This window comes from Bos mutus, chromosome 24 (genome assembly GCF_027580195.1).
Source record: "Bos mutus isolate GX-2022 chromosome 24, NWIPB_WYAK_1.1, whole genome shotgun sequence".
NCBI classification, from domain to species: Eukaryota; Metazoa; Chordata; class Mammalia; order Artiodactyla; family Bovidae; genus Bos; species Bos mutus.
In genome coordinates this window covers 25,683,687-25,744,890 of record NC_091640.1, presented here as the reverse complement: position 1 = coordinate 25,744,890, position 61,204 = coordinate 25,683,687, and the positions used below count along the sequence as shown (strand labels likewise).

The window sequence follows — 61,204 nt, the reverse complement described above, 5'->3', positions numbered from 1 at the left end:
CTTAGAAATCCCATCATCCTTTTAGTCCTGAAAGCCTTAGAATAAAAATCTTCCTCTGTTTTTTATGTGTGTGTGTTTGGTTTTAGGTGGCTTATTCACACTTCTAAAGGGGAAAATCGCAGGTATAAAGAACAGTAAATCATACTCTATGGACTTGAGATTCTAATTACAGAAATTTCAAGGTCCAAACAATGGAAACTCACAATGGCACTTTATGAATCATAAAACAACTCTCCATGTGGGCTCTCACACTATTTTACTTTGTTCATCTCTTAAGTTTTCCCTGCAGTACTGTTCTGCCTGACTTGTCATAAATTTACTGATTACTTCAATGTTCTAATCCTAAAGTTAAGAAAGAAGAACAAGGATACACTCTCTTCTTTTGTACTACTCACAGAAGAATTAGTCACAAGAAGTCTTTATTGGCTGACTTACCTTTATTGTAGCTGATTCTGCATGAAATGGGCGTGACTCTCTCTCCAAAGGTATGACTCATTCAGATACTGTTTCAGTAGAAATTAAGAGAAGTTCACCTAAAATAATATGTTACGGTAAATTAGCAGACAATCGTTTTGTAAAACAAGAGGTCTGTTTCCAAGGGCATATAGTAATGTTCATAATAAATATTACCTTTTAACAAAAAAATCTTTAACCACAAATGTTCTCAGACAAGCTGGTAAGGGTTACTGTGGTCATTTAAAATATCAGGAGCAGATTCTTTCCTATTGCCTTTTTTGTAACTAAGTTTTGCTTAACTGGTTTGATAATGTTTGAACACATTTCTATATAACAAAATCTCTAAATGGGAGCTAGAGAAGGTGATAAAACTCAAACTAAGTGAAAGTGAAAGTGTTAGACGCTGAGCCACATCTAACTCCCTGCAAACCCATGGACCACAGCCCACCAGGGTCCTCAGTCCATGGAATTCTCCAGGGAAGAATACTGGAGTGGGTAGCCATTCCCTTCTCCAGGGGATCTTCCCAACCCAGGATTCCAACCTGGATCTCCTGCTTTGCAGGCAGATTCTTTACTGTCTGAGCCACCAAGGAAGTCTGAAACTCAAACTAGGTCCACTGCAAAAACAAACCAAAAAAAAAAAAAATACAGTTCAGGCAAAACAGCTTTAAGAACACTTCTCTAAAATGCTCAGGCACCAGGGACATGATAGCTGAACAACCATTTCAACTTTCCAATTCCCTGGGCACATATAGATGTAAGTGAGTTAATTAAGTTGTTATTTATCATATTAAGAGACTTTTGATTATTTTTGTTATAAAGTTACTCCATAAAAACAATTTGCATTCATAATATCAAATCTGGGATTCAAGAATAACAATATCCTAACTTTTGCTCAGCACAGCAGTGATTCTCAATATTTCTTCTGTGTAACTTGTGCCAAATGACCTTCACAAGGTCACACCCTCCCTTGGACAAGTTCACCCTCGGGCACCGTTTGCCTTCCCCACTGGAATCAAGCCTCCTTTTCCACCCGAGGGGATGTCAAAAATACAAGTAAATAACATCATTACTAAATAACTTTGCTGCTGCTACTGCTAAGTCGCTTCAGTCGTGTCCGACTCTGTGTGACCCCATAGACAGCAGCCCTCCAGGCTCCCCTGTCCCTGGGATTCTCCAGGCAAGAACACTAGAGTGAGTGGGTTGCCGTTTCCTTCTCCAATGCATGAAAGTGAAAAGTGAAAGTGAAGTTGTGCAGTCAAGTCTGACTCTTCCTGACCCCATGGACTTTAGCCTACCAGGCTCCTCCGTCCATGGGATTTTCCAGGCAAGAGTACTGGAGTGGGGTGCCATTGCCTTCTCCAACTAAATAACTTTACATGTACTCTAATCATTTTATAACAAGTAAATCAATCACAGATTTTGGAACTTGATACTTAACAAGTCACTGCATGGTACAATAATTTTAAAAAGCATCAACAACGTTAGTTTGGAAAGTAAATCATAAAGAGTTAATTTCTTTGAATCCTTGCTTTCTCTTTAACATGGAAATTGTTATTTTCGAAATTCTGCTTCTCTCTGCTAAAGTACTTATAATCATCCATTGGACTGCTTTGAAAAGAACTTCAAAGCCAGTATTTTACATCCACCTTTTCCAAAGCCATTATATCACTTCTTTCTCACTTTTTCTTGATATGCAAGAATGTTACCTGTTCACGTTCAAATGACTGAGGTAACTGCTGAGAAACCAGTACTCCTTTCTGTCTTCTGAGGGGCTTTTTTTGGTGGGTCTTCCTTCCGAGGCTCATTAGTCTCGTTTGGGTCACCATGTCTGACACTCTCAGTAAACACTCCTGTACGGCCCATAAGCCCTACAGTTCGCATCTCACAGGTCATGGGCGCCACTTCAGTGCTGCTATTAGCAACCAAACTCTCCACCCTTCTTCCCCAGCCACTTCCTTTATCTTTCCAAGAATTCTTATAAACAAACCCTAAGGTGAAATCAAAGCTAGAGATTTATTCTGAGATGTTTTCCAGAAAATGTAGGTGGGGAGATAAAATCAACATTCCCAAGCGCCAAGCTCTGGGAATGAATGCTAGCTTTGTTCATCTCCATAGGGAAAAGGGATTTTCCATGTGGTTTATGGTTTTGCACTTTGTCCCTCCTGTAAGGAAGGGAGTCTCGAAGAAGAGGAAGAACACAGAAACACTCTCCACTGGCCTCTGAACTCCTCCAACTTGACATGGTTCAAGAAGCCTTAGCAGGCTTGTCTGGGATAAATTTGTGTGGTGGGGGGGAGGCTGTCCACGGTATTGGAGACCTTCCAGTACACCCACACCTCAGTTTGGTGAGATTTACATCCTTCCAGGAATATTAGTCTCTTCTCTTTTCATTTTACATGTACACTCTCTCTCTCATACATACACCCTTTCCTCCAAAATAACCTTGAAAATATATTTGCTATTCTTTCATTCACACATTCAACTAGTATAAACTGAAGACTTACAATTGATCAAGCACTGTTTAGGTGATCTAAGTTTTGTGTGCATTAGTCACTCAGTCATGTCTGACCTGTGACCTCATGGACTGCAGCCCACCAGGCTCCTAGGTCTATGGAATTCTCCAGGCAAGAATACTGGAGTGGGTGGCCATTCCCTTCTCCAGGGGATCTTCCCCACCTAGAAATCAAACCCAGGTCTCTTGCATTGCAGGCAGATTCTTTACCATCTGAGCCACCAGAATCCATCAGTTCAGTTCAGTTCAGTTCGGTCACTCAGTCGTGTCTGACTCTTTTTGACCCCATAGACTGCAGCATGCCAGGCCTCCCTGTCCATCACCAACTCCCAGAGTCTACTCAAAAATCATGTCCACTGAGTCAGTGGTGCCATCCAACCATCTCATCTATTTGGCTGTGCTGGGTCTTAGTTGCAGCATGTCGGCTCTGTTTCCCGACCAGGGATGGAAGCCAGGCCTCCTGCATTGGGAGCAACGAGTCTCAGCCACTGGACCACCAGGGAAGTCCCCACCAGAATCCATAGCAGTTCAGAGGTAAAGACCTCAGCCTTCAGGAAGTTTACATTCTAATGAATGGTGACAGATAATAAATAAGTAAATGCACAGCCTTTTAAGTTGCAGTGTGCCAAGAAGAAAAATGAAGTAAGAAAGGTGGGTGGGGAGATTTGGGGGTGGGAATTATTATAATTTTTATACGGGTAGCAGAGATGTCACTGAGAAACTAATATTTGAGAAGTGAAGAGCGAGGGAGTAACCCTTGTATGTGGCTGGAACAGAACCTTCTCGAAAAAAGGAACAGAGAGGACAAGGGCTCTCAGGTGGAGCTTGCCTGGTGTATTTGTGGTGTCAGGTTATGATGTAAATGATTGATCAGGATTAGCACGCCACCCTCCCAGGAATATGCACACAGCAGTCAAGGGAGCCTTCAGCTAAGGGATTTCAGATCTTAGTGGGAGGGCGAGGCATTCTAATGGGCCATCAAGACCTTGCCGAGGTTTTCTAGACAATCCTTGTTTTGAACACACCTCAATTTAGGACTATTATAGTCTCATCACCTTGTAAAACTAGTGCATGATGTATTTTGAAAAAAACCTCTTATGATGTCGGTTCAGCACTCTACTTAGACCCCAAAACAGACAACTTTGTTTTCTCTGCCGAGTCAAGTCTTCATTTTGCCACTGTTGTGTCTCCCTCTGATTCTCTGGTCCACAAACACTGCTGACAATTTCCTGAAGGCATCTCGGTTCAGGACTTTGCACGCAAGGAGTCAGTTCTCATCTACTGACTCACAGGAGGAGCCTGCAGGGAACAGCTCAGCTGCAGCCCGTGACTCACCACCTGCGGCTCTCTATCTCTCGGGCAGGGTGTTGGCATCTGTGGCTGTGCTCCCAGGGTTGATGTTGCTACAACACAGAGCGGTGACTGTTCACCAAGGACGTGCTGGTTTCTCTTTATAGTAGCAAATCAACCCTTTATACTATTACTGCTGCTAAGTCACTTCAGTCGTGTCCGACTCTGTGCGACCCCATAGACAGCAGCCCACCAGGCTTCCCCATCTCCCCCGACCCTGGGATTCTCCAGGCAAGAACACTGGAGTGGGTTGCCATTTCCTTCTCCAATGAATGAAAGTGAAAAGTGAAATTGAAGTTGCTCAGTCATGTCCAACTCTTAGCAACCCCATGGACTGCAGCCCACCAGGCTCCTCCATCCATGGGATTTTCCAGGCAAGAGTACTGGAGTGGGGTGCCATTGCCTTCTCCAAGACACTATAGATTGCATCATAAAGATTTTTCTGATTTAATCTTCACAGCAGCCCTGTTTGCTGGTGCCTGAGTAGCCAAGCCGTGTCCAACTCTTGCGACCTCATGGGCTGTAGCCCGCCAGGGTCCTCTGTCCATGGGATTTTCCAAGTAAGAATACTGGAGTGGGTTGCCATTTCCTTCTCCAGGGGTATCTTCTCAACCCAGGAATCAAACCCGTGGCTCCTGCATTGCAGGCAGATTCTTTACCGACTAAACTATGAGGGAAGCCCCCTCTGTAGGGTGGCTGGTATCTATTCCATTTGACAGGTCGGGAAACTGAGGCACAGAAAGGTCATCCATGTCACACAGCTAAATAACTGGGTTAGAGGATTCTGACTCCTAGTAACGCTTTGTGATTTTGTAAATACAGCGAAGAGTTTGACTTTCCCTTAACCTTTCTAGACTTTTCTCCCAGTCGAGGTTAGTTAACAAGGGGTCCAAAAACAAAAAACACCGTTCCTTGGGATCCTTTGTGATTCTTCTAATAACTGTTTCTCCCTGAGTCAGACAAGCGGCAAACCTGTGGGAAGGGGCCGTGGGAAGGAGGTGAGAAGCCTTCACGGAGACCACCACCGGAATCCGGCTCCAGAACCTTCGCTCCCGGACAGCTGGCCCGGACAGCAGGCCGCGCGGAGGACGCGGGGAGGACACGGGTCCTCGCGTCGCTCGTCCTTCTCCTCGGCGCCACCTGGGCCCCGCGCGCGGCCACCCAGCGCACGGTCACCACGGCGGCCCGGGGCGCAGAGAGCCGGCCGCCCTCGGCGGAGAGGGGCTCGGGGAGGGGAGGCGGCGGGGCGGGGCCGGTCCTTCGGAGTTCCCAGCCCGCGGCCGTCATGGCTCCAGGTGCGCGTGCGGCGCGGGGCGGGCGTCCCCCGGGCGCCTCCCCCCTCCGCGCCATTCCCACCTCGGCCCGAGCCGCTCGGTCTGGCTCCGGGCTCCATTTTCTCGCGGAGGCCACACCTGGAGCCGCCCCTCTGGGCAGGGCCGTGCGGCCGCCGCCGGGGAGGGGACCCTCGGGGCGGGGGCGCCGGGGAGGAGCCGGCGCGCGCGGGGGACGCGGGGAGCCGGCGGCGGAGGCGCGATGGCGCGGGGCGCGGAGGGCGCGCTGCTGCTTCTCCTGGTAAGTGCGGGGAGCCGGCGGCACGGAGCCCAGGGCAAGCCGGGGCGGCGCCCGGCGCCCGGTCCGCGCTTCGACCTGCCCGCTTCCGCTGGGGGAGGGCCCGCCCGCCCGGCGATCCCTCTTTGTGCCCCGAGGTGGGAGAGGGCCGGGCAGGCGGCCGCGAGCGGGGACCCTGCTACTCCGCTGGGGCCGAGCGGCCGGTGGGAACCGGTCTGCAGTTCCGTTTCTCTTGCGGTCGCACACGGGCCCCAGCGCGTTTCTGGATCTGCGATCTGCGGGTGCAGGGAGCCCTGAGGCGGGGACACCTTTCCTGGATTCCCGGGCTTTGTCCCGAGTCTCCTCCGACCGCAACATGGAGGCAGCGGCCGCGCCTACCTCCCCGGGCTCCCGCCGCTCGAGCGCGGGAATGACCTGGGGAACACACCTGTATTCTGAGACTGCAGACAGGGGCCCCAGAGAGTTCCTCTGATGTACTCTACAAAGTTTAATTTTTTTTTTCTTAAAGCCACGTTACACTTCAGATCACCCACCTATAGCTAGAACTTAAAGTTCACAAAGTTGATGTTATAAAACATCGCCTAAGGTAATGAACAAATGTAATCGTTTTAAGGTTTCTTTTTTCACTTTAAAATATTACAGAAAGTCGACGTGCAGCGCAACAGTCAAATGGGGTTTTCAGAGGTTATTAAACTGGCAAACAGTGTTAGCTCTCTAGATCTGCATTTCTTATGCTTTACTTCTATACTCTGATTGGTTTTTTAAATACATTTGTTTTCTGTTTGTTGAAGGAATTGCGCATAAAGGGTTTGGCTTCTCTGGTGGCTTAAACGGTAAAGAATCCGCCTGCGATTCAGGAGACCCTGGTCAGAAAGATCCCGTGGAGGAGGGCATGGCAATCCACTCCAGTATTCTTGACTAGCGAAAATCCCATAGATAGCGGAGCCTGGCGGACTGCAGTCCATGGGGTCGCAAAGAGTCGGACAGGACTGGGGATGTACTTGACTCTGAAACAGGCTTGCCCAATGGGTTTTGATAAAGTGACAGTTATCCTCCTAATATAGGTTTGCCTTCACCTTTCAGAGACTTAAATGTGTGTTCAGAGAGATTAGGTACAAAATCATATTCTGTTTTCTTATATAATGGTAAAAATAAAAAAATACAAGTACATTCTCCATATTAAAAGTTCTAACTTCCAAAAGATTGCCTTCTCTCTATCCCAGAATTACAATGAAGGAAGGACATTTTTCCCCCTGTGGATTTTATATGTATATATTCATGTAAAATCGGACACAATTCAGAGAGTGAACAACAACAGCACACATTTATCATGTAAGAAAAACATGGCTAATACAATCTAGGAATTTCAGTGAATTCTCACTTGTGAGCTGTTTAGGACCTGCAGATCTTTGTCACACCAGTTAATTTTCCTGCTTTTTATTTCATTTTGCCCAAGTTATTGAGGTCGTTGAGGTGATGTTCAATTCAAGTTTATTTTGTTAGTAAAACTCTTCAAAGATAATTTGCAGTTTCCTTTCTGGCCTGCAGAATAACAGAGCAACTAGTTCCCTCCTCATGGTATTTCCTAGCTAAAGGAGATTATCACGCTAGCATAGCACCTGGCTCAGTTTGAAGTTTAAATATTAAATCCCAGAAAAGAAATTGCCTTTATCCTCAAGTGGTATAACAAGCAGACCAATCAAAGTACATTTACAGAGAAATAGGTACATACCTTCGGTATATTTTTTACTCTAGCAATTCAGTATTTTTTGTTTACTGGGCATGAACTGACTGCCTCTTTAAAAAAGTGATTATAACTAATTGAATAAGCAAAACTCTTGGACAGTTCTTTGTATTTTCTGTAGTACTTTAAATGATACAAATTTGAGTATGTTTATTTTTGATCAAAGAACAGTGTGCAGTTCAGCATTTTGCCCCTGATGTTTGAAGTTGTAATTATAGATTTCAGGGAAGAATATTTGTAAAGCATTTATTCCAACAGAAGTAGTTCTCCAGGACATGGGTCTTTTATGGAAGGGAATATAAATTGTAGTGTCTGTGGGTCAGAGTTCAGTTGCAGATCACAGAATTCACTCATTAAAGCAGGAAGGGCATTGTGTCCATTGCATCCGTGTGACAAAGACTGAGCAAACACTCCATTTTGAGCTATCAGTAATGGCTTCAAAGCCATCCAGCCAAGCCCAAGCACTTAGGGAACTGCTGCCTCTCCCATGATTAGGAACCCACACTTGCCACCCCACAATGTGAAAACAGACAAATCGGGGTGTTACTTCTGTTGCCAGCTCCAGAACCGTGCCACGTTTGCTAAGATGTATAACACCGATATGTCCTGGGACCCTACATCTTGGCACTCAGGAATCTAATATGGATTTTACTAGATGGACCCTAGAGCTAGAGAAAGATGACTGCAAAGACCCAGCTCCATCCACATCTGTGCTTGCCAGCAAGAAGAGCAGACACACGGCTTCTGCTTCACTTCCTTCTTTCAAATCTCATGTAAATGCTGATTGTTAATGCTAAATCATACGCTGAACCTTAGCTGCTGAGTCTGTAATATGTGGTCTCTAACTTACTTCTGAAGTTCCGAGAGACAAACCAGAAGCAAGATGCTGAGTGGCACTCACAGACCTAGCACACAAATAGAGCCAACTCTGTCAGATGGGAAATAGAAGCAATTTTGTAAATAAAGTCAGAGAAGCTTTGCTTTCCATGAGTTCTTTACATGGGATCTACCGACTCCCAGATGGTCCATGGATAGAATTCAGTAGGTCCTTAGACATGGCTGGGAATAAATTCCATGTCCAGTCTCACTAATATCTAACTGAAATTTAGTATTCCTTTAAATTATGAATGTAGAAAAGACACTGCAATAGCATAGCCATAGCATAGCTTTAGGGCTTTCCTGGTGGTCAGTGGTAAAGAATGTGCCTGCCAATGCAGGAAAGGCGGGTTTGATCCCTGGGTTGGGAAGATCCCCTGAAGAAGGAAATGACAACCCACTCCAGTATTCTTGCCTGGGAAATCCCATGGACAGAGGAGCCTGGTGACCTATAGTCCATGGGGTTGAAAGAGTCAGAAATAATTTAGCGACTAAACAACAGCAACAATTATATCAGGACTCAGGCTAATGACCTCAACTTGGTTAAATCTGCAAAGACCTTGTTTCCAAATAAAGTCACATTCTGATGTACTGGGGTTAAGACTTCAATATATCTTTTAAGAGATATAATTTAACTCAGGTAGATGTGACTACTTATAAATTATCAGTAACACTGGAGTTGTGCTTCAGATTCTAATATGCAAGTGGATGACAGATTTTAGAAGAAGTTAAAATCTAAGTGAGATGGTAAGTATTGAAGCTTATAAGAGTAAATTATCATATCCAGGGACTTTTAGAAATGTATGATTTCACATCTGTTTTTGTTGCTAAAAATAAATGGGAATTGGCAACTCTTTAACAGAAATTTTCTTTAGTTATAAAATTAGGGGAAAGTACTTTGCAAAAAGACATGATAATTGAGTTTAAAGTCTCCTGATCATTAGAAATATCTGATGGGATAAATTAAAATCCCCAAGGCTAAAGTCCAGAAATATATATCGCTAGAAAATGTCACTTACTTGTATCTGAGTTTTTGTGACCTCATGGACTGTAGCCTGCCAGGCTCTTCTGTTCATGGGATTTTTCAGGCAAGAATACTAGAGTGGGTTGCCATTTCCTCCTCCAGGGGACCTTCCTGACCCAGGGTTCAAACCCAGGTTTCCTGCATTGCAGGTAGGTTCTTTACTGTCTAAGCCATCAGGGAAGCCCTTAGAAACTTTCCAGTTAATTTAATTATCAGACAGGTATAAGAGTGAGAATTACCAGTCTAAATTTTGCAAAATATTTTATTGATCAGTGATGCATACAGATATTTATATGGAAAAGAAATTACACATTGAATAAGGGTTTGTATTTTTAAAACTGCCAAATTGCAGTAAAAATCAGAGACCTTAATTAAAATTATAAATGTGCTTTAGATCAATTTTAATATTTCTTAATAAACAGCAGCAACAACAAAAAATACAGCTGTTTCTATCTTTCAGTGTGCCAAAGATTTTAACAGCTGATAACACTTTTCAAACATATAGCCCAAATATGAGGGAAGATTATTTTCTTAGTTAAGTTTATCTTAAAGTTTCAGATGTATACCACATATGACATTGCACTATTTTGTTGATTTCAAATCATTTTTTAAGTTTTTTGAGATTTTTATCATATGTAAAGCTTAGTGATTGGAGTTACAGAAGCTGGAACATCAAGATTTTTACCATAGTCTAATGGTAAAATGAACAATGCCCTCAAGAAAATAAACTAGCTAAGAACTAACCACAGATGACCACAGTTGAGCCACTCCCTGCTCAATCTAGACAATGTATCAGATGTTGGGAGACAATGAAAACTCCAGAAGTGCTCTGCCCTCATGATGCTTACAGTCTGGTAAAAAAGTAAATGGCAAAATCCCAGGCGGGTGATGCTAAAGAGTAATGATAAAAGAACACGTGGTGCCATGGAACCTACCGAAGGGGCTCCAGCACTGAGTGTCCAGCAAAGACCTGAGAGTAATTACAAATTATTAAGATGATACAAAGAAAAGAAGGGGGAAGACACTTCTAGTAGAGAGAAGAGCATATGCCTTTGCCTGAAGACAAGGGTGCATGGTTTCTTGAACGGAGTCCATGTAGCTGGAACACAGCATGCAGGACAGAAGGACATACAGAAAGATGAGCCTGCAGTCTTCTTGGTACCAAGGAAGCCTCAAAAGATTTATTGACAAGTGAGCGTTTTTAGGGAGGTGTTCAAATCATTAAGAAAATGAAAAGATGAATGTTAGTTAGTTGGTTATGAAAGGGTGGAGAAAGAAGAGATTGTAGTTGACTCATTTAATAATGAGGCAAAAATAATTTTGCCTCATTATTAAAAAAAAGATCTTTCAGAATTTTGGATGCTGTGATCTAAGGGTGGCAGAAAAGCCCAAACAGTACAGTGGAAGGAGTGTGCAGCGTGGCAGGAGGCTTGGTTTGGGAACAAGGGACTTCCCAGGTGGCACAGTGACAAAGAATCTGCCTGCTGATGCAGCAAACACAGGAGACACAGGTTTGATCCCTGGATCAGGAAGATCTCCTGGAGAAGGAAATGGCAGCCCACTCCAGTATTCTTGCCTGGAATATCCCATGAACAGAGGAGCCTGATGGGCACAGAATGCTTCTGGTATTTACTGCTCCAAAGGCAGGATGCTAAACTTCAAGCAATCCACAGAACCTTCAAGAAAAAAATTAGCCACTCAAAAAGATTTTCCCTATCAGAAATGCCAGTAGCTCCCCCAGTGAGAAATGGTGATAGATTGTGAGAGATTCTCATTAGGGATTCATCTTACCTCTTTTTAAAATGCAAATATCCTCTAGGCTGATTAAGCCTTGATACATTCATTTACTCATCAGGTATTATTGGGCACCTACCTACTGTGTGCCAAACACTTCCCTAGGTCTTGTCTCAAAATCACACCTTCATGGGAATGCTTTTCATCAGTCCAGCAGGTGCTGCCTGGCTGATGGGAAAATGAGAAGGGAGATTTGGGTGGAGACGAGAAGTGGTAGGTCCAATTTTCCCTATTCTAAAATATCTCCATCCTGCTATTCTTCCAAGTTCCCTACGATACAAACTAAATCAACTGAAATAAATGGCCCATAAACTGCCTCGTGTTAGAGATCCAGTCTCCTTAGACCCCAAGAGTGCTAATTGGGAAATGGCACCAGTGGCCCGGCTCAGTCATCTTTTTTTTTTCTTATTTTTTTAAAATTTATTTTTAATTGGAGGATAATTGCTTCACAGTGTTGTGTTGCTTTCTGCCATACAACAGCATATAAGTATATCAGCCATAAGGATACATCTGTCCCCTCCGTCTTGGACCTCCCTCTCACCCCCTCTAGGTTGTCACAGAGCACCAGGTTGAGTCCCTGTGTTATACAGAAACCCTCTATTAGCTCTTTTGCATATGGTAATGTATGTTTCTTTGCTACTCTCTCAGTTCCACCCTCTCATTCCCTCATGAGGTCTGCAAACCCATTCTCTTTGTCTGTGTCTCTATTTCTGCCCCGCAAATGGGTTCTTCAGTCCCATTTGTCTAGATTCCACATATATACACTAATATACAATATTTGGTTTTCTCTTTCTGACTTCACTCTGTATAACAGGCTCCCAACCAATCAGCTCTTCTTTCAATTTCCTCCTTCGTTCGCATAGTACTCTGCCGGGGGTCTGTTCACCTCAGGGAGGCTGTCCTGGTTTTCCAACCCAGCACCGAAGGACATGCTGGACCCACGTCTCCAGAAGATACAGGTGGGAGGCGGCGCGTGGGCGGCGGCAGCAGTGGCTGGAGGGGTGCCCTCTGGGGACCCTGCGCGTGACCCCTGCCTCGCTGTGAACTGCAGCACCATACTGTCCACTGTCTGCTGTCACCTCCCTACTCAAAGGATTTCCTCAGGATGCTGCCGTAGCATCTCTGAGAACTGCATCCTTCTAGCTACTCACACTCAAAATGTTGACACCATCTGCTGCCTTCTATCCTCGACACGCAGGGCATTGCCAGGGGTTCACGTGGTCCCCATAAAGACTCTCACCCCACCCATCCATCTGGGCGCCATGACGCTATTCCCGGTCCTCACCGCATCTCCCTTGGCTTACTACCTTAACCCTCAAACCGTCTCCTGGCTCCCACCCTGCAGTACTGCCAAAAAAATCTCCTCGAAGCTCTGAAGGCATAGAATCCCTCCTTGGAAGTTCATCCTTATAGGATCTGTGAAGATCCTTAGCACAAGGCTTTGTCCTTATTTTCTGCTCATATGGTCTGGGTGTCAGAATCCACCCCTCCTTGTTCTGACACCTGCATTTCTTAAAGCAGATTGTTTCCTTCCACCTCCCATCTGCTCCCTCCCCTAAACCTCTCCCAGATTCTCTAGAGGAGATACTTTCTGCCTTTTCTGAGCTCCCCAGAACTGTTTTTGCAGCTGTTATTCACACAATGAAGTTATTCTACCTCTTATAGTAATGTTGGAGAAGGAAATGGCAACCCACTCCAGTATTCTTGCCTGGGACATCCCAGGGACAGAGGAGCCTGGCAGGCAACAGTCCACGGGGTCACAAAGCAACTAAACAACAACAACCTCTTGTAGTAATGTGTGTGTATTAGTCGCTCAGTCGTGTCCACCTCTTTGCGACCCTGTGGACTGTAGCCCCCCAGGTTCCTCTGTCCCTGATATTCTCCAGGCAAGAATACTGGAGTGGGTAACCATTCCCTTCTCCAGGGGATCGTCCTGAGTCAGGGATCCATCCCCAGTCTCCTCCATTGCAGGCAGATTCTTTACCATCTCAGCCACTGCTGCTGCTAAGTCATGTCAGTAGTGTCCGACTATGTGCGACCCCATAGACAGCAGCCCACCAGGCTCCCTGTCCCTGGGATTCTCCAGGCAAGAACACTGGAGTGGGTTGCCATTTCTTTCTCCAATGCATAAAAGTGAAAAGTGAAAGGGAAGTCGCTCAGTCGCGTCCGACTCTTTGCTACCCGATGGACTGCAGCCTCCCAGGCTTCTCCGTCCATGGGAGTTTCCAGGCAAGAGTACTGGAGTGGGTCGCCAGTGCCCTCTCCAATCTCAGCCACTAGGGAAACCCTATGTCCGCTTTATCTCTCCTGACAAACTGAACCTCTTTGAAATAGAATCAGTGTACCATTTATCTATAAACTAGCTCAATGCCTTGGACACAGAACAATCCTTTAAAAACCTAAGAGTTAATGTATCTTTCTATGTTTGGAAAAAGTTGGAATCATAATCTGAATTTCATTTGTTTAGAAGAAATCTTTAATGTCTGGATGGAGTGAGGGGTAAATTTTTGTTCGACTTGAACACGTTCAGCAGTTCCTAGCTGTGCTTCCACTGTGTGCCAACCTGCCTTCTAGATGCTTGTGAGCAGCCCCACGGTCATGGAGCCTACAGTAGGGGAAAGGCAGGTGTAGGGAAAGCAATTCGACGTTTCTGGAGCAGCCACTGTGTGCCTTTTCATACTGAACACAGGGTGCTCCGAAAATGTCAGATTCTTTTCAGACGAGATGGTTAGATGGCATCACCGACTCAATGCACATGAGTTTGAGCAAGCTCTGGGAGGTGGTGAAAGACGGGAGCCTGGCGTGCTGCAGTCCATGGGGGCACAGAGTCGGACACGACTTAGCGACTGAACACCACCACCACCACCATGTGTCGGTAGCTAGATTTGGTGATTGTTGTTAATGCATGAAGCTGGGGAGAGCCCAGGTACCCCCGACACCGAATGCCTCTCTGTCAATCCAAAGGCGAGACCACCACCTCCACTGTAGCAGTTTGCTATAGTTAGTTAGACCACCACCTCCAAAATAAGCAGTTTCCTATAGTCAGTCATATGAAAGACCTGAATTTATGGAATTACATAATTGGTTTAATTTCATTACAAGATAGAATCATTCAAGAAAGGGGGAAAAAGGAGAAACGTACATTGAAATTTGCCTAATTTCACTGTCCTGCAGAAGTATTCTCACAGCTTTCTAAAACCATTGCTTTTCACTGTTGGGTTTTGCCAGTTTGCTTATTTGAAGTCAATTGAAAAGCCTGTTTTCCACTTTGGACCTTGGAAACAGTTGTTGAGCAGTTTTTGGCAATTCCTGCAGTTCGACTTACTGACAGAGCAGTGCCATCTAGTGATGTAAAAGGAAAACTTGAAGTTCTTGGTTTTCTTAAGCTTCTGGGCAGGAGGGGTCAGGGGGAATCTGGTTTTCTCCATTCTATTTTTTAGTGTCATTTTCAGGAGTACATTGCAGCCTAAAGGTCGAAACAGCCTGTCACTTATGTCTAAGAAATTACGTATTATATAGATATATCTGAAAATATGCATTATACAGGTTTCCTTATATTGTGCTGATTCTCAAAGCATTTGTAGCAACTATAGAAAACACCAATACAATGGTAAATAAAATATTTCAAAAATGATAAATTCTCAGGATCAGTAAAAAGTAAGCCAGAAGAAGAGATATGAATCAGGAGAAAGGTGTGGACACCGTTTAAGGCAATCTTGTAGTCTATTTGATTACTGCTTGTGAAGTGGAAAATCTTGTGATGGGAATAATTCAGTTGCTGAATGTCCTTATTTGGAATATACTGTTGCATGCATCTCTGTAATTAAGGGCTTCTTATCCAGGCTATGAATTATGCAGCCTCTCCTTCTCATTCCCCTGCTACTCTGTGATTTTACACAGTTGATTTCACAAGTGTGGTCCCTAGACCAGCAGCATCAGCGTTACCTGGAAACTTGTGTAAGAAATACAGATTTTTATACCCCACTCCAGACCTGGGTGTGTGCATGCTAAGTTGCTTCAGTCCTGTCCAACTCTTTGTGACCCTATGGTCCATAGCCTGCCAGGCTCCTCTGTCCATGGGATTCTCCAGGCAAGAATACTGGAGTGGGATTGCAATGCCCTCCTCCGGAGGATCTTCCCGACCCAGGGATGGAACCCGAGTCTCCTATGTCTCCTGCATTGGCAAGCGAGTTCTTTACCACCACGCCACTTGGGAAGCCTCATCCCAGACCTACTGAATCAGAAACTCCCTGGTGCAGCCCGGAAGTCTTGCCTTTTAACAAGATGATTCACGTGCCACTTATACTTGAGAATCACTGCTTATTAACATCCCTCTTGGAAAATAATTGGGAATGGAAAAGAAAGTTAAATATTAAAAAGCATATTTAGATATTTGTTAGTAACTCTAATTTTTTAAAGATGTTTTAGGGGCCAAGCAAATTGACACTAAATAAAATAATGTTGGCTTTTTGGGATCTTCAGTTTGTCTATGCCAAGTTAAAAATAGGAGCTGTCCAAGATTATATAACGTCCCTTGAAATGACAGTTTGCAACATGATCTAACAACTCAAGTGTAGCATAGCATTGTTAACTCTCTGTTTTAAAATTCTTGGTGTCATAAATGTTTCCAAGGAAAACATTTATGTTTTTCCCTTGGACTCTCAAGGAGATCAACCAGTCAATCCTAAAGGAACTCAGTCCTGAATATTCATGGGAAGGACTGATACAGAAGCTAAAGCTCCAATACTGGGCCACCTGATGCGAAGAACTGACTCATTTGAAAAGACCCTGATGCTGGGAAAGATTGAAGGCAGGAGGAGAAGGGGACAACAGAGGATGAGATGGTTGGATGGCATCACCAACTTGATGAACATGAGTTTGAGCAAGGTCTGGGAGTTGGTGATGGACAGAAAAGCCTGGCGTGCTGCAGTCCATGGGGTCGCAAAGTCGGACACGACTGAGCGACTGAACTGAACTGATAAGAGGAAACAAACAAATGGCATCCATGGCCTTTATTTATCTCATTTTATTTCCCTTAAATTATTTTAGCCAAAGCTGAAAACTCTTTAAGAACGGGTTGGGTGTAAGCCAGGGACCCTAAAGGCAGTTTCTGATTCTGCCTTGTGTTCAAAGAAGGGAAACAGAATTTGTAAAGCACTCGGCCTGGTTGGAAGGGTGGATAAGAAAGGGAAGTAACAGGTGTTTCTGTGACTATCGGATGGTGGGCATGAGATGGACGAGCAGCAGCAGGCATGTTAGGTCATCTCTATTTGGGTCCCCAAACATCATCCATTGATTACCATTCTAAAGCAGGCTACAGTTCTTTCTGACTGAATGGAAATAATAAGCCATATAATGCCTCAAAGTTAAAACAATATTTTAAACTTCTTTGTACTCCTCTACATCTCATCTGCAATAAGTTATCAGTTAGTCTGAGATATTAAAGTTTAAGGGGTCACTTAACCATGGACTCAGGAAGTAACAGTTAGAGCTGGACATGGAACCACAGACTGGTTCCAAATAGGAAAAGGAGTTCGTCAAGGCTGTATATTGTCACCCTGCTTATTTAACTTATATGCAGAGTACATCATGAGAAACACTGGGCTGGAAGAAGCACAAGCTGGAATCAAGATTGCCGGGAGAAATATCAATAACCTCAGATATGCAGATAACACCACCCTTATGGCAGAAAGTGAAGAGGAACTAAAAAGCCTCTTGATGAAAGTGAAAGAGGAGAGTGAAAAAGTTGGCTTAAAGCTCAACATTCAGAAAACGAAGATCATGGCATCCGGTCCCATCACTTCATGGGAAATAGATGGGGAAACAGTGTCAGACTTTATTTTGGGGGGCTCCAAAATCACTGCAGATGGTGACTGCAGCCATGAAATTAAAAGACACTTACTCTTTGGAAGGAAAGTTATGACCAACCTGGATAGCATATTCAAAAGCAGAGACATTACTTTGCCAACAAAGGTCTGTCTAGTCAAGGCTATGGTTTTTCCAGTGGTCATGTATGGATGTGAGAGTTGGACTGTGAAGAAAGCTGAGCGCTGAAAAATTGAGGCTTTTAAACTGTGGTGCTGGAGAAGACTCTTGAGAGTCCCTTGGACTGCAAGGAGATCCAACCAATCCATTCTAAAGGAGATCAGCCCTGGGTGTTCTTTGGAAGGACTGATGCTAAAGCTGAAACTCCAATACTTTGGCCACCTCATGTGAAGAGTTGACTCATTGGAAAAGACTCTGATGCTGGGAGGGATTGGGGGCAGGAGGAAAAGGGGAGGACAGAGGATGAGATGGTTGGATGGCATCACCGACTCGATGGGCATGAGTTTGGGTGAACTCCGGGAGTTGGTGACGGACAGGGAGGCCTGGCATGCTGCAGTTCATTGGGTCGCAAATTGTCGGACACGACTGAACGACTGAACTGAACTAACCATGGACTCAAAGAATCACAACAGAAAGCTTGAAAATCATCTGCTTAAGGCTAATAGCCTATTAGCCAGGAGCAGCTGTCATCCAGTGACTTGTAAGTCCTCCAGGGTTCTGTTTGTTAAGCTCATCAAGGTGACTTCAGAAAAGGAAGTCTTTTCTAAAGGTGCCGACCTCGGGAACAAAGAGTCATTGACTGATTGTAAAACTGACCTTCCCTCATTCCTTTTCCAAAAAAAAAAAAAAAAAAATTATTTTCTTCCCAGTTACCAAGAAGGCCAGTTTTTACAAGATGCCTAGGTTCTTCTAATGATAGAAAAAAAAATTTTTTCCCCTAAATCAGTAAATTGGGAATCTTTTGAAGGATATGTCTGGTTCATCTAAAAACACTACTTGTTTGGCTACAGAAACTAGAAGCTTACTTTTCTTCTTCAGTCTTAAATGCTGAAGGCATGTCATATGTGACATTTTTCAATCACCAAGTTCCTTGTGAGAAAAAAAAAAAGTTAAAGATTTCATAGTTGAGAGAAACCATAATGTCCGCTTTGTCCAGACATCCTTCTTTCTGATGCTTGAAATCCTTTCATACCATCCCCACAGGCCATCACTCAAACTTACAGAACTGAAAATATTCAAAAAGAAGTGGGAAGGAGTAGTAATGTGGGACAGAAGCCAGTGTGTATCAGTTACTCCATTTATATTGTCTGCACCAGTTTGGAAATTTCCATCAATTCATGGTCCTCCAGAGCTTGTATGACCTTCTTGACCCTAGTTATTGCGGTAACTTAGAAACACATGGTCTAAGTTAGGGTTTCTGAAGCTTGGCACTTTGCCCTTTAGAGCCAGAGAGTGCCGTGTTGGCGGAGGGGCTGTCCTGTGCATCGTAGGATGTTGAGCAGCTTCTCTGGTCTCTTCTTCCCAATAGTTGTCAGTAGCACTCACTTCCTCTACTCCCCCCTCCAACCCCCCAACACAGAATTCCGCTTTGATAAGCAAAAATGTCTCCAGGCTTTACCAAATATCCCAGGTGACCACAGGGAGGTGGGGGCGGGTTTGGGGAGTGTGTGTGCACCAAATCTCTCCCAACTGAGAACTACTGTTTGAACTTAAGCGTGTGTGCTGTGAGGTGCAAGCCCTAAGGAAACATCCAAACCATCTCCTTTAGGAAGGAGTAGTTAAGATCTCAGCCATCTCCTTAGTCACATAGAGAGTTCCACAGTTGACAAAACGTTGGTACAGGTCTCTTGGAGTTTTTGTACCATGAATGTGGAGCGAATATCTTAGTCTGTCACGTCTTTATTAAGGGTCTGTGAAAATAGGCTACTGCAGTCAGTGTCCTAAACCGCAAATAGCAGAACTATTAGGTTGATTCCAAGAAACCCTCAGTTTTAAGTGTTAGTCGCTCGGTCATGCCTAACTCTTTGTGACCTCATGGAGTGTAGCCCACCAGCCTCCTCTGTCCATGGAGTTCTTCAGGCAAGAATACTGGAATGGATTGCAATTTCCTTCTCCAGGGAATCTTCCCCACCCAGGGCTCAAACCCCAGGTCTCCTGCTTTGCAGGCTGATTCTTTACCTTCAGAGCCCCCAGGGGCTTCAAAATCTATTTTGGTAAGTTTTTACGGAAGCATAGTGAATTACTGGATTTTCACAAATTGAGCCTACCATGTAAACAGCAGCCAAATAAGAAATATAACCAGCACTGCGACACCATTTCCACTGACTCCCTCCCCCTCAACCATGCCTTACCATGGTGCTCTCTCACACTCCTGGCCTGGCTATTCCTTTTGCAGGGCTCTGCCTGACTTGCTGTCTCATCCCATTCCAGTCTCTGCAGATACAACCTCCGAGAGCCTCCCTGAAGTCCTAAATTCCTCTCTACCACCCTGAACCTGCTTGAATTTTTCTTACAGCTCTTATCACACCCTATTTGTGTCCATCTTCCCAACATGTAAGAATCCAAGAGAACAGAAACACTCTAACTTAACATATGGTGGGAGCTTGGAAAATTAAAGGCATGGGTACATCCAAATTTCTGAAATTGTAAGGTGAGGAAAATTCATTCAAGTCTTAGAAATGAGGAAATAGCATCATAATTCTATTCATTGAGTGCCTGCTATGTGCCAGTCATTGCAATAAGAACATGTATGTATTATTTCTTTTAATTTTATAATAACTCTGCAAAATGAATGTTATTAGGCTGCTTTCAGATATAAGTACCAAAACCCAACTAAAAGATTAAATAAAAAGAATACTTATTATCTCATAAGAAATAGTCCAGAGATAAGGGCTGGTTCCATATTTGAGCAGTCCTATAACTCAAAGATGTTATGGTTTCAGTTTGGCTTCTCTGCCATCTTATAAGCTTTCTGCTCATGGTCACAGGTGGCCCTCACCATTCCAAATGTCACATCCTTGCTCAGCAGTCTCCAGAAGCAGGTACAAAGAGACTGTGCATTTGTTTTTCTTCTTATCAGAGGGAAGAATCTTCTTCTAGAAGCTCCTTGATATCTCATTGGCTAAATTCTCTTACCCGTTGTTATAAACGCAATGTTTGTGTCCTAACCCGAATTCACATGCGGAAGCCCTAACTTCCAATGCGATAGCATTTGAAGGTGGGGCCTTTGGGAGGTAATTAGGTTTAGATGAAACTTTTGCTACTCCAAATAATTGTAACAGCCTCTAGTAATAACAAAGTTCAGAAGAAAAGCCCTATCTTTATGCCCTCTCCTAAAAAGTGGTGATGAGACTGGAAACAAGATTGTAAGGTACTACACTTACACACCCAGCTCTTGGCTTCTGAATACCATTCAGTATTAGAAATCAAGGCTTCCTGATGAAATGGTTCATTCTAAAGCTGGGACAGAGAAAATACAAGACGAATGTGGAATATCTTGTAATACTAGACAGTAAGAAAGAGCTCAAAAACCAAAGCATGGGGACATGTCAGAGGGACATAGAATTTAACCGTCAAGATCTTCCAGTGGCCACAGCTGGAACTGTTTGAACAACAAAATAAATAAAATGGTGTTGTATTATAATCCACAGAGTAAAATCAATATGTATGAGTCCAAGCTGATAAAGATGATTGAATTAGTAAATAAGTGATAGAAAAAGAGATAAATCTTTCTCACAAAAGAATTCCAAACAACAAGCATAGATTCCCTGCCCCTCTGAAGCAGAGCTTAACCCCTCTCCTCCGGCATATGCCTGTTCAGCATCCCCACTCTGAGGTGAGCTCGACTTAATGACTCACTTCAAAGAATACAGCACGTGAAGGGAGAGTCGCAGCTTTACAGAGGAGAAACCTGCAAAGGATGCTTAGCAAATACTGTCGCGTGGCTGTCATGCACCCCTGATATGCTGTGATGAAAAGGGCACTTCACCACCACTCTGTGGTATTCTTTACAAAAACACACTGCCCAGTTCTAAATGTAAGAAAAATAACAGATACATCCAAGTAAGAAGATACTCTGCGGGATAATTGGCCAAAGTCAAGTCCTCAAAGTGGTCAAGGTCATAAACAAGGAAAGCCTGATAGATGGTCACAGACTAGAGTAGGTTAAGGAAGCATGAAAACTTCCTGCAACATGGGGCATTAATGGAGGAAATACCGAAACCTGAAGTATAGAATTTAGTTAACTGTACCAATTTTCAGCTCTTAGTTTTGACAAATGTACCACAGTTATTTAAAATGTTAACTTTAGGGGGAGATGAGTAAAGGCGCTCAGCACTTTCTCTACAATATTTGTGTAAATCTACAAATACCCCTGAATTAAAAATTCAGTTAAAAAGAAATGTGTGAGAAAACCAATATTGTACTTCAATTAAAGAATTCAGGGAAATTCTCAAAAATCAATTGTTGAAATGGCAAAAGCATGTAACAACAGTAAAATGTAAATGGGATAAAACCCCTTGAGAAGCAATGGGCAATGAAAAAAACAAAGTGTATGCTAGACAGCTGTTGAAACTGGTTATGCAGATGTTCATTGTCCTGTTAACTCTGCTTTTGTATATATAGTCATAGCACATCTTACTCTATATCTGTAAGTTCTGTATCCAAAGTTCTCCATTCACAGAGTGATGAGTAAATTGCAATGTAAACGTTTTAAGCAGTTAAAAGTAAGTAAATTCATGAAATAAAAGATTCTCTGCTTTCAAGATAATTAGCAATCAAGAGTGACAAAGCTTCTTGTATCAACTACTGAGATAATAATGAATAGATGAACTTTGTTGTCTGTATCCCTCAATGAATGAATGATGTTGCATATCACAGCTGTACAACTTTTGCTACTTAAAGTGCAGTTCAAGAACCTGCAGCCTCAGCATCATCTGAGAACTGGTTAGAAATGCCAAGGGTAAAGCTTAAATTCAGGCATACTGAAATGAAATCTTCATTTTAACAAGAACCCCAGTGAACAAAATACAGATTAAAACTTGAGCACTGCTTATGTGGTTTTCTACATTTCTTAACAAGTAACATTTGAAAAGGTACGCTCAAATAAAAAATGAAAATACTTTTATAAAGAGTTTACATTTGACTTGAAAACTATAAATTGCCCTCCTTTACTTATATCCTGGAATATATATTTGGTCAGAATAACATTTACTTAAAGTTACATATAATATCACACCTTTGCTAGGCCCAGTAAGATTCTAGGGAAGAATAAAAGTGGAGAATATATTACCTGGGCAACTCCTCAGGAGAGTTTGTACAGAGAAAACAATGGTTAGGAGACTAGGCAAGAAATGTATCACATTTTAAGAATGTCCCCTGATGATGTGACAATGAGGAATCCTGAATCTCATCCCTATTCTTTCCCTTCGAAAATACCCACCAGAGGAACATGCAGAAAGGAGTAATCCATTCAGCATTGCTTTCCCTTTTGTGTTACATCATACCACCTTTGAAAGTACATAACTTGGGGAGCACAACTTTGGTTAGAGATATCTCTAGCCATTGCTAGCTGGTCAACTAGTAACAGGATGAGGAAGAGATAATATTCTGACTATAAAACAGAAAATTAGCCACGGTTGTTCATCTCCGCAAGAGAAACTTATACTAGAGGCTGAACACCCACTATCCTTAAGTGTCTCTTTGCCAGAGTAGAAACAAGAACACATACTACAAGGCAGAGGAAAGAAAGGAAGAGGAAAGATCAATGTGTAGAACAGACCCTGCGAGACGCTTCAAAAGGATGGAAGCGAAAGAGACTTAGAAACTTTAGGGAAAGCCCTGCTTTCCATGATGTACCAATCAAGGCTTCATGGATCCATGTGACCTGAGATGCCACATGAAAAAAAGCAGGAAAGACTGAGAAAAATCCAAATTTAAGACAGATTACAGAGAATACATAAATAGCAGGTGAGGACATAAAGGCAATAAATACAGATTTCAGTTTGGAATTATAGTGGAATCAGGATATGGAACAGTAGATTAAATGTTGGCAGAAACAAGGAAAAGTTTTAATTATTTTTAAGATGGTGAAGATCTAAATATGTTTGGCCATTATTGGTGAAGGAAATACACATTTGGTTAGCAAATGAAGTAGCAAATCCAGGTAAAAGATTAGTGGAAGGAACAAGGTTCTTGAGAAGGTAAATGTGGGAGAGTAAGTGGAAAAGTTGCAAATAAAGCGCACAGATGATGGTTAACCTTGAAAAGGCATTAGGACGGCTCTTCCTTGGGGAAAGAAGGGAAGGAGAGGGGAATCGGAGATACAATCCATCAAATAAAATGTGGGATCATTTCCTGAGAGTGAGTGGGCTCAGGAATGTGGTGTGAGGGATGCAATACAAGAAGCAAAGATAAGGCGATTATATAAAATTTATGGTCTGAGTGAGCACACTTTTGAGAATGAAAGAGATGCTCACAAACAGGATGTCTGCACAACAGAACTCTTCTGAACAAACGTAAACATACCCTGGAAACAAACATCACTATTGTGAAGGAAGCATGGATGTGTGACGGGTCCCTTCAACCTCTCTGGCCCTCCCCAGCAATGTTGCCAATACAGGGTTAAAGAGAATCATAGTTAGGCTTCCAGAGTTGGGGGAAAGTGAGGCCAGAATATTAGAAGCTCAAGAGACTGAGAATCCCTGAGTCATCGACAACAACTTTGGAATGGCTGCAGTCATGTGCTAGCACTGTCCAGCAGAATTGTCTGCAATGATGGAAGTGTTCTTAAGCCTCTTACCTCATGTGGCAACCGGGCAGATGAATTAATTGAAAATAATTAGCTTCCCTGATGACTCTTCGGTAAAGAATCCGCCTGCCAATGCAGGAGATGCGGGTTCAATCCCTGGATGGGGAATATCCCTTGGAGAAGGAAATGGCAACACACTCCAATATTCTTGCCTGGCAAATCCCATGGACAGAGGAGTTTGATGGGCTACAGTCCATGAGGTTGAAAGAGAGTCAGACATGACTTAGTAACTAAACAACAGCAACTAGTCACGTGAAGCATTAAGCCAAGAGTGAAGCCAAGAGATTAATGGACTATAAAGAATGCAGCAGGGGTCAGAAGGCAAGATGGGAGCTTTTGTGCAGATTGAGCGTAAATGTAACTATTTAGTTGTGAATAATGATGTACTTAGTTGTGAATAGCGATGAAATCCCAAGTGTGACAGTGCTTGGTAAGAACCAAAGAAAACAGCTAGTGGGACTGGAGGGGTTGTTGAGGAATGAAGTCTGAATATGGGCAGTCACGTGTGACCTGCAGGGGATGATGGGAGTTAGTAGGGGGCAGGGCTAGGGGGCGCATCTCACACTAAAGACCTTGAGGAAAGCTACGTGGGTCCCCGAGAACATGAGGTGAAAACCACCAGCTAAGGAGAGAAGGATCGGGTCCCCGAGAACACGAGGTGAAAACCACCAGCTAAGGAGAGAAGGATCGGGGAGTGGCTAGGATTTCAAGATGAGAGTTTCTGCCTTTGTTTTTCCGATGGTAGCTGTGTTCTGAGTTTCCTGGGGGAGGCAGTATGCATCTAAAAGAAGCTGGATTTGGGTTCTGCTCTCTGGCTCTGGTCATGGTGGGGAACAAACAGGAGAATTAAAATGTGTTTCCTTTTGACAAAGGAGGAGAGTGGTGGTTAAAAACACACATCCTTCTTAATGTCTATAATATCCTAGGTGGTAGGTTATTCATTAGCGAAATATTTAAGCTGAGTTGACTGATACGTTGTATTAAACAACAAATAATTTTTATTTTCTAGATCTGCTTTGACTTTGGAGATGGACTCCATTTTGAGGTAAGAAACAAAGGGGATTATTCCTATCTTGAATTTTACAGAAGACAGTGCGTCTTTACCAGACTGAAAGCACAGACTCCCACTGAAACCGCTAGGTGGCGTTTTGAGGGGGTGCCGAGGAGCCGCGGGCCTTTGTGTCTCAGCACAGGAAAGAATTCAGCGAGAGGCGTAGTGATAGATAAGAGATATACTAGAATAGGATGATTGTGAGGCTTCCAGGCAGGTGGTCAAGGGTTGTGCTGCCCCGAATATTAGTGGGTTCAGTTCAGTTCAGTCACTCAGTCGTGTCCGACTCTTTGCGACCCCATGAATCGCAGCACGCCAGGCCTCCCTGTCCATCACCAACTCCCGGAGTTCACTCAGACTCACGTCCGTCGAGTTGGTGATGTCATCCAGCCATCTCATCCTCTGTCGTCCCCTTCTCCTCCTGCCCCCAATCCCTCCCAGCATCAGAGGCTTTTCCAATGAGTCAACTCTTCACATGAGGTGGCCAAAGTACTGGAGTTTCAGCTTTAGCATCATTCCTTCCAAAGAAATCCCAGGGCTGATCTCCTTCAGAATGGACTGGTTGGATCTCCTTGCAGTCCAAGGGACTCTCAACAGTCTTCTCCAACACCACAATTCAAAAGCATCAATTCTTCGGTGCTCAGCCTTCTTCACAGTCCAACTCTCACATCCATACATGACCACAGGAAAAACCATAGCCTTGACTAGACGAACCTTTGTTGGCAAAGTAGTGTCTCTGCCTTTCAATATGCTGTCTAGATTGGTCATAACTTTTCTTCCAAGGAGTAAGCGTCTTAATTTCATGGCTGCAGTCACCATCTGCAGTGATTTTGGAGCCCAAAAAATAAAGTCTGACACTGTGTCCACTGTTTCCCCATCTATTTCCCATGAAGTAATGCATTTTTATAAATAAAAGGAAGAAAGGGGATGGAAAGAAGATCACCTTGTTTTTCATTCTTTTGAGTCTTACGTCATTAACTCCTATGTGTTGGGTGGGGGAGTTATTGACCCTATATGGTGCATCCCTCATGGCACTTTGGAAAAATTATATTAGGTCTCAGTACAGTGAGGGTCTTTCACTTTGAAATGTCACCTTCCTGTAAATTATTGTTTTTTGTATTTGCAGAGAGTATGTTTTAAGGGTCATTAACTTGTTGTTGTCACTGGGCAGGTTTGGGGCCTTATTTTCCACTATTGTTTTTTTTGTTTATTTTGGGACATGTCTCTTGCTTCTGTTACATGGTTTTGTTGTTAAGCAAACCCATCTAGCTTCGATGCTAAGCAACTTGTTCAGCTTTATGAATTAAGTAAGTCCACATTGTTTTGGGATTTTTCCATTACTTGCTTGAGTGATTATTTACTTACTGTGGTCTCCCAAAGCCCACTAAGTTCCCTCTCTATTAACAGTCTCCTAATGGGACTTCTGAGCTAGCTTTTGGTTATCCTACTCTATGCCTGGGGCTTCCCAGGTAGATCAGTTATAAATTTCAGGTGGATTCAGGTAAATTTCAGGTAAATTCCCAGGTGGATCATTTCCTGCCAGGAAGCAGGAAATGTGGGTTTAATCCCTGGGTCAGGAAGATCCCTTGGAGAAAGAAATGACTACCCACTCCAGTATTCTTGCCTGGGAAATCCCATGGACAGAGGAGCCTGGTGGGCTACAGTCTCAGTTCAGTCGCTTAGTTGTGTCCGACTTTTTGTGACCCCATGGACTGAAGTACACTAGGCTTCCCTGTCCATCACCAACTCGACAGTCTGTGTGGTGGGCTACAGTCTATGGGGTGGGCTACAGTCTATGGGGTTGCAAAGAGTCAGACATGACTTAGCAACTAAACAACACCAGCTCTATCCTATCACCTCAGACTCAGCCATTCCCACTCAACCATGTTCACAGGAACCTCTACCCAGGGGAGATGCAGCATTTTTGACAATCTAAATATCCATCAGTAAGAGAATGGTAAAAGTAAAACAACTCACGGTACATGGAGGAATGTCCATGATGAGGTACTAAATGAAAAATCAAGGGACAGAATGTGATGTATAGTATTGGGTTGGCCATGAAGTTTGTTTCAGGTTTTCCATAAGCTATTGCAGAAAAAAACCTGAACAAACTTTTTGGCTATCCTAGTATAATTCCATTTTTATGGGAAAAAAAAAGGTTGTTAACAATGCATTTTCTAAAACATGAGTGGAAAACTGGGAGGCTGTTTTACATTTTTACATTATAAACTTTAATATTGTTTTAATGTTTTGATACATAATTAATTTTTTAATTATAGAAGAATTTTTCCACTCAAAACAAAGGAAAAAAATCAGTGACCTAGTGCTAACCAGTGTAAATATTTTGAAGTAAAATGCAAGTTATATAGAGCAATAAAATGAGTAAAATGGTAAACTTAGTATAAAAATCATCTCTGACCTTAAAATACTAGGTCATTTCATTTTAATACTGCATTAAAATTTTCCTTGGATAAAATATATATTCATCTATTAAAGCCCAACTGAAAACTTATGGATTAGTTTTCTGCCTAGTTTTTGATAAACCAGAGATGGGCCATTTAATCCTTTAACTTCATTCTTAAAACAATAAATTCATTAACTGACACTTTCACTAGTTTTAGTTAAGGTGATATCAACAGGTTACTGATAATTTTGTCTTAAAGCGTTAGTGATTCATTTTTAAATTATAAGCCACCACAGAAAAATAAGACTTCATTTTCAGTGAGAAACATTTCTTGACTTGCCGTGTTAATTGTAATTTGCCCATTTGTAAGGTCACTAAATTATTCTAGCCTTTTTAAGTCTTCCCTCTGGGAGATCTTTCCTTGCTGATAAAAAACCAACAAAACAAAACTGCTTTACTGGTTTGGAAACAAGCTCTTCAGGTAGATAGTATTTGTTCCAGAGTACATATTTTCTCTTTGAAAATGAAACCTGTGCGTGCGTGCCAAGTCGCTTTAGTCATGTCCAGCTCTTTGTAACCGTATGGACTGTAGCCCACCAGACTCCCCTGTCCATGGGATTCTCCAAGTAAGAATACTGGAGTGGGTTGCCGTGCCCTCCTCCAGGGGATGTTCCTGACCCAGAGACTGAACCTGTTTTTCTCTTATGTCTCCTACATTGGCAGGTGGCTTCTTTACCACTAGCGCCACCTGGGAAGTCCAAAGCCTATATTAAGGCCATATCAAAAAGTATGAAATAATTTATACCTTGGAATTGGCACAGCTTTCTTTCAACTTCTAGTACATTTTATGATTCCATACTAATGTTTTACTAATTTTTTGGCAACATTTTATTGCTTTAGGCCTTACATTCAAGAAATGAAAGCAAGTTGCTTCCTAAACACATTCACCCAGTGAGACAAAAGCGTGCTTGGATCACAGCCCCTGTGGCCCTCCGGGAGGGAGAGGACCTGTCCAGGAAGAATCCGATTGCCAAGGTACTGTCTAAAGAGGAAAAGGAAGTACATGCACGAAATGTGGTCTGAGATCATCCATGTTCACTGTAAAATTTTAGGAATGTTACATGATGTACTGACTGAACTTTTTAATATTCTAGATGTCACCTTGAAGATCCACTTTCCTATTCTAGAAGATGCAGCATTAGTGGTGAACATGTATTTAATGGAGGGCTTTGATTCAACTGGGCTTTCCTGGTAGCTCAGCTGGTAAAGAATGCGCCTGCAATGCAGGAGACCCTGGTTCGATTCCTGGGATGGGAAAATCTGCTACGGAAGGGATAGGGTACTACTCCAGTATTCTTGGGCTTCCCTGGTGGCTCAGCTCGAAAAGAATCTGCCTGCAGTGAGGGAGACCTGGGTTTGATCCCTGGGTTGGAAAGATCCCCTGGAGAAGGGAACAGCTACCCACTCCAGTATTCTGGCCTGGAGAAGTCCATGGAGAAGTCCAGGGGATCTCAAAGAGTTGGACATGATTGAGTGACTTTCACTGTTTGATTCAACTAAGAGTGGACTCAGGCACTAGTTAAATCCTTGTTTAACAGAGTGTTAACAGCGCTTAAAAGGAGCTCTTATCATCTGTTTTCCCTAGCACCTACCTAGGTTCTCTGGCAGGAGCCCTGTAAATTGGACTGACAAAAAATAATTAACAAGAGAAAAACAAGCTTAGTAATGTGTCTGTATGTGTTCTGTGCTCAGTCACTTCAATCCTGTCTGACTCTGCTGCCCTGTGGACTGTAGCCTGCCAGGCTTCTCTGTTCATGGGATTCACCAGGCAAGAATACTGGAGTGGGTTGCCATGCCCTCCTCCAGGGGATTTTTCCAGGTCCAGAGATTGAACCACATCTCTTGTGTCTCCTACATTACAGGCAGATTCTTTACCTGTTGAGCCACCTGGGAAGCCCCTAGAAACTTGTCTGTCCCGCATGAAACACGTGGGAGTGCCCAGAGATGAGTAAATCAAAGGTTTGGTTAGGATAAATGGCAACCCACTCCAGTGTTCTTGCCTGGAGAATCCCAGGGACGGGGGAGCCTGGTGGGCTGCCGTCTGTGGGGTCGCACAGAGTCCGACACGACTGAAGCGACTTAGCAACAGCAGCAGCAGCAGCAAGCTTCTTGGTTGCTCCTGCTACTGCTAAGTCGCTTCAGTCGTGTCCGACTCTGTGCGACCCCACAGACGGCAGCCCACCAGGCTCCGCCGTCCCTGGGATTCTCCAGGCAAGAACACTGGAGTGGGTTGCCATTTCCTTCTCCAATGCATTGAAAAGTGAAAGTGAAGTCGCTCAGCCGTGTCCGACTCCTGGACCCCATGGACTGCAGCCCACCAGGCTCCTCCGTCCACGGGATTTTCCAGGCAAGAATACTGGAGTGGGGTGCCATTGCCTTCTTCGAAGCTACTTAGTAGAAGGACAATAAATTTTTAGAAAAGTGACAAGACAGACAAGAAAGACCTCGAATCCCCGGGGGCAGCTACCTGGGAAGGCAAATAGATGGGCAATAATACTAGAAAAAGCTAGTTAGTCGGGTTTGTTTTGTAGATTCTCCTGGTCCTGTCTCCAGGCTGATAGGGATCTAAACTCCCCTCCAGTGATTAACTTTTTTGTCCTTGCTGTCGAGAGGGGGTAGAAAAGGCACCTTTACACACTCACGTCCTGCTCTTAGGCAAGTGAGGCTTCCCAGGTGGCTCTGTGGTAAGGAACCCACCTGCCAGTGCAGGAGATGTAAGAGACACTAGTTCAGTTCATGAGTCGGGAAGATCCCCTGGAGAAGGGCATGGCGACCCACTCCACTATTCTCACCTGAGAAATTCCAGGAAAAAGGAGCCTGGCGGGCTGCAATCTATGGGGTCGCAAGAGTCAGACACGACTTAATGACTAAACCACAACAGTCTTAGGCAGGTAGGGGGAGGACAGAGAGTTTTTCCTGTATCTGCTTCTTCTCAATCGCTTTCAGCTTGAAACTATTATATCAGAGTCACGCATTCTGCTGCCCTACCCATGAAAGTAGTTTTCAAAATGAAAAGAAACTGCTATCTAACTCATCTTGCCTGAAACAGTCTGGGTTTATGGCCATTGTCCTGACCTAATTATTAATAACTCCCCTTTCAACTCTCTAAAAGCCCTATTGTTTTGATAAATAATATGGTAGTTCCATTCATTTGTATCTCAGATTTAGCACGTGTAAAGTCTGAACCCTTGCTTTTTCCGAAAGCTGTTCTCCCTAAGTTCTATCCGTTTCAGTAAATGGTACTATAATTTTGTTCAGTATTTTCAAAACTGTAGCAGGTACTGTCAGTTCTATGCCAAAAGTGTATTCTGAATCTGCCCACTTCTCTCCACTGCCATGCTCCTCGTGCCTGTCAGTGTCAGCTCTGACCTGTGTTGCTGAAAGCACCCTGACCTGGTCTCCCTGCCTTCACTCTTGCCTGCCCCTCCCCCACCACAGTCCATTCTCCAGAAAGCAGCCAACGTGGTCTTCTGAACTAAAATTTTCATCCCCTTTGTGAGGCCCTTTCAACAGCTGTCCACTGCAGTGGAAGAAACACACTCCTCACCTCTGCCAACAAGAGCTCTCAGGATTTGTTGACTTTGACCTCCTCTCTGACCCCAGCTCCTATCAGCCTTCATCCCATACTCTGCCACCTCCCTAAGCTGACACAAGCCCAAAGCCCATGCCAGCCTCCCACCCTTTCGTTGTTTAGTCGCTCAGTTGTGTCAGAGTCTTTACGACCCCATGGACTGCAGCACTCCAGGCTTCCCTGTCCTTCACTATCTCACAGAGTTTGCTCAAACTCATGTCCATTGAGTCGGTGATGCCATCCAACCATCTCACCCTCTGTCTTCCCCTTCTCCTGCCCTCAATCTTGCCCAGCATCAGGGTCTTTTCCAATGAGTCAGCTCTTCTCATCAGGTGGCCAAAGTATTAGAGCTTTAGCATCAGTCCTTAGCACTTGCTGTTCCCTCTGCCTGGAACCCCTCCCCATAGGTATTTGCAGTATCTCACAGCATAAAGCCTCTGGCCAAGAATTCCCTTCCCGGCTTCACCCCATCTCAATCCCCACTTCATTCAGTTCGGTTTATAGCTCATTCACCTCCAGGTGGAGAAGGCAATGGCAACCCACTCCAGTACTCTTGCCTGGAAAATCCCATGGACGTAGGAGCCTGGTAGGCTGCAAGTCCATGGGGTCTCGAAGAGTCGGAAACGACTGAACAACTTCACTTTCACTTTTCACTTTCATGCATTGGAGAAGGAAATGGCAACCCACTGCAGTGTTCTTGCCTGGAGAAGCCCAGGGACAGGGAAACCTGGTGGGCTGCCGTCTGTGGGATCACACAGAGTCGGACACGACTGAAGCAACTTAGCAGCAGCAGCAGCAGCACCTCCAGGACACTATGTCATAAGTTGCTTGCTTGTTGTCTGGTTCCCTCAGTACAGTGTGAGCTCCCTGAGGGCAGGGGCTTGGTCCTCAGGACTCACAGCTTGTGCACACCCTGTGCCCCGAGCAGAGCCAACATCCTGTAAACATTTGTGTGAATGAATAAATGTTCATAGGGAAGTGGTACTTTCATCTTTCCAACCTTATAAACAGCACACACAACAAGCTCCTTTTAAAAAAGAGCAGCCAGAAACAGAAGACACTTTCCTTTTTCCAGCAGTATATTATTTTGATAAAAGCCCTCTTAAATCTAAATGTTTGATTATGGCTTTACATAAAGTGAGTGAAAGTGGCTTAGTCGTGTCCGACTCTATGCAGCCCCAAGGACAGTAGTCTGCCAGTCTCCTCTGTCCATAGGATTTCCCAGGCAAGCATACTGGAGTGGGTAGCCATTCCCTTCTCCAGGGATCAAGCCTGGGTCTCTTGCATTGCAAGCAGATTCTTTACAGTCTGAGCCTCCAGTGAAGCCCATGACTTTACATAATAGTTTGTATACAAGCAGTTAAGCTTTCTGGTTTGCTTAGTGCTAGTTTGATGAGATACCTGAGTTATTCACTCATTCTTTCAATAGGTTTCCCTAAAATACATGGCGTTCAGTAAGCATTAGCTATTCTTCTTACTAATTTTAATTATAAAAGTTGTTAAGAGTAAAATTTACATAAAAAGCAAAACATTCTGTTGTAGTTCCCCAACTTTATAGATTCTTTATCTAAAAGTAATACTGTCAACAGCTTAGTATCTTCCATATCTTTTGAAATCCATAAGTATGTATATACTTACATACTCCTATGTGCATACATGTGTATATGCAAACCAACTGCTAGGTCCACACACAGTTTGATTTTATTTCTAACATAAGTGAAATTATATATATAGTCAGCACATAAAGATCTACAATATTCTCTATAAATACTGATGTATGTGTATACACATACACATGGGTTGTGTGTGTATATGCATGTACTTGGCAAAAAAAAAAAAGAGAGAAACACAGAGAAAGGGAAAGACAGACAGAGGCACAGTGAAAAGTGATCACCGGACTGCCTCAGGGTCCCCATTCCTCCAGGAGCAGAGCAGGCATGGCAGGAGGTTGGAGCCGCATCTCATTCTCAGCAGCACCCTCAGCCCCAGAGCATGTTGGGAATCCTGTGGGAAGCATGTGTAGCTAATTCTGAGATTTCAGGACGAATTCTGGCGGGGTAGAGGTGGGTGATGGCTTCAGTGATGTCTGAAAAGAGAAATTGAGGATCCAGCAGGGGGCGACAGAGATACACTTACCGATGAAGAGTTAGAGATACCAGAAATGGGAAACAAACAAGTTAGAGATACAAATAGAGCTCTTTCTAGAGGAGGAAGGTGTTAACTACAGAAGTACCCCAGGTTAGAAACACTAATCTGCAGGAACATTCCAAGTAGGCGAAGCGCTTGACTATTTTAACCCTCTTGTGAAAGGATGCCTTACTCATACCTTCCTGATGATCGGAGTTATAAAGGTGGTTTTGAGTCTGCAAATGTTACCTTACCTAAATTTAAAATCCACTCTTACCAAGATGTACCCCCCTAATGATATCTTAATTTCATAACAACCCTAAGAGGTAGGCAGAAGTGTCCGTTCACATTGCAGGTAAGAACACTGAAGCGTGGAGAGTAGGTAACCATTAGCATCACACCTAGTGTAGCTGTGACACGATTAGACCCGGGTGCTCTGACCCCAGCACCTCTGCTCTGGATCACCTGTGTCCTCCCACCTCCCTCCTTTCAACATCCAACAGCTTCAGAGCGAAATTTTCAATTAAAAACGATTACCTGTGTGTTAGCGTTTAACTTGAAGCATTCCTCTCTTATTTTTATGTTAGATACACTCTGATCTTGCAGAAGAAAAAAAACTAAAAATTACATACAAATACACTGGAAAGGGGATCACGGAGCCGCCTTTTGGTGTGTTTGTCTTTAATAAAGACACCGGAGAACTGAACGTTACCACCATTCTAGATCGAGAAGAAACGCCATTTTTTCTGGTAAGAACAATTGTACATTTTATTATTTTTTTGAAATTGTGCTACTTGAATGACCTCAGCCTAAATGCCTTCTATTATGTATGTCCTGATTCCAGGTAACTGGTTACGCTTTGGATGAAAGAGGAAAAAACTTAGAGAAACCAATAGAACTCAGAATTAAAGTTCTTGACATCAATGACAATGAGCCAGTGTTCACACAGGATGTCTTTGTTGGGTCTGTTGAAGAGCTAAGTGCAGCAAGTAAGAGTTTATTGTTTTTATGAATGAGTACCCAAGATCATTCTGTGCCCAGCATGTCACTGAACACTGAAACCTCTGTCTTAGTGGAGGCTGAATATTACCCACAGGAAAAATAATAATAAACTGATTGATCTAGGTTTGGAAGTGATTTTTTGTTGTAAGTTTTTTTACCCTCAAAACAGATGTGGTAGATTGATGTGATAGGTTAGGTCTATGTAGCGACTTGTCAGTTTCACCCTGTGTCCGGAAAGCAGCCATAGATGCTATGTAAACAAATAGTTATGGGTGTGTTCCAGTAAAGTTTTATTCACAGAATCAGGCGGCTGGCTGGCTTGGGCCCACTGTCCGTAGTTTGCTAACCTTAGACATATTATTTCTACCTCCAGGCTTCAATGCAAGTGTTAAATGCAGCTTTCTATATGGGGGCTTGCAGGAGAAATTTCTCTTTGATCTGAATATAAAGAATAGCTATGCTTCTCCTGAATTGCTTGTATTTTAATAAGCATGTATGTGTATCTGTTCATTTTTCTTTCTTTGTATCTGTTATTAGAAATGTGATAAGCAAATCTGTGGCCCTCCTATTGCGTGTCCAGGACTTCATCTTAAAAATTGTATATACTAACCTCAGCCTCACTTTTATCTTATTTTTTCTATTCCTACCTCCATTCACATTTGCTCCCTCAAGCAATTAAATTCTTTGATCTTAGTAAACTGAATTTGATACATACCTAAAATCCTTTTTGGAACAAGCTGATATGATACATAAAATAATAACATAATGTAAGAATGCTAAAAGTTGTGTTTCATCTTGGACCCCTTCGTTTCTGCTACCAGATACACTAGTGATGAAAATCAACGCAACCGATGCAGATGAGCCCAACACTCTGAATTCTAAAATTTCCTATAGGATCGTGTCTCAGGAGCCTGCTAATTCTCCAGTGTTTTACCTAAATAAAGATACAGGAGAGATCTATACAACCAGTATTACCTTAGACAGAGAGGTAAATTGATATTTCATGTTATTCATCTTTTCTGCTCTCCTCTCCTTCCAGTTTATTCTCTCTCTAGTCTAATTTTCTGACTTTGTCTTGTGTTTCAGAATGATCCTCCTCTAGGGATGTGCTGTCTAGTATCATAGCCATCAGTCATACGTGGCCATTGGCCACTTGAAATGTGACTAGTCCCAGTTGAGATGTGCTGTAAGTGGAAAATATACACCAGATTGGGAAAACATAATATGAAAAAAAAAAAAAGAATGTTGAAATATCACCTTAATATTTTTGGTTGATCACTTGTTGAATTAATAACATTTCCGATACCATGGGTTAAATGAAATTTCTTTGTTTAAAACTAGTATCAGCTGGTGTTTAAACAATCCCGTCATTACTGTAAGTAGGCATCATGGTAAAGGAAGAGGAAGATAATCAACCAGAAAACCCCCTGAATGTTTTTATAAATGAAAAGGCAAACCAATATACTTCTCCCAAAGCAAAAATAAAGCTGGTATCAACTGTCTCCTTTTACTTTTTTTTTTTTAATGATTTATTTATTTGGCCACACCATGTGGTTGGGGATCTTAGTTCCCCAACCAAGGACTGAACCCAGGCTCCAGCAGTGAAGTGCCAAGTCCTAACCACTGGACCACCAAGGAATTCCCTCTTTATTTTTTTTTTCATGTGGCTCCTGGAAATTTTTAAATTACATAAGCATTGGCCTAGGGCCTCTCCAGTCAGAATCTGTTTGCTAGAGAGTTCTAAAGCAATGTTCCTCTAAAGTGGTTCTGTAATGAAACTTTAGGAATCTTTCCTACTGCTAATACATTTTCAGAGGGAGGAGAAGAGATTGAAATAGAAGTCCTGTTTAGAGTAATAGCAGTATTTGTAAAGAGTTATTGTAAATCCCAAATTGGAGGAAAATTTGAGTTGTTTCCTAAAGGATATTTTCTCAAACATTTCATTTTTTTATTTCTAAGTCAAAGGGAACATTTTAGTTGAAAAGGGAAGACAAGATTTCATAAATGCTACACGTATAAAGATGTTAACAGCATGCATGGTAAAATCCTTAGAGTGCTGTATTGTCATCAAATATAAATCATCATCAGACACAATCAGTGTATTTTGTAATGCTTAAAAAAATTATTTAACTCTGGCCAGAGAGGAAGAGGATGTGAGTCAACATTCCTTTGATATCTTTTTTTTTTTTTTTTTTTGATATCTTTCTAAATGATATTGAAAGTGTTAGTTGCTCAGTTGTATCCAACTCTTTACAACCCCATGGGCTGTAGCCTGCCAGACTTCTCTGTCTGTGTGATTCTCCAGACAAGAGTACTGGAGTGGGCTGCCATTCCCTTCTCCAGGGGATCTTCCTGACCCAGGGATTGAACCTGGGTCTCCCGCATTGCAGGCACATTCTTTACCATCTGAACCACCAGGGAAGCCCTAAAGGATATTATTACTCCTAGAATTCTACTCTACCTTTTCACATAAAATGAGAATGGAAAAGTACTATTTTGAAGTAGTAGTACTATTGAAGTACTATTTTGCTAAATGTCTCTGAAACATTTAGCAGAAAAAATACTGGCTGTCACTTACTGGGTAAGCCATGTGCCCAGTGCTATTCCAAGCCTTTTACGTGGATTAATTCAGTTAATGAACCTGTGAACCCTGTGAGGCAGATCCAGTTATTATTCTCATTTTATGTAGAAGGAAACTAAGGGTCAAAGGGATAATGTGTGTCCGACATAGCTAGCATGTCAGAATTGGAACTCAGGCAACTGGTTCCAGAGTCTCTGCCATCCTGCCTTTCACTGAGCAGTTTTGCTCTGCACAGGGTCCCGGGCATGGGCGCTTGCTGCCCGGCTCCTTCTTAAACTTCAACCACACTGATGGAGCCATCAGAAGGGACCACATGGAAGAGACGGGTCCCCTTTGGAATAACATCTGAGACATTGTTCTCTAGGTCGTGTTCTCCAAGAATCTTCTCTCCCGAGGATAAAAAGTGCACCAAGTTTTGCCTTTACTGACCCAGTGTTCTTGAGGGGTTAAGTCTTCATGACAACTTCTAACCTAAAATGAAGTGTGGGCTATAAAAAACTAATTTCTAGAGTCTCATCACTTCCAGTGTAATGCTGACTACCTTTTGAAAGCACTTTTGTGCTCAGACTATTTTAAGGAGAGACTCATCTCCTGATAAATATCACCAATGATGTCATTAAGAATTTTGATGTCAACAACTGCTCTAGGCTTTTCTGCCCTTTAAAAAAAAAAAAGCTCTGATGGCAAACAAACAGCATCTTCACAGAATTAACAGCAGGTCATGAAACTTTTTTTTAATGTTTACTTATTTATTTTTGGCTGCTCTAGGTTTTGTTGCTGTACCAGCTCTTCTCTAGTTGCAGTGAGCGGAGCTCCTCTCTAGTTGTGGTGCACAGACTGCTCACTGCGGTGGCTTCTCTTGTCGTTTAGCACAAACTGTAGGGCCCTCAGGCTTCAGTAGTTGCAGCTCCTGGGGTCTAGAGCACAGGCTCAGTAGTTGTGGCGTACAGGCTTACTTGCTCCGAGGTATGTGGGATCGTCCCAGATCAGGGATCGAACCTGTGTGTCCGGCATTGGCAGGCAGATTCTTTACCGCTGAGCCACCAGGGAAGCCCCCATGAAACTTACTTATGAATAAAATGTACTGAGGTTCATTCCCCTGATGATAAAGTGAACTCAACCCAGAAAGACAGATTTGGGAGCAATTCATTTTCACCCCAGCGGGATCTTTTTCATTGCCTTGCAGGAATACAGCAGCTACACTTTGATAGTAGAAGCAAGAGACGGCAATGGACAAATAACAGATAAACCAGTAAAACAAGCTCAAGTTCAGATTCGTATTTTGGACGTCAATGATAATATACCTGTAGTTGACAAAAACGTGGTAACTATTATTTTTATAACAAATGTGCCTACTTACATGTCAGCCATAACTAAAAATGTATCACTTATGTTTGTGTTCCATCAGAATAAAAACCTCCTGTTTGTGTTTTGCAGTATGAAGGATCAATTGAAGAAAACAAAGCCAACGTAGAGGTTTTACGCATAAAAGTCTCCGACGCAGATGAAGTAGGCTCGGATAATTGGTTAGCAAATTTTACTTTTGCATCAGGAAACGAAGGGGGTTATTTCCACATAGAAACTGATACTCAAACTAATGAAGGAATTGTGACCCTGATTAAGGTAAGGACTTAGTGTTCAAACCTGGAATGAGAGAAGTTGGTCAAGAGGAGGACACTGATGTATTTTGAGCTCCAAATATTTATTAGTACTGGTGCCACAATGTTAGAGATAGGCGCCATCCCTATTTGCCCAAGTTCTATGGTTGTGAGTGGTCACACTCTTTGTATTTCTAATGTCAGTAGTGTGAGGGTTGCATTTTGAAACAGAGTGTATAATTCTGCTTAATTGAATCAATGAAAATTAAATTGTGTTATAAGTATATGGGTCTTAAATATTTAAAACCCTGACTCCTGCAGAATTTTTTAAACAAATTTAGAGGATGGATTTTTTTTTAAACAAAATTAAAAAGGAAGAATACCACTGTGTGTTAAATGGTTAATGATAGAATATCAAATTTTAAAATAAAATGCAAAGCTAAAGCTTTCCAAATATTTCATTAAGTCACAGACAAAAATTGATTCCAGAAGCATCCACATTTTTACAAAACTTATTATATGGTAAAGTAAGTAAACCCTAATAGAGGAATGATGATAATATAATGTATAACAGAATAGAGGAAAATTAACTTTAAGTTTCATTGTAATAATTATGGATACCATTTATCAATAGGCTACCATATGTATATAGACCACTTTTTGTAAAGCAGAGGAAAACAGAATAAGATTCAGTTCAGTTCAGTTCAGTCACTCAGTCGTGTCCGACTCTTTGCGACCCCATGAATCGCAGCACCCCAGGCCTCCCTGTCCATCACCAACTCCCGGAGCTCACCCAAACTCATGTCCATCAAGTCGGTGATGCCATCCAGCCATCTCATCCTCTGTCGTCCCCTTCTCCTCCTGCCCCCAATCCCTCCCAGCATCAGAGTCTTTTCCAATGAGTCAACTCTTTGCATGAGGTGGACAAAGTACTGGAGTTTCAGCTTCAGCATCATTCCTTCCAAAGAAATCCCAGGGTTGATCTCCTTCAGAATGGACTGGTTGGATCTCCTTGCAGTCCAAGGGACTCTCAAGAGTCTTCTCCAACACCACAGTTCAAAAGCATCAATTCTTCGGTGCTCAGCCTTCTTCACAGTCCAACTCTCACATCCATATATGACCACAGGAAAAACCATAGCCTTGACTAGACGAACCTTTGTTGGCAAAGTAATGTCTCTGCTTTTCAATATGCTATCTAGGTTGGTCATAACTTTCCTTCCAAGCGTCTTTTAATTTCATGGCTGCAATCACCATCTGCAGTGATTTTGGATTAAAGGGAAGACAAATTTTATGATTACTGAATAAATAGATAATGGCATTAGAGACAAAATCAATTTACCTGCTTGTGTAGAACTAAGTATCCTTTTTTAGTCATAGATTATAGGTGCAACCCTGCTCAGTGCTTGAGATTAAAAGCCAATAATATACAGAAGGAGAAGTAGTCACATAGTGATGAAAAATAAAAATACCCTCAATGCACCATAGTAGCACAAAAAGGGACAGAGTTACTGTAAATTTAGTAGTAAAATGACAGCACCAGATTAAGAAAATTATGAATTTACTTTCTCAATTGTATAAAGAATCGCTTCCAAAGTATAAGGGCAGCCATCAGATTCCATTCACAGGAAGTTAGAGAAGATACACAAATAGCAAGTGTGCACATAAAGGATACCCGGCATCAGTAGACATTAGGGAAGGTGCAGATGAGGTCTGTGTGGGCTGTCACTGCACACCTGGCTAGAAAGAAGCTACAATCAAAAAAGACCAACACCACCAAGGATCAGTGAGAACATAGGCAAACCAGAACTCTTGTATATTGCCAGTGGAAACATTAAATGGAAGAGCCAGTTTGGCAGTTTCGTAAAAAATTAAATACAGTACTAATCCAGTGACCCAACAATTTAGTCCTAGGTGTTCACCCAAGAAAAATAAAAACATATACAGTATCTACAAAAAAAAACTTGCATGCAAATGTTGAGAGCAGTGTTAATTGCAAATAGTCCAAATGCCTAATAACAGAATAGCTAAGTAAATTAAGTGTATCTAAATAGTAGAACACTATAGAAATGTTTTTAAAAAGAAAATGGACAAATTGGAAAATATATAGAGAGAGTGATAAACTGATCAAATGTAATACCACAATTTGCAAAGAACAGAGTATTTGGAAGAGGGTTAATCTTTTATGGCATTAATAGCAAACCAGTTATTAATAGACATCATGGTATAAAGAAGGGGGTTAGATTCTCTTCGTAAACATCCTTAGACTTCCCGGGGGGCACTAGCGATAAAGAGTCCTGCAAATGCAGGAGATACAAGACTCACGGGTTCAATTCCTGGGTCAGGACTATCCCTTGGAGAAGGAAATGGCAACCTGCTCCAGTATTCTTGCCTGGGAAATCCCATGGACAGAGGAGACAGTGGGCTGCAGTCCATGGGGCTGCAGATTTTTAAACAAATTTGAAAACCCCTTCCTGGGTTTAATATAGTCAAATATTATTTTTTTCTCCAGGAGGTCTCCTTTTATTTTTTTTATACTAATATAAACAAACAGAAAATTTGCAGAGAAATGGGACACTTAAATAGTTTCAAAGTACCACCACACAAAATACACGTGAATTACAAAGGCCAAAAAGTAACTTTACAGTGGGGAAGCCTCAGAGACAGCACCTTGATCAAAGGATCAAAATGAACATCATTAATAATGAGACAAATGAATATTATGTGCTACCTAATAAGATGCAGTGAGGTCTCAGCTTTATGATATGCTATGGGACAGAGCTGGTGGTCTGCTGCTACTTCTGTAGCCCTTTTTGCCAGAACAAACCCATGGAACACTTTTTAAGGAATATTAACCTATATTGAATGTCCCTTAACTTTTTTAAATTAAGCAAAGAATCACTTCAGATTGCTAAAAATAAAAAATATATCTATTTGAAATGATTTTGATCTTAAATAAAATTGGGGGTGCTTCCTAAACATCTTTAGGCTTCCCACGTAGTACTAGTGGTAAAGAATCCACCTGCAAATGCAGGAGATGCAAGACTCACAGGTTTGATTCCTGGGTCAGGACTATCCCTTGGAGAAGGAAATGGCAACCTGCTCCAGTATTCTTGCCAGGGAAATCCCATGGACAGAGGAGACAGTGGGCTGCAGTCCATGGGGCTGCAGATTTTTAATGACATGGTATCAATTTAAGAGTTGGAATATAGTAAGTCCCCTATATACGAGCCTTCAAGTACTGAACTTGCAAAATGAGAATGTACATTTGCGTGTCCAGTCACGTTAAAGTATGAGTGAAACTGCAATTCGCCCTCCGTCTCCTGTTGCTGACGATCCTTCAGCTCTCCCACCTCCCTCCTCTCCCACCCCCACTCTGTAACTCTTCTTGCCTGTTCACTGGATGCCATCTGTTGTATGGTACTACTGTACTTCTCAAGGTACTTTACTGTAAGATTAGAAATGTTTTCTTTATTTTTTGTGTTTGTTTTTTATGTATTATTTGTTTGACAGTATTATTACAGTACTGTGTAGCCAGTTGTGTTAGTTGGATACCTAGGCTAACTTTGTTGGACTTAATGAACAAAGTTGGACTACGAACGTGCTCTCAGAATGGAATTCATTTATATATTGGGGATTTACTGTACTTACTGCTGTATTTGTCATGTTTTAGATGATTATATAATATCTGACACTGAAACCACACGAGTGTGTTCTATTGTTTTCCCTTTTAAAAGAATTCCCTCTGATTTCGCCTTTCTAGGAAGTAGACTATGAAACAATGAAGAATCTTGACTTGAGCATTATCGTCACTAACAAAGCAGCTTTTCACAAATCAATTAAGGATAAATACAAGCCGACATCCATTCCCATCAAAGTCAAAGTGAAAAATGTGAAAGAAGGCATTTATTTTAAAAGCAGCACAATCCGATTTCACACTAGTGAGAGCATGGAGAAATTAAGCCAGGGCCAAATACTGGGAAAATTTCAAGTTTTTGATGAAGACACTGGAAAAGTACCCAATGTAAAGTAAGAGATGGTTATGAATATTATTTCCTTGTTCTAAGTTACTTTGAATGCCTCTTTTCAAAAATCATAATGGAATTTGGACACTTCAGTTCTTTGAACCCTGCCTTTGGGGGCCTACAAACCTCAAAAGGCCTGTAAATGAAATTCCTGGAGTTGTGTGGTCACTGAGAGGCCAGGTGTTTCCCCAGGAGCCCCCTTCCCTCCATGACCCGAGTGGGAGGCAAAGGCTGGCTGGGTTCAGAAAAATGATGCTGATGAACCTATTTGCAGGGGAGGAAAGGAGACACAGATATAAAGAAGGGACTTGGGGACACAGTGGGGGAGGGAGAGTGAGAAGAATGGAGAAAGTGGCATCAACATACAAAGACTATCGGGTGTAAGATGGATAGGTAGTGAGAAGTTGCCTGTAGCACAGGGAGCCCAGCTTGGTGCTCCGTGATGACCTGGAGAGATGGGATGGGGGAGGGGAGGGAGTCTAGGGAAGGAGGGAGTGTATGTATAATTATGGCTGATTTGCATTGTTGTATGACAGAAACCAATGCAACATTGTAAAAAAAAATTTTTTTTTAATGTTTAATTAAAAAAAAAGTTCTGGGTTGAGAAGGCTAAATAGCAACAAAGAGAAAGTTCAGAAAGAAACTTTCTAAAATCTGTCTTTAGAGGTAAGAAAGTAGCAAGTAAAATTTACTGCAAGTTCACTTTACGTAATTTAAGTGGGAAAAAAAGCTGCATAATGCATTAAAATTTTAATAATGGGGAAACCAGTTTTAATTGATCATCAGCCTTGAAAATTGATCTTGATTCAAACCAGGCTCTTTGGTCCAGGGGTTGATAAAACTTGTAACATTTGTCTTGATCCTGGTGACCTTTATTCAGAATATAAAATATTAATATAAAATATATTAATTATTAATATAAAATATTATTCTTTATTTATTAAGAACCTACTAGATGCCTGAAAAGAAATGATACAAACGAACTTCTTTACAAAACAGAAAGAGACTCACAGTCTTCGAGAACCAACTTATGGTTGCTGAAGTGAAGAATGAGGGGGACAGAATAGAGTTTGAGTTCAACATGTACACACTGCTATATTTAAAATTGATAACCAACAAGTACCTACTCTATAGCACAGGGAACTCTGTTCAATGTTATAGAGCAGCCTGGATGGGAGGGGAGTTTGGAGGAGAATGTATACATATCCATGTAAGGCTGAATCCCTTTGCTGTCCACCTGAAACTATGACAACATTGTTAATTGGCTATATTCCAATACAAAATTTAAAAAAAAAAAATTTTTTTTAAGAACTATCATATGCCAACCCTGTACTGTACCCATTTTGTAGCAGCGCCTTAGGTTTGCATGATCCATTCACATTTGCAAAGTGAGTTTACATCTTAGCTCTCAGAGCCTTGCCATCAAGAGATGACTCTACAGAGTTGTAATTTATGAAGCTCTGCTTACCTGTAGTTATTTGGTTGAAGTTAAGCTTCCCTGGTAGCTCAGCTGGTAAAGAATCCACCTGCAATGAAGGAGACCCTGGTTCAATTGCTGGGTTGGGAAGATTCCCTGGAGAAGGGATAGGCTACCCACTCCAGTATTCTTGAGCTTCCCTGGTGGCTCAAGACAGTAAAGAATCCGCCTGCAATGTGGGAGACCTGGGTTTGATCCCTGGGTTGGGAAGATCCCCTGGAGGAGGGCATGGCAACCCACTCCAATATTCTTGCCTGGAGAATCCCCATAGACAGAGGAGCCTGGTGGGCTTCAGTCCATGGGGTCACAAAGAGTCAGACACAACTGAGCATCTAAGCACAGCACAATACAAGAATCCTCACCTGCCACCCAAGATGACTGTTAGGGGGCGCTGCAAGTATCCCGCTTGGCGTCGTTGAAGGGCTTGCAGTGGCTGACCCGGGGCAGCCCTGTGCTTCAGACGTGCTCCTGATGTCTGCGGCCTCTGTGGAATCCTGGATGTCCATCACGTGGCTCCTGTTTTCCTGCCGTCAGTGCCAGAGTTGTTCGGTTGCTTCACTCTGCTTGGGCCTGTGTCCCTGGGTGCCAGCACTTCACGAAACACTGCCGACCTTAGCAAGAATGGGGATATGGAGGAACCTTTTCAACAGTCTCTTTCCTTTTGGAGAATCTTATAGAATTCATCAGCCAATAGTAGCAAATGACCTTTTTCCAAAATAATATTAACAAAGTTTCCATTGTGTTTTCTGCAGTGTCTTGGTGATCCTTTTTTGTGCAGCTTACCTTCAGGCAGTCCAGCTTCTCTTGAGTTTTGTAGCCTAATTTTTATTTCTGTGGCTCTTAAACCTGAGGATGCACATTCCTTATGACTTCTCAGACTGTCCGCTGAGAGGCTTAAGTGTTCTGATTAATTACTCTCCAATAATACTGTGGCTGTCTGCTGGAACTTCTGTTTCCATCTACCTATTTAATTTTGGTTGGTGTTTTCAGTAGGAGTTATGACCGTATCAAAAGATGATGTGTGCTACCTTGAAAAATAATGAACCATGTTTTCTTCTCAAAAGTACCTTATTCTTTTTTTTTTTTTAGAAACAGTTTATTCTTTATCATACAACTTTAGAATGAGAGTGATCTTAAAGATTAAGTCAAACCTTATTTTACAGATAAGGAATGAGAGGCACAGCTAAGTGAAATAATTTTCCAGTATTCACCTAATTGAAATGTCAATGAGAACAATAGAAGAAACATTCTCAACTTTGTCATGATTTACTTTAACTGATTATCCATGTGCATCAGTTGTTACGGATATTTGACATGACACGTGAGCCACCATCCTACTTTGAATGGTGTCTAATTTTAACAATAGAAAACAGAAAATTCCTTAAATGAGATCACACAAAGCATTCCATCGTGAAATGTGATTCTTACCACTGTAGCTCTGTCCTGGTTATAAGTATAATGTGGGAAAACATTGAGCTAAGTTCAAGCTTTAAAATTCCAGCCATGAAATTCAAAAATATTTGTGACTATCCAAATGTATCATTTACTGGTAAAATTATTAAAAGGCAGGAAAATTTAGTTCAAGTGTATAATTGGAATTTTTTAATGGTAACTATAAATAAATATTGCTGTATGTTAGCCACTAATTTTTGTGTGCCTAAACTGCCACTTAATACAAAATAATAATCTGATTGCTTGAACCAAATACTCATATGTTTATTTAGTTTATTTGGATACGTTTTAAACTCTATGGGATTAAATTAACTTGCTTTTGTGAAAACCTATGAAAGTTCTACTTGCCTTCCTGAAACTGTCTTTCTGCTCTAATTTTCCTTTGCTTTGAGAGAAGAAAACCAGAAGTCACCTTATCAGCTTTGTTTTCACTTTTAGCTGTTTCTAACCAAAAGAAGAGTATTGCTCCTAACAACCAACAATATCCCCCAGATTTATTTATTTGTTTTTTAGTTGAAGGATAATTGCTTTACAGAATTTTGTTGTTTTTTGTCAGACATCAACATGAATCAGCCATAGGTGTACATATGTCCAGCAAATTTAAAGCACTTCCATTTAAGGCATTGATTTTTTTTAAAAAAAACTGTTATTATTAAATATTGATAACATGCCAAGAAACAACAAGATGTAAGGTAGCTTTTCTCTATGAGTTCTTGTTGGGTGACTTAAGTTATCCTAGAAAGGTTAACTTGAAATTTAAGGGAAACTAGATTGAAAGCTGTAAGACAGGCTAAGAGCAACTCATAAACCTCCCAGGTGAGTAGGCAGGGGGTGGTTGCCCTTGCACACATGCCTGGGGTGCGTTACGGAAATAAGGAGGATTCCAAAGTAGCTGTGAGACAGTGATAAACAGAGGGGCTTTTAGGATAGTCTCAAGAAATTTAAAAACATTCCAAACATGCCTGTTATAAGAACATATATACTAAAGCAGAAATTAAGCTTAAAAGAGTTATAGATATTATAGTTTATCCAGAGTTCAGAATTAATTTTCTCTTTTCTAACAGATATGCCAAATTTGAAGATATAGACAATTGGATCTCTGTGAATTCTGCCACCTCTGAAATTAAACTCGTGAAGATTCCTGATTATGAATCCAGATATGTCCAAAATGGTACATACACTGCAAAGATTGTGGCTATAACAGAAGGTAAGTTATTAAAGAAACATCTTTTCTTGGTTATATGTATTTAGATTTTATTTTCCAACCACGGAGACCTTTGTTTTGGCCTTATAGAAAGGTCACATGGGTAAACCTTCACATTTCTACATATTTAGTGGATTAAAAGACATTACTTGATCTGAGTATGAAAGCACATCTAAGATAAGAAGTGTCCTAATTTGGATACCAGTTCTCCTTATGAAATTGACTAGAGAATTCAAACCATGTCCATTTTGAGCAGTATGACCAGAATGTACTTTTTTTTTTTTTTTTTTTTTTTTTCCTATTTTTAAGAATATCCTAGAAAAACCATCACTGGCACTATTGTTATCAATGTTGAAGATGTCAATGACAATTGTCCCACACTGGTCGAACCTGTGCAGACTGTCTGTGACTATGTGCCGTTCGTGAACGTGACCGCTCAGGACCTGGACGGACCCCAAAACAGCTGGCCTTTCAGTTTCTCCATCATTGATAAACCAGCTGGAATGGTAGAAAGATGGAAAATAGTACGCCGAGAAGGTAAGCAAAAATCACTAGACTATATATTTAAATATATATTTATATTTAACTTATATTTAAATATTTATATTTAAACATGATAGAAATCTATTTGCAAAGCAAATAAAATCTTCATAATACAGTTATTTATTTGCTTTGCATAAATTGTATTTCCAATACAGTCAAGTTTATAAAATGAAGTTCTGAACCTCAGGCGTAGTGTCTTTGATCTGCCTAATGATAAATAATCTACCTGGAGGGAAAGAAGAAAAATAGATGTCTAATACCTCTCTCTCTTTTTTTTTTTAATTTTTATTTATTTATTTGATTGCGTCAGCTCTTAGCTATGGCATGCAGGGTCTTCCTTGTGGTGCGTCGACTCTCTAGTGATGGCGCAGGCTCAGTAGTAGTTGTCCGGCTTCCCAGGTGGCGCTGGTGGTAAAGAACCCGCCTGCCAATGCGGGAGACATAAGAGACATTGTTTTGGTCCCTGGGTTGGGAGGATCTCCTGGAGGAGGGCATGGCAACCCACTCCAGTATTCTTGCCTGGAGAATCTCATGGACAGAGGAGCCTGCTGAGCTCCAGGCCATGGGGTCACAGAGTCGGACACGAGTGAAGCGACATCAGGCGCACTCACGCACGCAGCAGTTGTAGTGGGCTGGATCCTAGTTCCCAGACCGGGAGTCAGACCCACGTCCCCTGCATTGCATTCTGGATGCTTAACCACTGGACCACCGCGGAAGTCCCCTCTAATATCTTAAAAGTAGCTGGGTATTCCCCAAATCACTCTTGAAGTAGTTGTCTCATAAGCTTGAGGAGTACTTTGCCTTTCTAAGCACAGTAATCCTAGTAGGTGCCTTCTAAAAATATTGAGGTATGGTAATGATGATTCCATGAAAAATAACACTGGTGGAGTATATACCATGTGTCAGACACTCTGCTAACCCTTCTTGTGCTTTATCACATTTATTCCCTACCCCATACCATCATTCCCCGATCACAGCCGAGAGAACTTTGACTTAAGTAAAGTTAGGTAGCTTGTCTGAAGTCACAAAACTGGTGAGTGATGGACGTAACGTTGAAAGGAAGCTGTCTGTCCTCCTGCCCCCATGCCAGAAGGATGTAAGCATGTATCCAAATCTTGCGACATACTCCCTTACTGACATGTTCTTTTGGGTTTTGAATGCTGAAAAATAATCTCTAGAAGACTCTCTTGTTTTAAACAATTGGTATTCATTTCAGAAGGTTTTAAATATAATACCCCAATTTTTCTTAACTTATAAGTTTACTGTTTTTTTCAGTTCAGTTCAGTTGCTCAGTTGTGTCCGACTCTTTGCGACCCCATGAATCACAGCACACCAGGCCTCCCTGTCCATCACCAACTCCCGGAGTTCACCCAAACTCTCGTCCATCGAGTCAGTGATGCCATCCAGCCATCTCATCCTCTGTCATCTCCTTCTCCTTCTGCCCCCAGTCCTTCCCAGCATCAGGATCTTTTCCAATGAGTCAACTCTTCTCATGAGGTCACCAAAGTATTGGAGTTTCAGCCTCAGCATCAGTCCTTCCAAAGAACACCCAGGACCGGTCTCCTTTAGGATGGACTGGTTGGATCTCCTTGCAGTGCAAAGGACTTGCAAGAGTCTTCTCCAGCACCACAGTTCAAAAACATCAATTCTTCGGCACTCAGCTTTCTTCACAGTCCAACTCTCACATCCATACATGACCACTGGAAAAACTATAGCCTTGACTAGACTGACCTTTGTTAGCAAAGTAATGAGCATAAAGCCATAGAGAGAGAGAATTATAAAGGATGTTTTTACAACAGTTGAAAAGTTTGAATATGGATTATATGTTAGATATTATTATATCAATAATTAATTCTTAGAAGAGCTTAATATCCTTTGGTCTTAGAAGGTATATGCTGAAGAAGGTCATGAGATCTGCAACTTACCTTAAAATAGAGGAGTAGGATGGGGAGGGAGATGGGAGGGAGGTTCAAAACGAAGGGGATATATACATACCTGTGGCTGATTCATGTTGAGGTTTGACAGAAAACAACAAAATTCTGTAAAGCAATTATCCTTTAATTAAAAAAAAAGTGTGCTTGTAGAGAGATAGTATTGTTATAAAATGTAAACAATTCATGAAGAGTATATCAAATTCATTGTATCAGTAATAGTCTTTCAAGTTTTCTGTAGATTATGTTTCAAAATCTCAAACATACCACGTTGGGAACAAAAAGGATGGAACAAGATTGGCCCATTGTTGCAAATTAGTTGACTCATTGGAAAAGACTCTGATGCTGGGAGGGATTGGGGGCAGGAGGAGAAGGGGACGACAGAGGATGAGATGGCTGGATGGCATCACTGACTCGATGGACGTGAGTCCGGGTGAACTCCGGGAGTTGGTGATGGACAGGGAGGCCTGGTATGCTGCGATTCATGGGGTTGCAAAGAGTCGGACACAACTGAGCAACTGAACTGAACTGAACTGATTAAAGCTGGAAATGGGTACCATGAGGGTTAATTATGTTCTTTCCTTGATCACCGTTTGAAACTTGCCTTGATAAACTTCTTTTAAGAAATGGTAGGATAGGAACATCCCTGCTGGTCCAGTCGCTAAGACTGAGCTCCTGATGCAGGGAGGCCGGGTTCGATCCCTGCTCAAGGGAACTAGGCCCCACAGGTGCCAACTAAGAGTTCACATGAAACGCAACTAAAGATCCCAAATTCCGCAATGAAGTTCAGAGATCCTGCAACTAAGACCCAGTGCAGCCAAATAAATAAGTATTTTAAACAGGAAAAACTAAATTTAAAAAAAATGGTCATTTAATGGAAATATCATTTAACCCACCACTTATTTGGCACTGTATCCCAGTAATGGAAAGAGTTCCTAGCATCAGATAGATCACACACATTTGTTAACATTAGTCATCATAAAAGGAAGGTGTGTTCAGAAATGATTCTGTGATCTTCACCTGCATATTTGGACTAATCTCATCGAGCACACTGTGAATTCAATAGAGGAATTATGGAATAATAAAACTAACTGAAACAAAATATGATGAGCAATTAAAGAATGTTTCTGTAGACTCAGAGATACAATGAACAAACTGATGGTTACCACTGTGGGAGGTGAGTAAGGAGGAACCAGACAGGGGTAGGGGATTAAGAGGTACCATCTGCTATGTTAAAATAAACAAGCTGCAAGGATATATTATACATCACAGGGGTTATAGCCAATGTTCTACAATAACTGTAAATGGAGTATAACCTTTAAAAAGTGTGAATTGCAGTGTTGTATACCTGAAACTTATATAATATTGTAAATTAAATATACCTCAATAAATTGAAGAAAAAAAAAAGAGAGAATGTCTCTGAACTTTAATCTTGCCCCTTTCTTGGTAACCACTCACTTTATTTCCTTTATTTTCTTGTCCCTTACAGATAACAACGTGCTACTACAACAAACCAAAAGACAGCATGGGACAAGTGAAATTCACTTCCAGATCGCAGATAGTCAAGGCTTCAGCTGTCCTGAAGAGCAGATCCTTAGGCTCACAGTTTGCAATTGTGTGGAAGGCAGCGGCTGTGTGAAAATGTGGGCTGACTCCTACGTTGGCTTGGGGCCTGCAGCAATTGCACTCATAATTCTTGCCCTTCTGCTCTTGCTACGTAAGTATTTTAAAAGCTGTACGTTCCCTTTCGGGGGCCTTCCCAGGTGGCTCAGTGGTCAAGAATCTGCCTGCCAAGCATGAGAGTCGGGTACAATTCCTGAGTCAGAAGGATCCCCTGGAGGAAGAATGACAACCCACTCCACTATTCTTGCCTGGAAAATCCCATGGACAGAGGAGCCTGGTGGGCTACAGTCCATGGGTCCGTGAAGAGCTGGACATAACTGAGCACTTCCTCTTTTAGTAACTTCTAGTGTTTTTAGGATTTTGTTACTATGGTACTCATTGATTTCTTTAGTTTTTCTGTAATCACACTAGAATGCTATTGAGGGTGAGAAGGGAAGCAAGAATTGATCATTGCTCAATTCACCAAAAGTTATCAGAGCTCTCTTCAGAATTTTGTTTTATAAAAATGTATCATTTCCTGATTTCGGGAACCAAGAGTATTAGACATACGTTTCAACCTTGTGGGTGTCCCCACTTTGTTAAGCTCTGTGAGGGAGGTGGGGTATCTGTTCTTCCACACACAGTGCCTTGTGCGTGGAAAGCTCTCAGAAAAGACTTGTTGCGTGGTACAAGGTTATTTTACAAACTCCTCTGATTCCCAGCAGTTCTTGTTTTTCGCACACTTGACTTGTCAGAGCTCCACCTCCCAACAGGCTCCGCTTGGCTTGCCCCTTCCCCTGCACCAACAGGAGCCAGACCCTCTGAGCACTTACATGTTTCCCAGCAGTGACAACCGGCCCGTCCCTTCCTGCCTGCCCTCCAGTGCCTTCCAGTGACTTTGGGTTTCCTTTCATGGAAGAACAGAAGACTGCAACCTGGGGTCACATGGAACCACTCCACTTGCCCACTGCCCATGGGCAGACCACCACCTCCAAGGCAGCCTCCGCTATTTCTCTGTTAGAAGAGGGTGCGTCCAAGCCATTAGTAGGTGTGCAGCTGAATACACAGCACTCAACAGTTTGCAGTGCACTTTTACATCATCATCTGCATTTAGTGGGTTAAAATACTGACCTGATGATAATGACTTGTCTCAGCTGACCAACCTGGGATTCCTTGCACTACTGTCTCACCTCAGATTTCCCAGGGTTTAATGGGGGTGCTTAGCACATGGCAGACACTTCATAAACATTTGCTGTCTTCAGTCCTTTTATTACACACAGTAACCATAGTCGGTGAAAGTATTAGTCACTCAGTTGTGTCTGACTGACTGCAACACCATAGACTGTAGCCCGCCAGGCTCCTCTGTCCATAGAATTCTCCAGGCAAGAATACTGGAGTGGGTAGCCATTCCCTTCTCCAGGGGATCTTCCTCACCCAGGAATCGAACTTGGGTCTCCTGCAATGCAGGCAGATTCTTTACCTTTTAGGCCACTGTGGAAGCATATGCTAAAAATTAAAGTGGTTTTTTAAAAAATTAAGCTATTAAATTGATTTTGATGATTTGGATAGTGTCAAATCCAGTCTTGATGTCCCACTGAGTGACCACAGACAGTGACCACAGTCTTTGTGATGGACAGGAACTCTGAATCTGTAAGACTCCCTCATCCTGCTTTTAGGCTTTGGTATGACTCACCCAAAACAGACTTGGTGAGTTTGGATCAGGGGAAGAAAAGAAAAACAGAAAAATAGGGCTATAAGTAAGTGGAGACTGAACTCTAGAAAGTGATATGCAAATTCCAAAACTATGCAAGATAAATTCAAAAATCGGTCAAGACTAACCTTCTCTGTGCTGGATTTTGTTTCTATGCAGTTATACCACTTCTGCTGCTGGTGTGCCATTGTGGAAAGGGCGCCAAAGGCTTTACCCCCATCCCGGGTACCATAGAGATGCTGCATCCATGGAACAACGAGGGGGCGCCACCTGAAGACAAGGTCAGATAATCCAGTGTCAGTGGAGCGTGTCTTCTTTCCTGCTTTAAAGGAGTCTTAGGAAGTGTCTCTGACATCATAGGTCATGAGCGCAAACTAGTTCCTACAGATTTCATTCACATGCCTTCGTTAAATACAGCCTACTTTGTATCTGTTGCCAGGGCAGCGTTGAGGTGGTTTTGCTCTACTGCCACAGGTCCTGAGTTACAGAGAACATAGACAGAGGGTCAGGTAGTGATGCCGGGAATGTAGAACAAAGGCTAAAGTGAGCAAGAGTGTGTAGGGGTTCAGGTAGGAAGATTTGTCCCAATATTTAAACGGGCAGTCTTTCATAACCAGGTGCTTCTCCATTTCCAGTCCACACAATACATAAGGTCTGCAGAGGTACACCCACAGCCCCCGTGACAGTTGTAAAATGTTGCAAAATCCCCTTCCCTACCTACTTACTGGCCGTCCCAGGTGGCACTAGTGGTAAAGAACCTGCCTGCCAGTGCAGGAGACAGAAGAGATGTAGGTTCGATCCTAGGATGGGGAAGATCCCCTGGAGAGAGAAATGGCAACCCACTCCAGGATTCTGGCCTGGAGAGTCCCATGGACAGAGGAACCTGGCAGGCTACAGTCCATGGGGTTGCAAAGAGTCGGACATGACTGAAGTGACTTAGCACACAAGAGAATCAGAAGATAGAGCAGAGATCTTCAGAAGACTCAAAGAGGAGTCATTCAGACAAAGTTTTTACTAATTTGCCTTGGGCAAATATCTTACTCCCTTCATATGCTTGGGCTTCCCTGGTGGCTCAAATGGTAAAGAATCCACCTGCAATGCAGGAGACCCAGGTTTGATCCCTGGTCAGGAAGATCCCCTGGAGAAGGAAATGACAACCCACTCCAGTATTCTGGCCTGGAGAATTCCATGGACAGAGGAACCTGGCGGGCTACAGTCTGTGGGGTCACAAAGAGTCAGACACGACTGAGGTGACTAACACTCTCGCCAGCTCACTTAGCTCAGACGGTCGGCGTACTGACCGTCCCTGACTCGATGGTATGTGCTCTCACAGGTGGTGCTGCCTCTTCTGGGGGCGGATGTCAGAGATGGGGCCGCGGTAGGCGCTGGGGCAGGCGGAGGTGTGACAGCCAAGGAAGCCATCGTGAAAGGAAGCAGCTCTGCCTCCTTTAGCAAAGGGCAGCAGGAGATGTCCGAGGCGGAAGGCTGCTGGGAAGAATACAGAAGCCTCGTCTCAGGCGGGGCCACCCAGGTTACTGGGACGACCGGGGCCATGGTGACCTCGGACACCTTCAGGACCACGAGAGCCACGGGGGCAGCCAGAGAAGTGGCCGGAGCTCGAGCAGGCGCAGTGGCGGTGAACGAGGAGTTCCTGAGAAGTTACTTCACTGAGGTAAGCGTTGGTTTCTCAGTGTGGGAGAAGTTGCATCTATATGTGAATGTGATGTTATTAGGGAAATCATTCTCTTGGGTCTAAATGGGACTGTGTTCCTTTGAAGAGGGTGCTTAGAGGCACTGAAGAAGGAGAGATGAGAACAAATTGGTTCATTTTGTGGTGGTGACAAGTGACCTCACAGGTTTGCTTCTCACCAGGGCGTATTTCCCACAGTCATGCTTTTGCCATCCAGTGCAGCTCTGCTCAGCTTGTGCCCAGGAAGCTCCCGTCCTTGGGCTGCAGAGAACAGAGCAACGAGAACCCGGTAATAGCACCCCTAAAGCCACGGCCTTTCCCCACTCACGTGTCGTTGGCCAGAGCAGGTCACATGACCAGGCTGATGTCAGTGGGTCCGAAAGTGCGGTCCTCTGCAGAGCGGGTAGGGTGGGAGGGGAGAGACTACGTAACCTAAAACACACAGTCTACTACGCCTGTTTAAGTGTTTTCTTTTGAAGGCAAGTACTTGGTTCACCATTGTGGCGAGTCACATAAAATTAGGAAGAAAGTTGCAGCAAAGATGATGCAATGCAGTCGGGAAGTTGATGCCTGGAATTAGGAATTAGAAGCCTTTCTGGAGAACACAATCAGGCTTGGGCATGGGATGGGCAGAGTCAGATTGCTAGGGACCCAGTGGGCTTCTAGAGGCCACTTTATTCCTGCCACCTCCTTTCTACATGGCCACAAAGTACCTGAGTGCTTCCCTGCTTTCTGCTTTCGTCCCACCTGCCCACCCCCAAGTATCAGCTAGACCCCAGGGAGATGGTGGTTTGGTCAGTGTCAAGGAAAAGTGCTTCCCATCCGTTTTCTGTCTCATGGCCAGGCTCCATTCTGGTACCCTGTTTGTTTTATTTCAATATCTTTTTCCCACTCAGCTCTAATCCTGCGTGAGTCAGTCTTGATTATGTATGTGTGTGCAGCTTTTAATTGGGAAATAATTTCAAACTCCTCTGGAAATTTGCAAGAATAATATAAAGTTTGAACTCCTATGTACGCTTTACTCGGGGCTTCTCGAGTGGTGCTAGTGGTAAAGAACCTATCTGCCAGTGCAAGAGACATAGAGATGCGAGTATGATCCCTGGGTTGGGAAGATCCCCTGGAGGAGGGCATGGCAACCCACTCCAGTTTTCTTGCCCGAGAATCCCATGGACAGAGGAGCCTGGTGGGCTTCAGTCTATGGGGTCGCAAACAGTCAGACAACTGAAGCGACTTAGCATGCACACACACACCCTTTGTTCAAATTACCCAAATGTTAGCATTTTGCCACGTTTGCTTTTGCTTGCTTTCTCTCACACACACGCACATGCACACATCCTCTTATGTCACCATGGTACAGAGACTTAATGACAGATTCCATGTCTCGGTTTAGCCGATTATCCCAGGAATGTCTTTTATAGCCGTTGTTTTTCCCATCTCAGCCACTCTCGGGTGCTGCTTTCCATTTACTTGTCGTGGCCCTTGTGTCTCCTCTTAATCCGAAACCGTTGCCTCTGCCTTTCTCATCTATTAATACTGTTTTAAGAATACAGGTCAGTCGTGTGGTAGGATGTCCTTCAATTTGTGTTTCTGTGATGTTTCCTTCTAATTAGAGGTTTCACATTCTGAGCAGGACTCGAGAGCATTGTCCTTAAACAAAATGTGTCACTGGTTATATGCCTGTTTCTCTTTCTGTTTCAGAAAGCGGCCTCTTACATCGGGGAAGATGACATGCACACAGCCAAAGACTGCCTTCTGGTTTATTCTCAGGAAGACACGGAGTCTCTCCGGGGTTCCATCGGCTGCTGCAGTTTCATTGAAGGAGAGCTAGATGACCGTTTCTTAGATGACTTAGGGTTGAAATTCAAGACCCTCGCTGAAGTTTGCCTGGGTCGAAAAATAGAGATGGATGCGGAAATTCAGCAGAGGGCAAAACCCGCGAGAGAAGCAGACGGGAAGGTGGTTTCACAGTCCCTCTATGAGCAAACCAGGCTTAACTCCGAAAATGCTTACGCCTCAGGTAGCAGCTTTCAGGGTCCCAAGCCTTTGCATGAGGCAGACACAGAGAAGGTAACTCAGGAAATAGTCACTGAAAAATCTGTTATATCCTCTAGGCAGGCTCAAAAGGTCGCTGCACCACTTCCTGATACACTGGCTTCCGGTAGCGTGATAGTGACCGAAACGTCCTATGCCACAGGCGCCACGGGGCCCCCTAGTACAGTGGTCCTGGGCCCCCAACAGTCCCAGGGCCTGATCGTGACCGAGCGGGTCTACGCCCCGGCGTCCACCCTAGGGAACCAGCAGTACGCTAGTGAGGGGCACGTGGTGGTCACCGAGAGGGTCATCCAACCCCATGGGGGCACGTCTGGCCTCCTGGAAGACACCCCGCCTCTGCCCGATGCTCACTATGTCATGGTGCAGGAAAGAGAGCGCTTCCTCACCCCCAGCTCCAGCCTGCAGCCCCCGCTGGCCGCGCCCAGTGTAGCCTTAGGTCAGAACGTGACAGTGACGGAAAGAGTGCTGATGCCAGCCTCCGCTCTACAATCTAGTTACCAGATCCCTGCCGAAACCTCGGTAATGTCCAGAAAGACTGTGGCTTCTGCAGCTGGAGTCCCGGGTTCCCTGCCAGACTCAGGCTTAGAGGAGTCTAGTCATTCTAATTACACGATAACCACGTCTTCCACCAGGGTCTCCAAGCAGAGCACCATCCAGCAGTCCTTCTCCTAAGCAGCCGTTAGCCACACCAGAGTTTAGCCAGCAGTGACTCATGTCCTGTTCTCAAAGGACCTGGCTTTTCAAGAGCCTTGTAGATGTAAGGGGCATGCATCCTATGGGCCTCAAATTTTTCTCAGTCTCTATTACGCAAAGAGCCTCACTGTCTCAGCTTCTAGGATTGCACTTCAGAGATAACCCAGGACTTCCTGAAGGGACAGAATGATGAAGCTGGTCTTAGGTGCCTTTGAGTGACTTATGGCCAAATAATACTCACAAAAAAAGTTAATTAGAGAGTAAATCTGGCTTCTGATTTATCAGATTCACAGTGTCTGTAGTGCATGAGCCTTCTGGTAGAGCCATCCGTGAGACTGAGTGGGTTCTTAGCCTGCTGTGTTAACATTTAACTTTGCTGTTCTGTGTTCCATACTTATCTGCACCTAGCAGATTACCAGCAGCTTTTTTATCCAAAGATACTGGTATAGTCTGAATGACCTGTTTTGCTTGTTTGGTTTCTTTAAAACTAGACGCCCTTCAATCCATGTAAGGTTAATTGAATTTTGGGACATGATATGGTAAAACAGTGTGTGTTCTGTGCATGTAAGTGTGTGTAGGTGTGTGTGTGTTATATGACCTTAAAAATAGCATCATTCCTTTTCTTTGTCTCTCAGTAATCATGGAAATATTAAATACTTCAAGTTCAGTAGAATAATCCAGGGCGAAATTCATAAATATAAAATCACTTTATTTTTATAGCAATAATAGACTATTAAAAAAACTCAGGATACATTATCTTCTAATTCAGTAAAACACAGTGAACCATATGCACTGTGGTAAGAGCCCTTTTCACAGCTGTATATCCTCAAGTGCCTACCGTGGGTGCCAAGTCAATATGTATACAACTAGGCAAATTTTAGAACCTGCTCTCTTTTTATCTACGATCGCAAAAAGAATATTGGAAGTCCTTATAATTGCTGTAATTTTGAGTTTGAAATTATGATTTATTCCATGTCTCAGTGTCATTGGCTAGTTGGCCATGGCTGACTACGTGGACTATTGAATATTGTAGAGCTGACCTGAATTTCTGCAGCATCTTGCCTTTCTTTCTGAAAAGTGATCTGGATGTTTTGGCCAAATAAATAGATTGTATTTTTATTCCTCCTTGAAGAAATGATCCATTACAAGTTTCAAAGTGTAAGTGCCTATCAGTCATCAATTATATAAATATTCTCCACAACAAAATAATTTCCATAAACTTTAAAGGCTGTAATTTTGTGAATTTTGAGTATATTTCACTAGGAAAATGAAATCTTGGAAAACTCATTTTATAGCACATTTTTAAAAAAATATTGATGACCTGTGTTATGCAAAAGATTTATACTTTTCTACTTCCACTAATATGCACAAAGAAAAAGCAAATATTTTTAGACACCTTAAACCTGTGGCCAAAATGAAGGTCTCTCTTTGATACTCTAAGTTTTGTACTCTCTACTTGCAACTGTTGCTGCTTTTGTCTTTGCGTTATAGACTTAGTAATTATTGTTTGCCAAGTCTGCAACAAGACCATCACTACCATGTGAACTTGTGAATGCGAACTGCATACGCCAAGCAAAACCTGGTCTTAAACTTCCTATACATAAAGTCATCACATTTTCTAGATGATTTTCTTTGTTCCTGAAAAGGTGATAATTTGTATTAGTTTTTACATTTGTTCTACAGAAGAAACATTATATTTGTATGTATATCATCAAAATATTTAAATAAAAAAATGATCTTTGTGCAGCCCTCTGCCTGTATCTTTTTATTGCCCCCATCATATTTTACAAGGAATACAGCCCGTCGTTAGGGAGGAGTCAGGTGTTTGTGGACCTTGGTGTTTTAATTATTAACAGAACTGCTTACATCCTGCTCAGCCAGACTCCCTGGAAGAATATATTTCCCTTCCTAAGTAGGGTAGAACACAGAAGGCCCGTCTGCAACTTGAGTTTCAGATCAATAATGAATAGTATTTTTAGTGTAAATTATGTCCCATAGGTAAAAAATTACCTTTTTTCTGAAATTCAAATTTAACAGGGAGCTAGCTCTGTATTCTATTTGCCAAGTGTGGGAACCTTGTTCTAAGGGGCCGAGGTTTGCTGTCTGCCCAGAAGGTAACAGTGGAGGAACCAGTGGATTTAGCCGAAGAAGTCTTGCATATCTGACCCCAAGAGATGAAATCATTCAACCAAAGTAGAGAGGCTGTTTTAATTGCTTATAGCTTACAAGAGAAAAGATGCGTTTCTGCCTAGACTGAAGTGTCACATCAGTAAGTATTTCATAACACAGGTGCGTCAACACATCGTAAAGTGTGAAGCCTGCTCTGCTGTAACCCCTGGACTCCTATTCCGAGTGGCACATGGGAGCAGTTCTTCATTGATTTCATGAAACGCTACAGACATGCCACTCACCATGACATCAAAATTTACACAGTAAACACTGCTCATCAAGGGTCATCTAGAAATGAGGGGTTTTCACGTAACAGCTATGAGTTAAATATTCCTTAACACAAATTTCTCAGTTTCACTATATTGGTGTATCTAAAATCCTCTGTATGATTATTGATTTTTTGTCTACTTTTTCCATTAATTGTTGAGAGAGGAGAGTTACACTCAGCAGTTGATTGTGGTTTTCCCTGTTTCCTCTTTATTTCTGTTTATTTCTTAACAATACTTTGAAACTTGTTACACCTGTGTTGTTAGATACAAATACATTTAGAATTATTGTCTTTCTGAAAAATCGACTCATAGAAGGTCTTCTCTCTGGTTATATTTTTTGTCTTGAATCTACTTTCCCTAATATTAATGTCACCACACCAGCTTTCTGATGCCTATTGTTAGCGTGGTGCATTTTTTGACCCTTCTACTTTATATTTCTATGTGTGATTCTTGTAAATATCATACAGGTAGATCTTGCTTTCTTACGGAAAATTTTAATCTACTTAACAGCAGTTATTCACATGGATGACTTTAAACCTTCCATCTTGGTCTTTGTTTTCTCTTGGTCCCGTCTGTCCTTATATTTCTTTGCCCCTTTTCTGCCTTCTTTTGTGTTCTGTGTGTTCTAGAATTCCACTCATGGTTCTTCTACTCACCTTTCAACTATACTTCTTTGCGCTTATTTAATAACCGGTTGCTTTTGTGGAAATCTAATTAAAACCAAAATCTCCTGCCAACCTAGAAAAACTCACAAAAATAGAAAACAGTTTTATTATGGAATAAACACCAAGTCAGAACGTGATGAGCGTCACAGGCAACGCATAAGGAAACTGCAAAGATGGAAAGAAATCTCTTCACCAGGCAGACACAACTGATTACTACTTGTTCACAAAATAAACGATAGGTTGTCCTCAAGCAAGGCTTACCAGCACCGTTTTCATACACAGCTCATCTTACATTCAACTGATAGCTGAAGTGGCCATTGTGTTTGTTGATGACCTTTATCCAAAGAAATAAAACTTCTAATATCTATGACAGGTAGCTAGTTACGATTTGGAGCCAGGCATCAGGTGGCACTAGTGATGAAAAGAACCCATCCGTGAGTACGGGTAGATGGAGGAAACAAGGGTTTGATCCCTGGGTCCAGAAGATCCCCTGAAGGAGGGCACGGGAACCACTCCAGTATTCTTGCCTGGAGAATCCCACGGACAGAGAAACCTGGCGGGCTGCAGTCCACGGAGCCACAAAGAGCTGGACACGACTGAAGTGACAGCTGACACACACCCACACACCCACAGAGAAAGGGAGAAAAGGGTCCTCACTTCCTTAATGTTCAAAGAGATGGCTCCCAATCCTTGAGAAAGATACCCCTGCTTGTAAAGCTGGCAAGAGGCTCACTTAGTTTTGAAAAGATCAATACACCATCTGAAAGGGGCAGAGAAAGAATTAACAATGACAAGTTTTCTAAAGAGGAGTCAGGGAGGGTACATTTCCTTTTTGCATGAGGAAAATCCCATTTTTTCATTTTTAAGATTTCTACTTGCTCTTAAATTCTAGGGCTGCACTGTGAGTGGCAAATGACTAACTGAATAATGCAAACACAGACCATTTTTATCATTGTGGAGAGGTTTTGGGCACCATAGCTCTAGAATTACAGTGTGCATCTTTATTGTAGTCTGCCTTCAAATATTCTACTTCACGACGTACATAAGCTTTGAACTTTCACTTCGTGGATTTTGAAACTCACTAGTCTCTGAGCTTCACACCCATACTGTCATTCAGAGACCCTCAAACGTGGTCTTCCGTCCCCCACCCCTTCCTTGATACACCTCAGTGACTGTTATGCGTTATTGGCGTGCAGATTCTGAAACTCCCTCAAGTCCATTTATGAGTGGAAATGGACTCAAAAGTTCACAGATTACAGAAGCCCCACACACCCAGGAATCAAGTGGAGAAAATGAGGAATATACCTCTTATGAATCCCTACACACCGGGAGTTGTCGATTCTCCAGATGTGCCTTCGTGTTGTCCTC

At 42.6% G+C, this 61,204-nt stretch overlaps 1 protein-coding gene across 1 annotated transcript; it reads left to right on the top strand.

The window, feature by feature from the left end:
• The first annotated feature begins 5,345 nt into the window (after positions 1-5,345).
• DSG2 (desmoglein 2) lies at positions 5,346-58,473 on the top strand. Its single transcript, XM_070361576.1, has 15 exons — positions 5,346-5,893; positions 24,972-25,007; positions 28,318-28,452; positions 33,763-33,924; positions 34,020-34,164; positions 34,999-35,165; positions 37,945-38,082; positions 38,196-38,381; positions 42,117-42,382; positions 46,372-46,514; positions 46,821-47,048; positions 50,475-50,702; positions 52,458-52,579; positions 53,632-53,970; positions 55,687-58,473. The coding sequence occupies exons 1-15, from the start codon at positions 5,855-5,857 to the stop codon at positions 56,710-56,712; spliced, it is 3,360 nt and encodes a 1,119-aa protein (XP_070217677.1). The 5' UTR covers positions 5,346-5,854; the 3' UTR covers positions 56,713-58,473.
• The last annotated feature ends 2,731 nt before the right edge of the window (positions 58,474-61,204 follow it).

Excerpts from the sequence above, each read along its gene's own strand:
- DSG2 (XM_070361576.1), top strand. The coding sequence starts at position 5,855 with ATGGCGCGGGGCGCGGAGGGCGCGCTGCTGCTTCTCCTG. Across the intron at positions 28,453-33,762 it reads GGAAGAATCCGATTGCCAAG|ATACACTCTGATCTTGCAGA; the intron begins GTACTGTCTAAA and ends TTTTTATGTTAG. Across the intron at positions 52,580-53,631 it reads GGGCGCCACCTGAAGACAAG|GTGGTGCTGCCTCTTCTGGG; the intron begins GTCAGATAATCC and ends GTGCTCTCACAG.